Source organism: Protopterus annectens, chromosome 2.part1, assembly GCF_019279795.1.
Source record: "Protopterus annectens isolate FY-2018-M chromosome 2.part1, PAN1.0, whole genome shotgun sequence".
NCBI lineage: Eukaryota > Metazoa > Chordata > Ceratodontiformes > Protopteridae > Protopterus > Protopterus annectens.
Genome location: NC_056729.1, coordinates 1,910,344,930 through 1,910,417,018, shown reverse-complemented (window position 1 = coordinate 1,910,417,018; position 72,089 = coordinate 1,910,344,930).

Here is a 72,089-nt window from a genome sequence, read left to right as displayed (position 1 = left end):
AACTTTTATGCAGAATTTTTTTTTTATTTTAATAAATCAGTCTGTGTACTAAACAGTGAATTCATCTGCCCTGGAAATTGTGGGATGAGGTTTGGTTTGTTCTACCGTGTGGTGCTTCATTTCAATTCCAGCTGACATACTCAGCGTAATACCTAGATGCTGCAATCCTTAGTGTTGTGGACTCTGTCCATGTTTTGACTCCTCAGCTGAAGAGCACAGTTGGATTCCCATTCATGTTCTTATAGTGGTACACTAGCCTTCTTTCAGGACACACCCACTCCTGACACTGATTGGCCACTGAGTATACCTGGCAAGGGTTCATAATATAGACGCTCCACCCCAGTACTGGAGGATGTGATCTCTGACACATTAAGCCTGCTACTTGTATGAGTGGTGACTTCATTCACCTCCCTTAACCCTTAGACCAATAGTACCACTGCAGCAATCTGCCACTGTGCTGCACACTTCCTATGCAAATTATGTGATGACTATGCCCTGCCCACCCCATGCTTGCCTGTGTGAGTAAAGCTATATTTGATGCAGAGAGTGATCATGAATGCTTTGAAATTCATACCCAGGATGCTCCAATGCATGCATCAGTTACATTCTATGTTGTCCTTCTTATGGCATATGGTTGTGAACAAGATGCAGGGTGTTTGCTAACTCCACAATCTATTGCACCCACGTCTGTCTCATACGGAGTACCATTTCAGTCGATTCCTCCAATGAGTCCTCACATGACTCCCTCTCCACTACTGTAATAGGTCTGTCTTGCAGTACTGAGGAATGCCCAGTCTAAAACTGCTATATCGTGTAACAATGCACAGACCCCAGATGACTTACTACATATCTCAGCCACATATTTCAGTGAATCACCTTCATGTTTCCAAACACACATTCATTGCTGATATGTGTATGAAATAACATCATGCTGTGTTGAATGCCATCTCTACCATGATCTGGGGGCTATGGGTGGGTGCCATCAGTCATAGTTCCAAGGTTTATCTTGGCCCACCTGTAACACGCAATAGTGGAGACCATTATAACTGGTGGCGTGGTGCTTACATTCTTGAGAACAGTATATCCAGGGCTTCCTTTCTGACAAAAGGTGCACATAACAATTTGTTTTTCCAGGTAGAATATCACCTCAAATGAAACATTAGTACACATTGCACATGTGCTAAAATATATGGATCATGAGAACTGCCTGGACGGTATATAGACACATTGTATATATTACCCAGTGCATAACATACCACTTGGCAGTTAACTAAGTGCAAACCTTTCAGGTTGATATACCACATATCATATAGAAAAGGGGAGCTATAATGGTAATGTGGGTACAGTCATCTGCCTCCCCCCCAGAACTTCAAAGACATTAATCTTCTCACAGTGGTGTTTCTCTTTACTACTGTCTGAAGAAACCAAATATTGTGTTCCACATGCTGCAGCAGAATGTCAAGGAACTAATGTAGGGCTTGTAACGCAGATGCCTGACAAAATCCTAATATGCCCTATGCTGGGCACTGGACAGTCAGTACAATAAGCATGGTTAATGCTATAGAAATCTTCCTGTCCACAGGAATATACATTACATGTATCCATATTCATTCCATGTGTGGGTGTCCCTGTTTTATCTTCTAACTCCCATGTGATATTCCTGTTCAAATGGTAGTGGTTGACAGTATCCTAGCTGTGGAAGTGACAGAACGTCTGCTGATGATTGACCCATCTTTGTCAACAAGAACAATGACATACATCTTGGAGGACAGTGGCTCCAAAGGCATTCTTATGCTAGAACCATCACTACTCTTAACATGATAACATGAATGAAGCTTCTGTCCATCAGAAAATCCTGACATTCATAAAAGATGGCCATCATGGCTCATCTCAATATGTTTTTGAATTGTGCCCTCATTTGTTTACGTGATGGCTCTCATTAACATGTTGATGCTCTTTTGCATGCTGTTATGAAGTAATTTATGGGCCATCTATATCTCCAATAGCATGATAGGCATAATAGCATTATATGTGGCTGTGAATGAATGTCCCACACATGCATAGCTGATCACCCCACTATTTTGTGCAATGATGTACGCTGTTTCTGAATGCCCCTATTGTGTCATATTATCTCATATTTCTCATATTTTGATGCCCATGGACTTTTTTATATGCCTATGTGCCTTTTACAGATTCTTATAGGCCATTCATTTGTTCATAGGTTCATAGGTGTGTACTAGGCTAATGGCCCTGGAGCCTTTACAAGCCTAGCCCATAGGATTACCCTGGCATCATGCCACCCGACCTTAGTTCCCAGTGCCTTTGTCGATTAGAGCCACTGGAGTCCCCAGGGTGAATTTTCTATTTCCCATCAACTCATCAAGATTTCTCTTGAAGATGGCCAATGAAGTGCTCTGTTTGACATGTATGGGAAGTCTATTCCATAGCATGGGCAATCTCTGGGTTATGAACCTGTCCGTCCAGCACGTTCTGTTGATTGTGATAATGAGGTTGAGGTCTCTGGAGCGTGTGGTGCGAAGGGATTGGGATTTCTTTAGATGTAGCATTTCTAACACAGCTGGGTCAGACATGGTCTTAGTAAGTCAAGCAGAGATCGTCTCTAAGTAGCGATAGGAGAGAGAGAATAGTTGGAGTTTTTTGAGTCTGTCCATATAGGACAAGTTTTTAAGGCCTGGGATCCGCTTTGTGAGGTACTTTTGAGGCCTATCCAGTTGTTGCAGGTTTCTAGTGAGGTACATACCAAATGGAGCATTGTACTCGATGATTAGCCTAATGAGGGAAGAGTAGAGGGAGAGAGATGCCAAATATCATATGGCAGCTAAAGACTTTGCTGCCCCATAATGCCTTGTTTTTAGACTGAGTCCAGCCAATGGATCTCCCAATCCAACAAAAGAAACATATCAATCATCAGACCACATCAACGGGGCTTTGTTCAATGCTAGGAGTCTAAATTGCAAATTGCTTTATCTTGAGTTCATGCTGCAGTTAGATCTCACACATGTTTGTGATATTACAGATACTTGGTTAAAAAGTAAAGAAAGCAATCAGTCTGTTCCAGAGTTTTGCATCTACCAGGATGTTAACTGTGGTGGAGTGTCCATATTGTGTTAAAGGCCACATCACATTCAGAACCGAACCACACAAAATTTGATGAAATATTAGATTATAGTGTGTTACAGGAACCCCGTTACATTCCAAGAAAACCATGTTAGGTTCATAAATACATAAGATTGAACTGTATGTTAACAGAAACTCTATTATTCTTTAATCACTTGATGATAACCTAGGATACCTGTACCTCAGCTTTAGTTTAACCCCGATATTTCTTGATTTCATAGATAAAAACTCCCTGGACCAAACTGCCAGGGAACCCACTAGAGGACCAATTGATGTTAACCTGGTTCTTACCAGCAAGGCATTGATATCAGTTATCCCCGGGTAGTCCCAATACAGTTACATCTGAAAATGTTAATCTTTTCAGTCAAAATATGCAAGCAGTTTGATATTTTATTTAACATTTGTTGACCGGGAAAGTCCGATTAGGACAGACGTTATTTTCAGCGGATGCCCAGGGAGAAATGCTCCAGACAGATGTCTTTAACTCATTCCCTCCTGTACAGCTCTTTTGAGCGTGTGCCTTTAACTCCCAGTGGGTGTGGCTTAAGCCATTAAAAAAATGAAATTATCACCTTACAGTTCTGGAAAATACTCATTGAGAGAGGTCAAATATCGATACAGTTGTGTTTGCCATCACATATGCTTCAAGAAAATATCCTGGTACCTCATATGTAACATGGTTATGGAATTATTAATGCAAATATGAACAATCAGTATTTGATGCCTAGAGGAGCAGTAGGAGTTAACTGCAGAAGACGTCTGGAGGCACACTCGGCTGTAATGAGTTTAAAATGTGGGAGGAACCCCACATGAATGCAGGGAGAACATGCAAACCCCACACAGAAGGCACCCCAGCCGAGAATTGAACCTGAGAACCTCTTGCTGAGAGGTGACAACATTAACTGCTGCACCACTGTGACACCCACATATAGATATATATAGATATAAATATAATGTTCAGATACTTTAAATGTATGCATCTTCTACATTTCTATGCTGAATTCTCTAAATTCAAATTGAACTGCTCTGCCCAAGATAGTAACACAGTAAGTAGATGTACAAATAAGTGTGCACCTGGATAAATACATAAGCCTAGCAGTTTCTAATAGACACAAAACAGAGCATTTTAAAACTGAATCAGTCTTGTTGTTCAAATATATAAATGAGATATACAATAACATGAAACAACTTTTTAAGCAATAGTTAGAAAACTCAAATCAAGGTTAACCTTAAAAAGATATTGAAAGAAGTGAAACTCACAATCAGGAAAGTGAATGCATCCCATGAATGTAGACTCGCTTCAGAAGCTAAAAACAAATACAAATCCTTCTTTAGTTATGTTAAGGATCTAAGGAATGACACCCAAACTGGCAGTACCTACTGAAAACCAATAGATATAGCCAACATATTAGCAGCCAAATACAGAACACAATTCACACCAAAAATATTTATAATGAAGCACACATATTCCACAGAATCTCAATCACTCAACATCTTAACCAAAAAATGCATATTAAAGGTACTATCCAAAATGAAAACTGAATCACCCAAGCACCCTGGTAATATCCCTGGACAGCTAATAAGCATTATGAAACATGCCCTAGTTGACCTGCTCTTGCAGCTTCTCAACCTGAGCCTGGCATTTCATTTGTCCCTGATGTATGGCAAACAGCTGTTATTATGCCCTTTCACAATGGATGCCAAAGCACTGAATCTGGATACTACAGATTATTGGCCTGACTAGTCTCATCTGCAAAGCCAAGTAATGTATCATAACTGACTTTATTAACCAGAATATCAACAATTTCATAAGGCTTGACTCCTAGCCATTTGACTTTATTAAGGGTAAATCCTAGTTAATGAATGTAGTCAAATTATTTGAGAGACCAACTCAAGCATTGGGCAGTGGACAAGCTGTTCATACAGCATACCTTGACCTGGCTAAAGCTTTTGACACCATGACACATATTAACATAATAAGTAGGCTGAATGATCATCAAACTGATATACATGTAGATAAAAAAATAACTGATAGGTAGAACCCATGTTGTGAGGGTGTTAGCTGCGTCTTCAGCTAACATTAAAGTGAGCGATGGTGCTCCTCAGGGATCTGTCCTGGGTTGTGTACTATTTGGCATATACTTCTCCAGATTACAAATAAGGATCTCTGGTTAACCAAGTCTGCAGATGACTGCAAACATTATTCCATCCTCAGGTCCCTTCTTTTATGCAAAAACATGTACGAGTGCATGGGGCATGTCCAAGCGCTGTACAGAGGCGTGAACATGTCGGCTGCATACGCGCAACCTAAAATGCTGACTAGTACAGCCTGCCTCTAATAGTAATCACTCCTGTCAGTGTCCGTGGATACTGAAATGTATGCAAAGCATACAATACATCATTGCGAACACCACAATAAGAAGTAAACACAAAGGCACATAGCTGAATATTGAGTCCCCATCCCTCGAACAAAGATATTTAAAACCCCGTGCCCGTATTCCATTGTAGTGTTGCTAGTTATACCAAGTGGAAGCGAAATGCATCATGTTAGCGCACCGCCAATTGCCAAGCCTAGCCCAATGGTTTGGGTTACCACCTGTCCTACATTGTGAGGGACAGTCCCCCTTTAGGCAGGTGTGTCCATACCAAAATCATAATAAATGTGAAATGTCCTGCGATAGTAGGACATAATTATGTCCCATATGTTATGTAATAGTCCCATACAGTATGTATGCCCATATATAAAATACCTATATGTTACAAGAAACAGAATAAGCAAGTAAATGAAACAAAATAAGCAACTACACTGCTACAACAATAAAAGCTTATAAGTAGGCATGAAACTAAAGTACTATCCTTTGTAATGACCGTGGGTATGTGTTGGCCTGTAAACTCAGATGTGTGCCACAAAAATGTCCCATCCAGGTCATATGAAAAGGTGGCAACCCTACCAATGGTCAGGGCATTCGCCCAATATCTGCCCATTCGCGGTCCAAGTCGTCCTTGTCAGGACGGCCCATAGATGAACGGGTATCACCCGGGTCTACCTACCATGTCATGAAAGATAAGTATCTATGTGCATGAAGTACAGCATGTGGATGATCTGAAATGTTAGTGTAGACCTCACAACCATATTGGTCCCAGAGATATGTAGTGTACGCAATGTGTTCTGTTGACTGTGCCATGGGCCATCAACTAGAGAAGGGATGAATGTTGTTTGTGGAATATGGGGGTGGGGGGTGATGGGTAATGTAATAATTCACCAAGGGGAGACTGGGTTGGATGCACAATAGGTGAACTGGAAGCCTATGAGGGAGCGGTGGTTGAATCAGGAAGATAACCAAAGAACAAATATACACATCCGCAATACAATCCCACAAACATGTGAACATTAAAATGTGCAATACACATGTACAGAAACGTTACCAGCACATACCCACATAATGGTCTGGCCTGAACTGAGCCATCCAACCCCAACACACCTGGATACATATGTATAAACAAAAAGAAGCAGTAGCAGAATAAAGGTGTCTGGACGAAAACAGTAAAAATTCTTTATATCACACTTCCAGATACCACCACAGCAATTCAGACGTTTTTAGCTTTTGTTTCGTCTTTAAAAGCAGAATAATATAAAAATACTATGTAAGTGTTTTTGGGTACTAATATACCCTTCTTCAGACAAATGGCAAATACTATCTAAGCAGTCATTTAAATAATCAAAAAGTGCCAAAAATCTGCCTTAAAGGAACACTAGCTATATTAACATAGAAAATGTCAATATAAACATTTCATATCATTTATTCCTTTATATCTACTTAATAGCATATTCCATTTTCATCAAGATGCTTGTCCTATTAAAATCAATACTAAAATATATATTAAATTTCATTCAAATATATCTAATCGTCATTACATTTCAAAATCATCTTCCTATATCAAATAAATACATATATGCAAAAATAAAATATATAGATAAAAACAGTATATATTAATATACATTATTTTGTGGATTCATTAAATGCCATTAAATATAAATTATATCAATCATATCAATTTATAAATATACAATTGCTGACTTAGAAAAACAAATTATTATATGAGTATTTCAGCTGATATCAAAATACTTATTTCCCGGGATTCATGAAGCTTGCGCCAGGCGCACGCATAGCGTAGGCGTTATAACACCAAATATGGCCGCCGAGCGATTCAGGTACGATCTAATTCCACATGCACTACCGGCGTACGCCAGATCTGCGCAGCCCCCGGTGTAGGTATGTAAATCACCCCATGTACAGTGTTGCACCATACAAATGAAGGAATATAGCGATTCATGAAGTGGTGCAGGCGTAGCGTAAGCCCACAGAAATGTAAACCAAAAAACACGGTTTACATTTTCCCAAACATAACATCGGAGCTATGGAAGAGGGCCAGACCCAGGTATCACAACGTGAACATATGCCAATGGCGAAATACACAGCCAATGGCATAAGAAAAGATGCACAACACGTAAATAACAACATTTAATGTCATGTCCACAGTAACGCACAGCAGAACCGCAGGGCATGTGTGCGGAAGCTGTAACATAAAGAAATAATATAAAAATGTCATAAAATCGCAACGTAATAGAAATCAGGTTTACAGCATAACACACAATGATAGGCATGGAACTCCACAACCAAGGTGCAAGGGTTGCTAAGGGCTTGCGATAGTGTTCGGCGCGGTAACTATGAATTAGTTGTCAATGCCATGCAAATGAGTCAGGTAATACTGAATCGCAAATGTCCCACCGGAGGAAGGTTGTACCATACGGCGCAGCGGTATAACACCGAGGAGTGGCTCAGAGGAGATACATGACATCAGCAGAGGGGTGTGCCACTGTAGCACTAAGCACATTGGAGCATTGCAAACCTGACCTGTCCGTTGCTAAGCAAAGCTGCAGGATAGGGGTGGGGAGGAATCGTTTAGCTAAGAGCACACATGGTGGCCAAAAGCGCATGTGTAGAAGGATGAAAACGTGCCTGAAACCCAGGAATCGGACGCACGTGCCGCAAACAATAGCAGAAACAGGAAGGTCAGGGGAAGGAAAGGAAATGCGGAAGTAGGATAATTGGAGTACTAATGAGCAATCAACACCAATCAACCCACGAAGGCCAATTGACGGCAGCTGACAAGTCCACTTGCAGAAACCTGCAAAACAGGATAGGGGAGGCATGTGAATGCAAAGAAAGGAGGGGAGGTATTGGATTACAAAGATAGGAGACCTGACACAGCAGAGCAAAGCAAACCGACAGCAGTCCGGCAGTAGCACACATAACGCAAGATACGCCAGGTCCAGGAAAGCACAAATGAAAGTAGGCTGCAGGATGCACGCCAGAAAATGGTAGGTGCAACACGCAGAAATGTAAAGAGAATGTCAAGAGGTAATCCACGGCAGGCAAGTGTAATTCAACACCAAAGGCACCACAATAGTAGTTCCGGCAGTAAAACACATAACATAACCTGTAACTACGAACGTACATACACACCCCATGACATCATCGGTGTTCACAGCACAATAGTATAAAGTGTGTAAGCACCCAACACACACCTGTGTATTCCCAAACACCGCACCATAGGTGTAAACACACGAGGAACTTTTAAAATGTACATGTTGGGAGCTGCCATAGCTGTGATTCATCAGCATGTGGTAGAGACTGACGATGTTGTGGAGGATGATGCCGACAACCACTGCAGGCCTCGGAGGAGAAGGAGAGTGTTCAGACCAAGAGTAACCTACCAGGGGCTACATGACCTGGAGATAGTAGAGCGTTACAGGGTGGACAGGGACATCTTACAGCAAATAGTGGAGCTATGCCGGCCACACCTGAGAACCAGAAACAACAGAGGGGAACGCATACCAGTGGACACGAAGGTATGTGTAAGCCTGCGAATACTGGCCACAGGTACCTTTCAAAGGCCAACTGGAGATATAATGGGTATCTCACAGGCATCAGCATCCAGGGTACTACACCAGTTCCTGGATGCCATGTTACCACGTGCCAATGAGCAGATATACTTCCCCAGAACTCAAGAGGAGTTGGCCAGCAATATGCGTCACTTCCACCGTGTGGCACAATACCCGGAGGTACTGGGTGCGATAGACTGCACGCGCATACAAATCAAGTCACCACCCAGTGAGCAGGGTATGCGCTTCATAAACCGCAAGGGATTCCACTCCATCAACTGCCAGGTCATCATGGATGTGTGTGCTGGCAGCCCTGGAAGCTACCATGACTCCCATATCTGGCATGCCTCACAGCTGTATCAGGTATTTGTCAGGGGGTCATCCCACATAGCCATCTCGTGGGGGATGCTGGCTATGCACTGGAGCCGTGGATGATGACTCCCATCAGAAATGCACACACACCCATGCAAGAACGCCATAATGAGGCACACGCACAAACCAGAATCATCATAGAGCGTGTGTTTGGGATGCTGAAATCACGGTTCCAGTGCTTGGATACATCTGGTGGAGCCTTGCAGTACTCTCCAGGCACGTTTGCCCACATCGTCATAGTATGTGCCATGCTACATAATATGATCCTGTGGAAGCAGCTGCAGCAGGGACAAAATGGTGAAGGCCCTCATAGCCCACCACAATTGCCAAGGCCAGTACAGGCACAGAGGGATTCAGACCATGAACACAATGTGCCAGCCCCAGTAGGCAGACGGAGGCGTGCCCAATATGCCTACGCCTTGGCAAAGAGGGAACGTATAGCACATACACTGACCGTGTAGGCCCCTACGGACTGACACCTCTCCACCTGCACACACAGTAAAATGGATGGCACACAAACATGACCACCTGTAAATTGTAATGTATAGGTGGCCCAATGTGTGACTCCTACATAGGCAGACCTCAAACATTGTAAACACAACAGCCAGTGCAACACGGAATGCCAACACCTGAACAGTGCATGAGTCTTACAGCATATGGTGGTGCTGTGTGCCTGTCACGTTCCCCGCCAGATATATATATATTTATATATATATATATATATATATATATATATATATATATATATATAGATATATATAGATATATATATATAGATATATATATATAGATATGGGTCCTCTTCAAATTACCGAAATGTCAGTTCGCCGACACGCGGAAGAGGAACGCGAAAGGACCGACAAGACAGTTGACCCACATGCTGAAATCCCGTCAGCTGGAAGACCGACAAGGGGAACGTAAGCGACTTGGTAAGTATGCAATAGTGAGGGATTTTGGATTAGGGAGCGGACAGGTAAGTGTGCAATACTGAGGGATTTAGGGTTAGGATGTGTGAAAGGTGAGTGTGCGGTAGTGTCGGAGTTAGGGTTTGGGTAATGTAAGTGTGTGTTAGTGACGGGTTTATGTTTTAGGGTGGGTTAAGTAAGTTAGGGATAGGGTACAGGTAGGGTACGTGTCTGGTACTGTCGGAGCTTAGGGTTAGGGGTGGGTTAAGTAAGTTAGGGTTAGGGTGCAGGTAGGGTGTGCGGTAGTGTCGACCTTAGGTTAGGGGTGGAGTTAAGTGAGTTAGGTTAGGCAGGGGTAAGTGTGCTGCAGTGTGGACCTTAGGGTTAGGGGTGGTTAAGTGAGTTAGGGTTTAGGTGGAGGTAGGGTAAGTGTGCGTAGTGTCGGACCTTAGGGTTAGGTTTGGGGTTAGGGCTAGTGGATATGTAATGTAGTGTAAATGTGTTGTTTACGCTTAATGTGTGTAATGGTGTTCGTGTTTTATGCTTGTCGGTTATTTGGTGTCGGTGGTTTGTGTGTCGGTGAACTGGAGTGTCGGTGTTCTAAAGTAGACCCATAGATATATATATAGATATATATAGATATAGATATATATAGATATATATATATATATATAGATATATATATATATATATATATATATATATATATATATATATATATATATATATATATATATATATATATATATATATATATATATATATATATATATATATATATATATGTGTGTGTACACATACGCATATATATAATACAGATAGAAAGGGCAATAGAGGGATATATGGTGATATAGATGGATTCAGCGATATCTGCAAATATGATAGATAGTTCAACAACATTCATAACATCTTGGAGGTACAAATAAATAGGATACCACCAACCATGGAATGTGTAACATACCGACATGCGTGACCATGAGGCTGAAAGACCGATAGAACACAGTACCGGAACAGTACATCCGCGAGTAATAGTATGATGATATGAAGGGACGGTTAGTCACCGCTGACGGTGTCGCGGTCCACATAGGTACTGTGTTCAACTGTGTCTTTGAGTGCCGTAGTCTGTGTAAGTGTGCGTTGAGGGTGCCGTGTGCATTTCTGTGTGACTGTAATGTGTGTGTGTCTGCAACATGTGTATGTTGGTGCCAAGTCAGAGGCAGACCAGTATGGTAGATGTGGGTATAGCTAGCCGTAGGCATACGGTTACTACCTGTACCACAGTAGGAGGGACATCCCCACCCTGGGCAGGCGTGTCCTGACATAAAACAGTACAAAGGGCAAATGTCTGAGATGGTAGGACATAAATATGTCCCATATATAATGTAACAGTCATATTTAATAGTTATGCCTGTATGTAAGAAACTTAAATGTTACATGCAATATGATAAGTATCCAAAGTCACAGCAATAGGTATGTAGTGAGGATAAAAGTACGTGCTACCTGTGTACTGACCGTGGCTACGTGTTGGACTGTAAACACTGCTTTGTGTCCCGCAAGTGTCCAACAATGACTATATGATAAGATGGCAACCCATGGCAAACAGGCTCTTTTAACAACACAACCACAATGACTGCAAATATCTGGGACAGAAATACAAGGGATAGCTGTCACCTACACATATCCCCTGATATATCACTGCAATTACGGAGGTATACAAATAGCAAGCTCACCTGCAGACGATATAGAAACCACTTAACAATGGCACAACGTACAATCCCGTAACATAAGTCTACTAACTGTTAGCTCTCTAATCAGGGACGGAGCCCACACACATATATACAGATTATGTAGAAATGCAAGGCCCACAAACCGTATATGATATGTTACGCATAAACCACCGACATCCCCCACACTAGAAACTGAAGCAATACAAACTGTAATAGCAGCACAAACATCCAGTCAGGCAATTACATCTGCAGAACCCTCAACATACCATGTGAGAGACACAATTAAAGGTGACATGCAATATTGCAGGCGTTGTATAATGGAACAAACAGCCATGTTACAGGTATTGATTGCAATACTCCATTAACAGACGTCGGGATGACAGGTACACCCACATGTTGAACCAAATACTCTACCTGTCACACACAATCCACGGGGAACATGAATCCAAACTATACTTGTCTTCATGCATAGCAGTTGCAGTTGCTCATAACAAAACACAATACAGACCGCCTCCCCGAAGGTAGGGCAAATAGGCAACGCCCAAGTGGAGAATCAAATTATACCCCACTGTTGCCGCGTAATTGGTGAATGGAGTAGCTGCACAGCTGATATGCAAGTAATTAGTCACTCAGGAACACCAATTGGTGGGAAGAATCCACATGTTTCAGGTATCGACATATATAAGGATGACTTGCCAGACATTCAAACCGTATGCTCATACCGAAAAACAGTTGAAACACTGTGAGAGAGATAGAAACGAAACGCCGTAACAACAACAAGGTATGTAGAATGCCCGATATGTAAGGTTATGTATAGCATGATCTGTATTAATTAGTTTTACTGTATGTATATCCTGGTTTGCATTAATTAAACGTGTTCGCAATGCATAAAGTGGGAAAAGGTATTGATGTAGTGATGTCTTGCTGAGCATACTAATGCTTGTAGAATCTGTGCGTCCAGCAGTGGGACACAAGGTACACAGCACAGACACCAGAAGGGATGCTACATGAGGCCATTAAACAGAACAATGCCATACAACCCGCCGTCAGTGGTAGGGTATGTCCAACAAGGACGTGCCAAAGCAGGGGATAGTATATGTTGATATACTGTCACAGCACGCATGTGTATGGGTAAATAACGTTAATGACATATGTAAGGTGGCCCCGCTGAGCAAGTATGCTTTGCATTATGGGATACTATGTGAAATATGTGTAATGTATAGTATTATAGGTAGATATGACAGACATTCTACACAGCATAACAGGCATATCATGCATACCACAGGTACCGCTCATTGGTATGTACAATAACAGGATACATATGGCCTGTAGGTATGGGACATAGTAATAGCATGATAGCTAATCTAAATGGAAGGGCTACCAAGTAACCATGCACAAAGGACATGTAATAGCTGCACAGGTGCATAGTGGGGTACTATGCAGTCTGTCAAGTCCATGTGTAAGCACAACTACAGTGTTCACACTAGTGGCACCTCTCCAGGGTAGTGTCCTGTGAAGAGCAGAGCCAGGTGTCACCTGCACCACTGCACAGTACAGCCACTGCAGTGATCCCAGGACTACATGTGTCTCCCAACCACCAAGGGAGGTATCACATGAACAGTGCTACTGAGTGTCCCTGCGTGATATACAGAGGACTTATGTTTCACAGCATGGTGAGTGTCCTGTTTGGGAATGTAACCCAGAAGCACATCCCACTTATTGTGGCGTGTGTGCACATATCCATGAGCATGTTGCTCACAGTGGCCTCTGCTTATTTTGCGTATGAGGAGTATATCCATTAATAATGTTGTGGACATGGGCCCTGTCTGATCAGCAGAGGTCACCCCTGAGTATGTAGTATGCAAATGTGTACAGATGTGGAGTCCATAGTGCAGCCGCATATTTAAACTGTCGGAGCTCAGTAAACGTCATGACGTGTTAATGTTGTGGCATGTAAAGCTGTAGCTGTTGTGTAAGGTACACCCTAAATGGGGTGGTGTACCCTTGAATGTGTGTAGAAGTCTTGAGTTCAGAGGTACAATGGGTGCCTATGTACCAGTTACACACCCAGTACAGATAGGTGTGGCCACATAGGAGGATATCCATGTGACAGTGGCAATACGGTAACCACAGGAGTGGGTGTGACATATGCGTGTACTGGAAACATGTACAATGTGATATGTATGTAGGGGACTACCATCCATGTGATAGTCAGTGGGTGAATGGTGTAATGTAAAGGTGATGTGCATGCACCTTGTGTCATGCAGCTTGATGCCATGATAGTCATATTATGTATCGGTCACAGCGACACCCGTATGGTTGGAGTCAGTATCAGCTGGTGGAGCAATCATGGCGCTTGGTATGTAGGGGTTCTAAAGCTAGGCAGGGAAAGTCCCCTGTGCCAGCCTGTTCCGCAGGGAAGCATATACTTAACATGAGGGGTCCTATGACTGAGGACTGTGGTATGCCAAAGTACCTGACATGTAGTAGGTACTATGGTATGCTGGAATCACTGTGTGTCCTGTCCATGAGCCACATTGCATAACATCCTGAGACACAGGGTACGATGTGCAGGTGGATGTGTATGTTGTCAATACCAGAATGGGGAATGGTGCTGAAAGGCAATGAGAGGACAATGTAGGATGTGTGGACTCCCGTACCATCAGCAACTGCCCTGGTAACTGTATGAAAGGAGTCCACCATGTGTAGGGGCCATGCTCTGGCCTTAACAAGCCCAACCCGGGTGGCAGCAGAGGATGGGAGACCAACAATGTCTCTGAGAATGACGTCCTTGACGATGTGCCCCATAGCCATGCAGAACAGTCCAGTCAGGTGTGTAGGACTATAATCCCACTTGAGCAATGCAGTGCCACCTGTGTGTAGTGTGATAAATGCTGCTGTGTGCCATTCAGGGTCTGCAATGTCTGAAACAAAGCTATTACTGAATATGGTGGCCTAGTGGGGAGACAAGTAATTCAGAGGTTGGTGGACACCACAGCCTGGGACGTTGGAAGGTGACATGGGGCCAATGTCCCAGGACACATAAAGTGTAGGTCAGTACTCTGTAGGTGTGACCACAAGGACACCACAATGTTCATGTATGGATTGCGGCCCTGTAGTGAGTGAGAGGGTGTACTGTCAGCATTGAATCCATCCTCCAGCATGTTGCCAACAATACCTGGGTCTGCAATGTTCCTGAGTGACTGTTGTATGTGACAGCAGATGTGGGTGTTGCCATCGAATACTGACATACCACCATAATGCCGGGTGGTACACCCCGGAATGTGTGGCAGTCATGTTTACGTAGCTAGTCTTGGAGTATGTGATGAGGGACCCTGTGGCCCCGCCACGGCTGACCAGTGAACTCCTCCACACATGGGAATGTACACCACTGTGCAACAGCCTACACCTGTTGTTGTACATCATATGTCCGTGGAACATGACCACCAGAGTGGCGTCTGTTATCTGGTGAGTACCATCATGGCTCTGTGTGGAATAGCATGATCCATGCAGTTGTGTACATGCTAATTAAGTGCACTGGGGTATGTGTCAGCATTTGTATGTGCATTGTCCATCTGCACGGGTGTCATGATGTTAACAACTGCAGTCAGCAGACGTCTGTAGTAGGTGTAGTAGTACACATGTACTGTGTATGCTGTGATGGGTGTGTTGCCGGGATGTGGCTAACACGGTAGATTAGCATATGTTTGGAATCCACCAATGAGGGGATAACCCCAGGTATGTAACACCAGTCACATGGTGGTAGTGTTCATGCCAAGGGTGATGTAGGTCTTGGAGGTGGTGTGTATGTGTTGATCCAGCAAAGTGGAGGATATGACTCATGGATGTGTTGGTACATGAGTGGCTATCCCAGTGAAGTGTGGGGTAGTGTCAGTCACACATCAGTAGTAGCTGAGGCCCACTGTCCACTATACCACCATAGAAGGTATGTTACCCGTGGGGTATGATGTTGACTCTGTCACTTGTTACAATGTGTATAGCGGTCCCGGACACAGTAAGTTGCACGTGGAGCACCTCTGATGCATTGTGCTAAGCAACTTGCCAGGATGTGTGCAAAACATAGTGGGATATGGGAACCCCTCAGCTGTGGGTGTGCCGGTCCAGGTATGCGTCTGGAAGGTATGGTCCATCTATAACCTGTCATTGCAGGTGTGCTCTGCAGAGCCTACAGGCAGGTCCCAGTCACTGCAGAGATGTTGGAGTGGTGCATTATAAGGTGTGCCTTGCTCAAGGCTCACAGGGGAAGATGTAAGCAATGTGTCACATGACCTCATGTCACAAGATGCTAGTTACCCCTGCCGTGACAGTTATTGGAAACTGTGCAGGACAGGCAGTATAGCAACAGCAAGAGCCTAGCATGTGAGCTGTACTCCCAGGGCTGACAGGTGCAAGTCATCTGTGCTACAGCATTGTGTTTGACCAAGACAGTCATAGCGGACAGATACCACATGCCTGTGGAATGACAATAGGAGCATAGGCAACTGTTGAAGTGACACAGTCGGTCATTGTACAGTGGTATCGTGTCTGGATGAATGCAAAATGCTCCCCAGGGCTAGGCCCACACCCTCAGGGCTATAAGACTGGTGAGCTATTGCATGTCCCTGCACACATAGTCTGTGAAGTGGCATCACAGGGCAGTCACACTAACATGGCGAATGACAGACATATTGTACCTGGTGAGGTGGCATGGGTGCATAGGTTATGTTGCAGAAGCAGTTACCCGACAGCAAGATGTAAGCGACTAATGCCTTGTGTAGCCTGCTGTGTGGAACTGCAGTGTGACACCCTACAGAGTCAGCTATGATTGGTGTGTTGTGAATGTTATAACAAACTATTGGCTGTATGTGGTGGGCACACATGAGTCTGTGGGCTATAAGCTGGTGATGTTGTCTTCCATGATGGGGGCTACCTCTGGTGCCTACAGTGAGTATGGAGACGTACTGCACAGGTTGTCCTCGTAGGTGTGGCCAGTGGTGTAGATTCTGTGAGACTATGTGATAGGTGGGGTGTGTTGCGAATGTTACACATCCCCAAATGACTGTCAAGTGCAGTCAGGGTTGGCGACAGCATTACCCCCAGCCATAGCTGTCAGCTTCCTGTCCCCAAAATGAAGAACATTAGCCCTCATACAGTGTGACAAATGGGCGAAACATGGAACACTTACAACTGGCTTACTAACAGTGTCAACTAGGAAGGGCATATGATGGCTAAAATAGGTTGATCTTACGTATAAAACAGATATTCCAATTAATTACTATGATTCTCATCTATCTAGCCATGGCTAGCAGGTAAACTATGTACAACAATGAATGTGTGACAGACCCTTCCAATGTGGAACCTTGAGGAACATGCACCTTTTAGAACCCCTTTTAGAACCCCAAATGAGGTACATTCCCCGTAATGAGGTACACCTGAGAGCTATGGGCCCAGCATGGCTGCAGATGTGCATCCCCCACAGGCTGTAGTGCCGTATGTTGGGAAGTGAGCATTGAATGTGTACACCAGACAATTGCTCTATTGCCACATGTACGACATATCCCTCATATAGACAGGCAGTAGCACCGGTACGTGACAGTTGGACATGCCTGCATATACAATCATGTCCCACAGGATATGTGCGTTACATGTGTACAACAGCTGTCGTACCTTAAGCAAGCTAGGAAGTGTAGGACAGCCAGTGTACCTGTGGGAAATGGTGTGGAATGGGCGCTATAGTAATCATTAGGTCATGACATGTTCACATGTTCTGAACAAGTGCCTAGCATGACCATACAATACAGATAGGGTGTTGGATAATATCAACCCACAAGTGGTGATGACAGTCATTTAGGGTGGCACCGCACTATAACCCTGCTGAGTATGGTGTGCATGTCCATGAACCATTAACACTGTAGATGTTAGCAGTACAGATGTACAAGATAGCACTGATATTTGATTACACATACCTTTGCATGTCACAGGTGTGTTCCACCAGTGGCCTGTTGACAGACCCACAACTACAAAGGTGCAGAGTGACATGTGCACAGTACATCTGTGCCAGATACAGTAGAACAGGGTTAATGTGTTGTACCCCACCCTCATTGTAGCCCATACCACACACACAAATGTTAGGCATCTGTGTATGTAAGGCTGTGAATGGCCATGACCTATCAGTTTAGCTGTGTCAGTGTTGTGAACAACATACAGAATGGGCTGTGTGTGTGAGGTGTGTGACATATGTGCACAGTCTGATGGATGATACCAGCAGTGTCACCGCTAGGTAAACATCCCTGTACCCATAAACTGCTACCTAGGCTGTGGTCAACATTATGGACACTGTGTAAGGGATGGTGCTGTGCAGTGCACCCCCGACATGGTGACATCTCCAGGCCCTTAGGTAGTCATCTGAGGTACCCATGCCATGTCAGGGTGCCATCCATGAGCACGGAGATCACTGGCCAGGCATATACAGCACTGTGGTGACCAATATTGGATCACATACCACCTGTAAGGGGTAATGGCTATGCATGGATGTGCGATAACAGCCTTCACAATCCACACCTCCACTATGCAGCATGCCATCTACCTTGCAGAAGGTGGTTACATTTGCTTATAATTCATGATGATGGACATGCTACATGTCCATGTCCTGATCTATATGACATATGTCATGGACAGCCGCCGTCCTAATACTAGGATCGCCACAGGCTGGACAGATCCTGTGCCATATATGTGACATACTCCACCATACCATGCAACCCTGTCCATCAAAGCTGCAGATGTCATCCCAGTCACAAGTTACGCGGTGTGATGGCCGCATGGTAGATGTACTATCAACTGACTGGATCAGTAATGTGGCACTGATGCAGCTTGCAGTGGCACAATGGCCATCTGTAACAGTGTGGAAACCATGCTCGCACATGCTATGGTTGATGACCATCCCTGCGAATGTCGTCTGACTATCCATTGTCCCATGTCTATCACATGTGTAATACAGGCGATCCGTGTCAGGATGTTGAACAGTTGTACAGTGCTGTGTAGATGTATATGGCAAAACACATGCATGGACAGGTGTCCATGCATATGTGTGCATTGTCACTGCTCAAGTCCATTCCGGCTGTGTCTGTGTTGATATGTGACATATACACAGCATCCAAGTCAACAGTAGTACCGTGGACACATCGAGGCATGTGCATATAGGTAAGAACACAAGTGCAGGCAAATAGACATGCCCACAGCAAGACAGCATTTACATGGAGTATGAACACTGTAATGAGGTGACACACATATATGGTGATGATATCCAATGCATAATGGTTGTGACATGTGTGACACAAACACGTCAGTCATGTCAGTGTCATGGTGCTTTGCAAAGATAACTGTGCAGATGCAGTAGATGTCATAGAAATGTATGTGCAGCAGTATCTCTGTACAGCTCTGAAACTGCGACCTGTCATCATCATTATGTTTTACAGATAATGCCTCATACACGCCTCCCAGCATACACCCGCCAGGAGGATGATGTCCTCATCCCACAGCTCCATGACAACTATGACTTGTTGTTCAGCCATGTGCCACAGCATGCCCAGCAGCAGGATGACCTGTGGCAGGATCTACGCAGGAGGGTGAATGGTGTAAGTGGCCATAATCAACGCGCACCTACCAGCAGGTCGCGTGCGCAGACACTGCACGACCTGATATGACATGCAAAACAGTGTGCTGCCACTGCAATCGCTAGGAACAAGGTGGAACAGGTGGTGGGGCCACCAACCCAGCCCCACCACACACATACCCGAGGAGCTACTGGCCAGTCTGGGGACACCGTAGGGAACAGCATCCAGAAACACCAGCTGCAACATCATGTAGGGTGGGGGTCTCTCCCCAACCAATGAGCCTGGAGTTGCCTGGTAAGTCAGTAATGCACATATGGCTATTATATCCCATGTAGTTGCATGTGTCACTGTACATAATGTAAAGTAACAACATATGCCAGGTATGTGGGATCACACATGCTGCATACCACATAGCAGTATGTTACGTTGTGTATGCACACATGTGCATACTATATGCTATTACACAAGTGAATGTGTGCATGCACAGTGCAACCTGTGGCTGTCATACAGTCATGGATAATGTTCATACTGGTGTGTCACCCCTATACAGGTACCTCACATGAAGTGCCGTATAGACATGGGTCCATTGCAGGTGAGACTGTCACTGCAGTATCAGGCATGTTACAGTGTAGATCCTATTTGTCATGTGGCCAGTTAACACTTGCACACCTGATGTTTGTTCCAGTCAATGATATGCAGATTGCACCACGTGCGCGGCATTCAAACACCACGCCACCCAGCGTGCAATATAATACCTGCGCACGATACACAGACTTGAAAACCACAGTACTTGTCATTGCAACATGTGTGGCTTTCAGGGCTGTGCATACAAAGGTCAGCAGTGGGAGGTGTTCTACAATGGAGGCATATGTAGTATGCATTGGAACGAAAGCATGTGTGAGTAATGTAGCGCAGTATTGCACCATTACACAGTGAGCTGGGTGATATGGGCACTGGCCACAAGTGTCACCCCGCTTGTGTCATATGCCCCTGCATCAGGTGCACACATTGATGATGTGCCACCTGAAATGTCCCCAGACATGTAGTGTTCTGTCTGCAATATTGTCACACTATCACATGACTCTATACCCCACATACCAAACATACAAGCAACCCGTTGTCTCTCTTATAGACCTGTGGATGTGAGCATATCTGACATGTAATATAGTGTATGTCATATGGAGACAACTACATACATGTGGAGAAGATGCGCTCATCACACACAACTGGCCAACATGTGCGACAAAAACACATGGCCATGGGGGATGGCCAGAAGACTTATGTTAGCCACACAGTGTACATGGGATGTGTATACACCCTGTTGCACATTGTCCACACATGGTCCAATTATACCCTTAGTTGACCAATTATACAGTTGATGTGGTGGGCAGTGGACAACCTAAAAGCCTGGCGTGGCCAGCTGGGCTTTGAGGTGTCACTGAAGTCTACCATATCACGATCTGCCGAACCATCATGACTGTGTTGCAAGTTATGGCTATGCAATGTGTACATATTATGCATTCTACAGCAACATATGTACACTCATGCTGACATGCAATGGCGCAGTGTTCAGGCCTGCTAATTGTATAGCAATGTAGACTTGCTCACACTACCTCCCGCTCATGCACATCATTTGCTAAACATGCTTTCAATCGGTAGCGCGGTCAACGGCATTGTGAAGTCCATTATGATGCTGTACATGTCAGATACCATTGTGTCAAACATGTATGCATGTTAATGCAATACGTCAGCAACTACATGTCAAGGTCAGGTCAGCTGGCGTGTACTGTTATCCCGGTTCTGGCCACATGGTGCACGGACGCTTTATTACCACCATGATTGTGTGAACTGCATGCCCACTGATGACACACCTGCTTGCTGGGGTGCACCCCAGGGGGAGGCATGCTACTAACACTATTATCATGTCTGAGCTGCATGCCCTCTGCTCTGTCGCAGGCATGTTGTATACCACCCGACAAACTGCTACGGCCGGTGTGTCTGTGTGTGTCTGTGTAAAATTGTGCTGCCCAGTGTGTGTGTCAGTGTGTCTGTGTGTGTGTCTGTGAGTGTGTTTGTTTGTGTGTGTGTGTGTGTGTCTGTGTGTGTGTGTGTGTGTTCAGTTCATTGTACTTTTACAGTATTTCTTTTGCATTCACAGGTGATGTAGGTAAGAAGTAATTCTCCTGCGGTCCATCTGATGTTAGTGTCCCCACAGATACAGCTAGCGGTGATGAACATATGGCCGAGGTACAGGCAGGCTGTTGTAAATAACCAGTGCCAGTGGTTACCATCCCAGCTACACCCCTTTCCACAGTTCTGCTGCCAACACATACCGCATCACCGTGGCTGCTATAGTGTGGAAGGACAGTCAGCGCCTGTTGGCGGAACAGGAACGTTGGTGGTGGCTCATAGCAGACAGTGCCTGACACCATAGTGTCAGTGTACGACTGGCAGATGTGCCACACAGGCATGTGGCCAGTGTTGCTCGTAGGGAGGACCTCTGGCAGACATGCACCTGCAGTGACAGAGTTTTGAGCAGCCGGGTCCTACTGCATTACGTTCCAGATCGTACCGTTAACAGGGCAACGCATGAATGGAACAGAGAAGCGCGAGATACGCAGAGGGCCGCTATCCGATAAATTCCCAATGACAACATCCAGGTACTGGCAAATGCCTGGCAGATTGCCAATGTTCCGGAGAAATGTACTAGGTGAAATGGCCGTGAACTTGACCAAGGCATGGCAACCGCGAAAGCCGGAGCTGGTTCGCGTGCTGGGAACACCTGGTAGGAAACAGGCGAGAAATACGTGATGTAGGCCACAACACCCACCCGTAGTGTAGTCGGAGCATGAGCGTGTTGATTTCATACGCCCGGGTTCTATAGTGCCGGCAGGCAGTTAGTGCAGCTGCTGCTGCGCCGCTGTCAACACCAGGACACAGCAGGCCACGGACACAGCCCTGAACGGGTCTCAGCCGGGACACTTTTTCCAGCAAAATATGCGTCGCCGCGGATGCGCCACCCATACCCATCCGGCAGTGTAGTGCTCCTTCGGGGTGCAACCTCCCCAGGTGCGCGAAGTTACGTGGGAATAGCGACTGAAGGCAGTGAGCTGTACAACCTGCAATGTGCCAATCTAAATGTTAATTATACCCAGAATACAGTCGGCAGAACTGTACGCACATACTTACACAGCAAATATAGTCTGGGTGCGTCATCCACACATGGTCAGCAGATATGTCTGGCAGTCGCACTCACTGGCCCCACACACACATGATGTTATCATCCATTGGAAAAGCCCCTGCGTCATATCACTCTGTATGCTATAGATGAAGCCTGTGCCGCAGATCCCTGTCATCCACACACCATCGTGCAGGGTTGCACATATATTCTGATGCAACAGGTGAACAGCATAGTGGGAGGTGTGTATGGACACCTGTGTATGCACAGAGGATGTGTATGTTGTGGTGGCCAGGGTAGCCTATGCCTCATAAACATATCAACCTGCAGTGATGGGGCCTTGGAAGCCAAGATCCCAGCCATCCACACCAATGGCAGTGCAGGGTTATGTACAAACATTCTGATGCACAGGTGAATGTTACAGTGAGAGGGTGCGTGTATGTAATTCGTGTATGCACAGTGAGGGATGGGCGTGGTTGCAGTGGCTGTGAATACTGGAGTTTGTATGCAAAGTATAGGTTGTGTACTGTCACGATGCACCAGTCACACCATGTGGCAGGTGCAGCATGCATTGTGATGTGCTCACAGTATGTGTTCCCGGGTTACATCTCAGAAGCACCATGTTAAGCGTATGATACCCTGGTTCCCTCCCCATGGCAGCCTCTGCACAGCTTACAGGTCACAGTGCTCGGTAAAGTCTCCCCACGGTAACTGTGGAGCACAAGCAAAGGCACGCCTGGCAAATATCAGCATGCTGCGTACCTCATGCTGACTGCTGACACACAAATGACACAGATGTCCAGTCATTATTATACTGTACCTGATGCTGCTGTGGTCGGTGCCAGGCTACACTGGACAGATGATGATGCATAGCAGGACACATTACAGGTATGGTGACATGGTGCAGGGGTTGCAAGGCAAAGCTGCCTGGCTAATGATGATGTAAGGTCACTTGGTAGCTGGAGGCCGCCACCAGCAGTAGGGACCTTATCAGTACGTGAATGGCCGCAGTCACGGGTGTACACTATTACACCCATTAACTTGGCGTGCAGCTGGGGACCTTGCTTTTGTAGTCATGCTAACCCTTCAGTACTATGCAATCTACCATGTGTCACAGAGAAGGACATGCGTTGCATAGCCAGTGGCGGCTGCACCCATGGCATCAACAGGGGCCAGTAAATGTATCACCATTATGGATTAGTCAACATCGCGGGGCCACAGTGATAATTTCCTCATTAGTATATTAAAGCATACACACTACCAAGCACCAGGCATACATACAGACACACACACACTGTGGTGACCACATGCCGTGTATACGACAGCCGGCGTGTGTGATGCACCTCACCGCGAACGCCAGCGTTTCCTCACACTGACGTATGTACACTTTCTACAATGGTGTACAGGGGATGTGAAAACTGGGACATACTCCTGGCAATATGTATCCCTGGTCACACATTTAAAGGGCTGGCTACGGTAAGTGTTGGGGAATGATACACCAGCCATAAGGATGACACGCTTGATGACATGAAGCGGTATTGATTGCATTATGTGTGTGTACTAACCTATATCTGGCAACAAAGCGTTAAGTATACACAAGAGGGTTGTAGGTGTTGGCAGGGTGCTATATGACATATAGTTGGTAACACCCCTGACTGCCAGGTATACTATGTCAGCACCACAAGTAACAGCCAAGCATAGTGTACAGTTAGTACATGGCATGATAGATGGTGGTGACACAACTGTGAGCCATCCCCTGCACACTATTGAAGCATCTTTTAACAGGGTTCACCACGTTATGTACATACATCCTCCCATACGTACAGCTTTGTATGTCACCGTGATACAGATGTCAATGATAGCCTGCATTATATTTTGCATGCTGGAGGTAGGTGCAACTATGTGCCACGGACATCGCCACCGGCACATGCAGCATGTTGCATGCAATAAGTACAGATGTCAGCATGTCTCCTGCTGCTATGTTTGTATGCATTGCTATTGTTGGACATGCGTGTTGACATACATAAATACGGCGGATCGCGGTATGATATCACGGGTGTCACAGGCTGGTCACTGATATACCAACGGCGCGTGCATTGATTACGCCAGTGTTATGCACGGTACAGGTGGTACATCAGCGCTGGCGTATGTATGTGATGTGTGGTGTGCAGTCTGGCGCAATACATCTGGCCAAATCATATGTATGACATACCCAGATGCATGTTCATTACTGGTGCAATGGCAACAGTCAGGTGCTGCCAGCCGTGTGGGCGGGCCGCGGCTGTCTTTGACCGACCTGTTCATGCATGCTGGCATCACGTAATGCACCTGTTGATCCCTGTTAAAGCGTGTGTACTCTAATAGCTGGTGTGACACCGCCAGGCTGCGCCCAGCGCTCGGGGCGTGTCATATGGTAAAGTTGTTGGACCAGAGTGGTTGTGAAGCTGCACCAATGACATGGTGCTGACTTGGATAAATACAGTGTACATTGCAGTGTGGTACGGTGTGACTCCAGACCTGTGACAGCGTGATAGCAGCTGTGTGTGCACAGGTCACTGCATGTGACCGCCTCTGTGTGTGAGGGCAAAGAAGGCCTTACTGTGCCCTCTTTCTGTGTGTGTACACTCCATCTGCATGCGTAGATTGCCATATTTGCAACAGCCAAGTGACATGCCCAGTACGTCACGCTGTGGTAGGGGTTGACACAGGCACATTCCGCCACTGCGCCTTTCTGTGACACGTGCATGCAAGATGGTTTTTAAAAGAAACTGGCAAGTGTGTGAGCATGCTCAGCACGCCGCGCGGTGGTAGATGGACACATTATACACTCCACACTGCGCCTTACATGATTAGGACTCGCGGTGTATGCAAGATGGACCTTGCAATCAAGTAGGTGGTATGCCCAGTATGCCGAAAGAAGATGGACACAGCGTTATCTCCACACTGCACTTTTCCTGTGAGCGCAGACCCGTAGCATGCAGGTTACCCCTTGTAAATAGCCAAGTGGGTGAGCATGCCCAGTACAATTGTGTAGATGGACACACAGTACATATTCCAACAGACATGTGATACTAAGCGCAGGGCATGGGCCATTGATATCCTGTATAGCCATGATGGTCATCCAGGCACCAGATGTCCAATTTCAATGTCACGATGGATGCCCATATTGCCACCTTGTTGCTCTTTAGCGGTGTACCGTCTGCACATCCCGATCTATTCAGTGTTGTTGTGCTCCAGGATATTTAGTTGGCCCGCTGACAGCACTGGCGTGTTTGTATCGCCGCCTTACCCTTGGGATGGTATTATGTTGACCAACATCAAATATTCTATCGGCATTCTTTGCTTTTGGGATGATGTCACCCACTCCAGAAGTACTTCAAGTGCTGTGTTCAGTAATCTGCAGCGTGTCTAAATGCTGCAATGCTGCAGTGTGGCGCAGGTAGGTGTAAGTTCAACTCCCGCCCTTTCAAGTGTGTGTGTGTTTCCAGCTGTCTGGACACAGTAAAGTTTTAGGATGGCTCATAGCACATTACATTCTATCGGGCGCCTGCTTTTGCGGATGTGATGTGTCACCCACCCAGAAGTATGCCTCTTGGGAGTGCTGTGTTCAGTAATCTCGTGCTGCCAGCTCTGTAAATGCGGAATGCTGCAGTGTGCAAGGGGGTAGGTGTGCTCAACTCCTGCCTCATGTGTGTGTGTGTGTGTGTGTGTTTCAGCCGCCTGGGCACAGTGCTTATATAGATGCTCACAACACATACATCTGCAGAATCAGTTTTGCCTTGCTATGGATGATGTCACCCACCCAGAAGGCGCCCTGGGAGTGCCAGTTCAGTAACTTCGTGCTGCCCAAAATGCGCACGCGTAGTGTTAGGGTGGTGTGTTCGCCCCGCCCTTCTGCGGTTTTAGCCGCCTGATAAATTAAACACACGCCACCCATGTGCAATATATTCACACGTAATGATACACAGACTTGAAACCACAGTACTTGTCATTGCAACATGTGTGGTCAGCTGTGCATACAAAGGTGGAGGTGTTCTACAATGGAGGCATATGTAGTATGCATTGGAACAACATGTGTAGTACGCACACAGTACCACACAGTGAGCTGTGATATGGGCATCCCACAAGTGTCACCCTTGTGTCATATGCCCCTGCATCAGGTGCACACATTGTGATGTGCCACCTGAAATGTCCCAGACATGTAGTGTTCTGTCTGCAATATTGTCACACTATCACATGACCTATACCCCACATACCAAACATACAACCCGTTGTCTTCATAGACCTGTGGAATGTGACATATCTGACATGTATGGGTGTATGTCATATGGGACCATACATACATGTGGAGAAGATGCCCATCACACACAACTGGCCACCACATGTGCACACATGGCCATGGGGGGATGGCCAGAGACATGTAGCCACACAGTACATGGGATGTGTATACACCCTGTTGCACATTGTCCACACATGGTCCAATTATACCCTTAGTTGACCAATTATACAGTTGATGTGGTACAGTGGACAACCTAAAAGCCTATGCACAGCTACTGGAGGTGTCACTGAAGTCTACCATATACGATCTGTCGAACATCATGACTGTGTTGCAGTTATGGCTATGCAATGTGTACATATTATGCATTCTACAGCAACATACATGCCTCATGTTGACATGCAATGGCACAGTGTCTGTACTTCACACTGTATAGCAATGTAGACGGCTCACACTACCCTCCCGTGCTCATGCACATTTGCTAAACATGCTTTCTATCTGTAGGGCATACACACAACACTGCATTGTGAAGTCCATTATGATGCTGTACATGTGTCAGGATACCATTGTGTCAAACATGTATGCATGTTAATGCACATGTCAGCAAATTACATGTCAAGGTCATGTCAGCCATGTGTACTGTTATCCTGTTCTGGGCCACATGGTGTATCACGGGGATGCATGCATACTACCATGATTGTGTGAACTGCATGCCTACTGATATGACACCTGCTTGCTGTAGTGTGCACCCCAGGGAGGTATGCTTACTAACACTATTAATGTCTGAGCTGCATGCCCTCTGCTCTGTCGCAGGCATGCTGCATACCATCTGACAAATCACATGCATGGTGTGTCTGTGTGTGTCTGTGTGTGTGTCTGTGTGTGTGCCTGTGTGTGTGTGTCTGTGTGTGTGTCTGTGTGTGTGTCTGTGTGTGTGTGTGTGTGTGTGTGTGTGTGTGTGTGTGTGTGTGTGTCTGTGTCTATTGTACTTTACAGTATTTCTTTGCATTCACAGGTGATGTAGGTGTGCTACCCTCCTGCGGTCCATCTGATGTTAGTGTCCCCACAGATACTAGCGGTGATGAACATATGCATGAGGTACAGGCAGGGTTGTCAGGGGCTGAATCTGTGCCAGTGGTTACCATCCCAGCTATGTCCCCCTCTTCCCCGCACACAGTTCTGCTGCCAACACATACCGCATCACCGGTGGCCATAGTGGAAGGACAGTCAGCGTCTGTTGGCGTGGAACAGGAACGTGTGGTGACTACAGAAGGTGTGTCTACACACCATAGTGTCAGTGTAATGACTGCAGATGTGCCACACAGGCATGTGGCCAGTGCTGCTCGTAGGAGGACCTCTGGCAGACATGCACCTGCAGGACAGAGCGCAGCAGCTGGTCTCATCAGACACATGTTCCAGACTGTAATGGCAGCACAGGCACGTGCTGAATGGCAGAACAGAGAAGGGCAGAGGCTGCAGAGGGCTGCTATCCATACCCTAAATGACAACATCCAGGCATTGGCAAATGCTCAACAGCAGATTGCTAATGTTCTGGATAGGCGACTAGGTGAAATGGCCGGAATCCTTGACCAAGGCATGGCAATCCGCGAGCGGGAGCTGTCTGTGCTGGAACACCTGGTAGGAGTGAGGCGTAGGCCACGTGGATGTAGGCCAGCAACACCACCTAGTGTAGGTCGACATGAGCGTGCCACCTTACATGCCTGCTCCCATAGTGCCGGTAGCAGTAGCAGTGCAGCTGCTGCTGCGCTGTCAACACCAGGACACAGCAGGCCACGTGGACATAGCCCTGAACGGTCTCAGCGGGGACACTTTTCCAGTGAACATGTGTCATTGGACAGTAGCCACTCTATACCTCCACCTGGTAGTGCCCGTGCAACCCCAGGCAGGCACAGGTTACGTGGCCATGGACGGACACAGTGAGCTGTACAACCTGCACTGTACAATCTGGGGCTGTCAATTATACCCCGTGTAGGCATCACAAATGGCAGAACTGTGTACGCACATACACGCACACAGCAAACACAACTGTAGGGTGCCACAACATCCACATGCATTCTGCACAGATATGTCCAGTCAACTCACTGGCCCTTACACACACACATGATGTTATCCATTGGTGCAGCCTATGCCCCTGGCAAACATATCACTCTGTGCATATGATGAAGCCTGTGCCGCATCCCTGTCATCCACACCATCGGTGCAGGGTTATGCACATATATTCTGATGCACAGGGTGAACAGCATAGTGGGAGGTGTATGTAATACCTGTGTATGCACAGTGAGGGATGTGTATGTTGCAGTGGTTGTGTGCAGCCTATGCCCCTGGCAAACATATCATCCTGTGCATATGATGAAGCCTGTGCCGCATCCCTGTCATCCACACCATCGGTGCAGGGTTATGCACAAATATTCTGATGCACAGGGTGAACAGCATAGTGAGAGGTGTATGTAATACCTGTGTATGCATAGTGAGGGATGTGTATGTTGCAGTGGTTGTGTGTGAATACTGAGTTCTGTATGTGGCATAGGTTGTGTACTGTCAACATGCACCAGTCACACCATGTAGTGCAGGTGCAGCATGCATTGTGATGTGTTCACAGTATGTGTCTCGGTTACATCTGTAGCACCATGTTGGTTGTGATACCCTGGTTCCCTCCTATGGTGTACTTGCATGTGCCTACAGGTCACAGTGTTTGCAGTCCCCCACGTGTAACTGTGGAGTACACAAAGGCACGTCTGGCAATATCAGCATGCTACATGTACCTTCATGCTGACTGTTGGACACACAAACATGACACAGATGTCCACACATATACTGTACCTGATGCATGTGGTCGGTGCCACAGGCTACACTGGACAGAGATGTGACATACATAGCAGGACACATTACAGGTATGGTGACATGGTGCAGGGGTTGTACAAAGCGGCCTGGCCAATGATGATGTAAGGTGTCACTTGGTAGCTGGAGGCCACACTGTGCAGCAGTAGGACCCTTTAACAGTACGTGAACATGGCCGCAGTCACGGGGTGTACACCACTATAACGCACACCCCATAGTGTGCAGCTGGGGACCCTTGCTTTTGTAGTCATAACCCTCATAGTACTATGCACCCACACGATGTGTCACAGAGAAGGGACATGCACAGATAGCCAGTATGGCTGGGACCTATGGCATCAACAGGGTTGTGCAATGCATCACCATTATGGATTAGTCAACACGTGGGGCCAGTGATAATTTCCCACAGTATATTAGCATACACACTCACACCAAGCACCAGGCATACATACAGACACACACACACTGTGGTGACCACACATGTGTATACGGACAGCCGATGTGTGTGATGCACCTCACCGGCGAACGTCATGCTTCCCACACTGACGTATGTACACTTCTCTACAATGGTGTACAGGGATGTGTAGCAACTGGGACATATTCCCTGGCAATATGTGGCATCCCTGGTCACACATTTGGGCACACATGGCAGTGCTGGGAATGATACACCAGCCATATGATGACACGTTTGATGGACATGCAGCGGTATTGATTGCATTATGTGTACCAACTCTATATCTGGCAAATGTGCTGCTATATACACACAAGAGGTTGTAGGTGTTACAGGTGCCATATGACATATAGTTGTTAACACCTGACCGCTGTGTATGCATTATGTCAGCACCGTCAAGTAACAGCGACATAGTGTACAGTTAGCACATGGCATGATAGGATGGTGTGTGACACAACTGTGAGCCATCCCCTGCACACATACATCTTAACAGGTGGTTCACCACGTTATGTACACACATCCCTCCATACGTGCTGTTTGTATGTCACCGTATACAGATGTCAATGATGGGTCTGCATTGCGTCTGCATGTCGTAGGTAGGTGCAACTATGTTACGGACATCGGCCACTGCACATGCATGTTTGCTGCATGCACAGTACAGATGTCACATGTGTCTCCTGTTGCCATGTTTGTATGCATTGCTATTGTTGGACATGTGTGTTGACATACATAACACATGGACTGCGGTATGATATCACGGGTGTCACAGGCGACCCGTACAAGGGTATGTGTCCCGGTCAACACTGCTACCCCCTGTAGTGTGAGCATTCAACTGACATGGGCCCACATTCAATTTGCGTGTGTAGCATTGATTACGTCAGTGTTATGCACGAGGTACATCAAAGGCCATGTATGTATGTGATGTGTGTGCAGTCCATGCACACATCCACAAAATCACATGTATGACATACCCAGATGCATGTTCATTGGTGTACAGCAACAGTCAGGTGTCACAGCTGTGTAAGGGTCATGGTATGTCTTGAGCCGACCTGTTCATGTATGCTGGTATCATTGCAATGCATAACACCTGTTGGATCCCTGTTGGTATGTGTGTACTCTGCACAGCTGGTGTACACCGCTGTACAGCCCAGCGGTCATGTGTCACATGGTGTTGTTGGACCGTATGGCTGTGTAGTGCTGCACCAATGACATGGTGCTGACTTGACAGCTACAGTGTACATTGCAGTGTGTACGTGTGTGACCTGCACCTGTGACAGCTGTGATAGCAGCTGTGTGTGTACAGGTCACTGCATGTGTGACCGCCCTGTGTGTGAGGGCAGTTATACCTTACTGTGCCCTTCTGTGTGTACACTCCATCTGCATGCGAGATTGCCATTTGCAACAGCTAAGTGTGTGAGCATGCCCAGTACGTCGTTGTGTAGAAGGACACAAAGTACATTCCACACTGCGCCCTTCTGTGATTAGACTCCGTGTGCATGCAAGATGGCTCTTTGCAACTGCTAAGTGTGTGAGCATGCCCAGTACGCCGTTGTGTAGATGGACACACAGTACATTCCACACTGCGCCCTTACATGATTAGACTCCGTGTGCATGCAAGATGGACCTTTGCAACTGCTAGGTGTGTGAGCATGCCCAGTATGCCGTAGTGAAGATGGACACACAGTACATTCCACACTGCACCCTTCTGTGATTAGACCCCGTGTGCATGCAGGTTGGCCCTTTGCAACAGCTAAGTGGGTGAGCATGCCCAGTACACCATTGTGTAGATGGACACACAGTACATTCCAAACAGACATGTGATACTAAGCGTGTGGGCATGGCCATTGATATCCTGTATAGCCATGATGGTCATCCAGGCACCAGATGTCCAATTTCAATGTCACGATGGATGCCTACATTGACACACTTGTTGCTCTCTTGAAGGGTGTACTGTCTGTGGCACATCCCGTATCTATTCAGTGTTGTTGTGCTCCATAGATATTTAGTTGGCCCGTTGACAGCACTGGCGTGTTTGTGTACGTCTACCTTGGGATGGTAATATGCTTTCAGACCGCTCACACTCTAAACATTCCCTATCGGCATCTTTGCCTTTGCGGATGATGTCACCCACCTAGAAGTACGCCTCTTGGAGTGCTGTGTTCAGTAATCTCGGTAGCGTGTTCTGTAAATGCGTAATGCTGTAGTGTGTGAGAGTAGGTAGGTGTGTGTTCAACTCCCGGCCCTTTCAAGTGTGTGTGTGTGTTTCCAGCTGTCTGGGGACACAGTAAAGCTTTTAGATGGCTCACAGCACATACATTCCCTATCGGCGTCTTTGCCTTTGCGGATGATGTCACCCACCTAGAAGTATGCCTCTGGGAGTGCTGTGTTCAGTAATCTCGGTAGCGCGTTCTGTAAATGCGTAATGCTGTAGTGTGTTAGGGTAGGTGTGTGTTCAACTCCCGGCCCTTCCAAGTGTGTGTGTGTGTGTGTGTGTGTTTTCAGCTGCCTGGGGGCACAGTAATGCTTATAGATGCCTCACAACACATACATTCGCAATCAGCGTCTTTGCCTTTGCGGATGATGTCACCCACCTAGAAGTATGCCTCTGGGAGTGCTGTGTTCAGTAATCTCGGTAGCGCGTTCTGTAAATGCGTAATGCGGTAGTGTGTTAGGGTAGGTGTGTGTTCAACTCCCGGCCCTTCTAAGTGTGTGTTTCTAGCTGCCTGGAGACACAGTAATGCTTTTAGATGCCTCACAACACATACATTCGCTATCGGCATCTTTGCCTTTGCGGATGATGTCACCCACCTAGAAGTATGCCTCTGGGAGAGCTGTGTTCAGTAATCTCGGTAGCGCATTCTGTAAATGCATAATGCTGTAGTGTGTTAGAGTAGGTAGGTGTGTGCTCAATGCCTGGCCCTTCCAAGTGTGTGTGTGTGTGTGTGTGTGTGTGTTTCCAGCTCCCAGCTCCCTGGGGACACAGTAAAGCTTTTAGATGGCTCACAACACATACATTCCCTATCGGCGTCTTTGCCTTTGCGGATGATGTCACCCACCTAGAAGTATGCCTCTGGGAGTGCTGTGTTCAGTAATCTCGGTAGCGCATTCTGTAAATGCATAATGCTGTAGTGTGTTAGAGTAGGTAGGTGTTTGTTCAACTTCCGGCCCTTCCAAGTGTGTGTGTGTGTGTGTTTCCAGCTGCCTGGGGATACAGTAATGCTTTTAGATGCCTCACAACACATACATTCCCTATCGGCATCTTTGCCTTTGCGGATGATGTCACCCACCTAGAAGTATGCCTCTGGGAGTGCTGTGTTCAGTAATCTCGGTAGCGCTTTCTGTAAATGCATAATGCTGTAGTGTGTTAGAGTAGGTAGGTGTGTGTTCAACTCCCAGCCCTTCCAATTGTGTGTGTGTGTTTCCAGCTGCCTGGGGACACAGTAAAGCTTTTAGATGCCTCTCAACACATACATTCCCTATCTGCGTCTTTGCCTTTGTGGATGATGTCACCCACCTAGAAGTATGCCTCTCCATGTGCTGTGTTCAGTAATCTCAGTAGGGTGTTCTGTAAATGCATAATGTTGTAGTGTGTTAGAGTAGGTAGGTGTGTGTTCAACTCCCAGCCCTTCCAAGTGTGTGCGTGTGTGTGTGTTTTCAACTGCCTGGGGATGGCTCACAACACATACATTCCCTATCGGCGCCTTTGCGGATGATGTCACCCACCTAGAAAAATGCCTCTGGGAGTGCTGTGTTCAGTAATCTCGGTAGCGCATTCTGTAAATGCTTAATGTTGTAGTGTGTCAGAGTAGGTAGGTATGTGTTCAACTCCCAGCCCTTCCATTGTTTGTGTGTTTCCAGCTGCATGGGGACACAGTAATGCTTTTAGATGCCTCACAATACATACATTCCCTATCGGTGTCTTTGCCTTTGTGGATGATGTCACCCACCTAGAAGTATGCCTCTGGGCGTGCTGTGTTCAGTAATCTTGGTAGCACGTTCTGTAAATGCGTAATGCTGCAGTGTGTTAGAGTAGGTAGGTGTGTGTTCATCTCCCGGTCCTTCCAAGTGTGTGTGTGTGTGTGTGTGTGTTTCCAGCTGCCTGGGGACACAGTAAAGCTTTTAGATGCCTCACAACACATACATTCCCTATCGGTGTCTTTGCCTTTGCGGATGATGTCACCCACCTAGAAGTATGCCTCTTGGAGTGCTGTGTTCACTAATCTCGGTAGCGCGTTCTGTAAATGCGTAATGCTGGCTGTAGTGTGTTAGAGTAGGTAGGTGTGTGTTCAACTCCCGGCCCTTCCAAGTGTGTGTGTGTGTGTGTGTGTGTGTGTTTTCAGCTGCCTGGGGACACAGTAAAGCTTTTATATGGCTCACAACACATACATTCCCTATCGGCGTCTTTGCCTTTGCGGATGATGTCACCCACCTAGAAGTATGCCTCTGGGAGTGCTGTGTTCAGTAATCTCGGTATTGCGTTCTGTAAATGCGTAATGCTGTAGTGTGTTAAAGTAGGTAGGTGTGTGTTCAACTCCCGGCCCTTCCAAGTGTGTGTGTATGTGTGTGTGTGTGTGTGTGTGTGTTTCCAGCTGCCTGGGGATGGCTCACAACACATACATTCCCTATCGGCATCTTTGCCTTTGCAGATGATGTCACCCACCTAGAAGTATGCCTCTGGGAGTGCTGTGTTCAGTAATCTTGGTAGCGCGTTCTGTAAATGCATAATGTTGTAGTGTGTCAGAGTAGGTAGGTGTGTGTTCAACTCCCAGCCCTTACAAGTGTGTGTGTGTGTGTTTTCAGCTGCCTGGGGACATAGTAAAGCTTTTAGATGCCTCACAACACATACATTCCCTATCGACGTCTTTGCCTTTGTGGATGATGTCACCCACCTAGAAGTATGCCTCTCCGTGTGCTGTGTTCACTAATCTCGGTAGCGCATTCTGTAAATGCGTAATGCTGTAGTGTGTTATCGTAGATAGGTGTGTGTTCAACTTCCAGCTCTTCCAAGTGTGTGTGTGTGAGAGTTTCCAGCTGCCTGGGGACATAGTAAAGCTTTTAGATGCCTCACAACACATACATTCCCTATCGGCATCTTTGCCTTTGCGGATGATGTCACCCACCTAGAAGTATGCCTCTGGGAGTGCTGTGTTCAGTAATCTCGGCAGCGTGTTCTGTAAATGCGTAATACTGTAGTGTGTTAGAGTAGGTAGGTGTGTGTTCAACTCCTGGTCCTTCCAAGTGTGTGTGTGTGTGTGTTTCCAGCTGCCTGGGGACATAGTAAGGCTTTTAGATGCCTCACAACATATACATTCCCTATCAGCATCTTTGCCTTTGCGGATGGTGTCACCCACCTAGAAGTATGCCTCTCCATGTGCTGTGCTCAGTAATCTCGGTAGCGCGTTCTGTAAATGCATAATACTGTAGTGCGTTAGAGTAGGTAGGTGTGTGTTCAACTCCCAGCCCTTCCAAGTGTGTGTGTGTGTGTGTGTGTGTGTTTCCAGCTGCCTGGGGACACAGTAAAGCTTTTAGATGGCTCACAACACATACATTCCCTATCAGCATCTTTGCCTTTGCGGATGATGTCACCCACCTAGAAGTATGCCTCTGGGAGTGCTGTATTCAGTAATCTTGGTAGCGTGTTTTGTAAATGCGTAATGTTGTAGTGTGTTAGAGTAGATAGGTGTGTGTTCAACTCCCGGCTCTTCCAAGTGTATGTGTGTGTGAGAGTTTCCAGCTGCCTGGGGACATAGTAAAGCTTTTAGATGCCTCACAACACATACATTCCCTATCGGCGTCTTAGCCTTTGCGGATGATGTCATCCACCTAGAAGTATGCCTCTGGGAGTGCTGTGTTCAATAATCTCGGTAGCGTGTTCTGTAAATGCGTTATGCTGTAGTGTGATAGGGCACTTAGGTGTAAGTTCGATTCCCAGGCCTGCCAGATGTGTGTGTGTGTGTGCATGCTCCCGTCCGCCTGGGACTCAGGTTATTGTTTTAGAAGCTTCGCAACACAGATGTATCCTGCTGACGTCTTTGCCTTTGCGGATGTTGACACGCACCTAGTAGAATGCCTATGTGTCTGCTGTGTTTAGTAATCTCGGTAGCGTATTATGTAAATGCGTCATGCTGTAGTTTGATAGGGTAGTCATGTGTAGGTTCCATTACCAGCCCTGCCACATGTGTGTGTGTATGTGTGTATGTATGTATCTCTCTCTCTCTCTCTCTATATATATATATATATATATATAAAATCTATTTTCTGCCCATACCTCTGCTCTTGCATGGACAGCTGACTGGTTCATGTATCGCATATTTGCATAGCTTTCACATACCAATGAGGTATGTTGCAACTCCCAACATTGTCCATGCAACGTCCATGTTACGGGCGGTGTTACACACCCTTACAGATGTTTGCTGTATATCTTGGCAGACATCTATCCTTGCTGTACTCTCACTGTACTCGTACACGCCGGAGGCTTCATGTATCATGGCCTAGTTTTGATGTGTGTATGTCTATTTGTGCTGTGTGCATGGCTCTAGGTATGTCCCACTATCATTATTTGTAAAGGTGACAGCCCTATAGGTTCTTCATGCAGACTGCTGTGTCATTTGACATGTCAGCACATACCTGCGGACAGTACTGCACGTCCTACTGCAGTGCATTTCATACCTTCTGCATTATCTTGCAGTCGATATTGCTGTTTCCTCACACATGGATCTGTTTCTGTTCATACCACTCCACCTCCTAGAGCAAGTTGCTGGACAAGGCCTTATCTGATAGTGGGACACATAGGGGCAGTATTGACATGTTGCTCTTACAAACGTAGATAGTTGACACAATAATAGGTTTTGCATTAGTATGGCTTTTCTGTCGGAATTGGTGTCTTACTCACATGTTTGTCATTATTTCATGTCTTCAGTTATCATGAAAGTGCCAGAATGTTACTGTTGTTACGTGGAACACACCAAACATATGAGGCAGAACTCTGCACATTCTGCGTAAATCTGTACAGTTGCGGAGTATGTGTCTGTAACAAAATATCAACTTTCTGACACCAATACACACACTGTATGGTGGCATCACAGGCCACATGCCATTACATTTATATTGCAGGACACACCCGCCGAGACAGTTGTATTCCTCACACAGGCCAGCAGCTGCTTATCCACACTAATTGGTCTATCATGTACCGTATGTGTGCGCCGGTATTTGCGCTTTCCATCAGTGGCAGAGCTCACGTACGTGTCTGGGGAACTGGACATTGTTACGGTGACAGTGCATGACACCCTGAGGGACACATTACTTTTGTGTCTATTAACCTTCCACATTGACATTCACAGGACATACGTTGTCATTCACATTTGTCGGAGTACATGCGTGTGTCTTGTACATGTTTTCTCATTTGTCCTGATGTCTTTCTTCTCACCTGTACACCTAGTATCACTAGTTCTGTACTTGCATTTTGGACAGGTTACCTTCATACCCCTAACCTGTACACATTATGGGTAAACACCCTGACGTTTGACCTTGTTACATTTGTCATAGTGATGTGCTTTTCTGGTAAATTGCTGGCAAGGCATTACGGACTGTGCGGTAGATAATAGTGACTGACATTTCCATTACATGATTAGTAACACTCATAACATCCGTATTCATGGGTACGCCAGTATTCTCACAATGTTCTGACTTTGTCTGGGGTATATCTAATATAGTCCCTATTTGTATTTCATGTACTATGCCTTAGTGCAGCTGTGTTATTCTGACAGTTTGCCAGTGATGGGGGCCATCTTGGTCGTACGCATGTCCATCCATGATAATCGCCTACATGACACTGATATAGGGCCCTACATATTGCCAAAATGGTTTCCGCAATATCCAGTGGATGGTTTGCCCCATTATTGAGAATATAGGCGTGCTATACCTACATCACTCCCACGGGGCGGGCCTACGAAATCCCTGCCAAACAACACCTAGGCCCATTTCTGCATACCCATGATTCCCATACCTGACAAACCTCTACAGTACCCATTACAAATGTTTAATGTGTGCGGTACTGAAGTGTGGAGACACTTATATGCACTCCCCACTCTCCGGATATCAGTTCGTACGTCATACATTCTATCGACACATGTGTCATCACCCTTGCACCTGATACTGTTGCATGTACAGCTATTTCGTATTTGCTGCGGTCACTTCTTTTGCATCAATGTCGGTTGACACTACGTAAGATTCAATTTTTGGAGTCCTGCAATGGACACCTATCTGCATGTTTAAAGTGTAGAACTTGCTGGACTGTCACTTTCTGGCCAATTGTTTGGAACGCTGCGGTTTATTCACCTTTCCTGCATGCCTGTTTGTCTACCCATATTAGATATAACATCGCCTATTTATGTACATATGTCATATCTACGGGATATAAGTCTGTTGTGTATACATATATACATGTACAATCCTCATTTCATAACTTGTTTTGGTTTACGTCTGTGGATTATGTGTATACACATATATCTATATCCATACCATACCTTTCCACTATACAGATTGTCACAGAGTGTACAGCTGCTTGCCCCTTTATCTTCGCTGTGTTTTAAATAAACCTGTGTCTATCTGGCAATGTCGTGGCATTTCATTTGAGACTTACAGTGGGGATTTCTGGCATGCAGTTCAGGTTATGACTGCATACCCTTCAGAGAATCCATGCTACTGACACACCCATTATTCTATCCACTTTCTATGTTTGTTCTGGCACATATCTGGGGTTTGTCCCTATTTGTACCAGTAGTTTGCATGGCTTTGTCCAGTTTCATACTTTACGAGGTTAACAGGTTTGAGCCATGTATAACTAACATGGGGGAAACAGCATTCATTTACTATGCTGTGAGTGGATCACACGCTTTACAGGCACTTGCATTTCCTTACTGTGGGTTACGTGCAGGCGCGCATGCATATCCTTATTGTGGGTTACATATGTTTACTAAGTCTTTGTGCTTACGTGGGCTTTATTACTTGTAACAGTACCAGTAATTATCTGTAATACGGTTAACGGACGTTTGCGAAACACACGTTCACCTTTACATATTTAACTGTCTGTACAGCACAGATGCATTCATTACACTTTCACATTATATGTGCTGTGGTCGTTGTTCAACCGGGACTGCATTCACGTTGGCCGGATGCTGTAACCACTATACGCTTGGTGTTCTGACTCATTTATATGCATACCCATAGTACATAGCTACATTAACATATGCCTCACCGCTTCACTTACGTCACAGGCATCCATTCTCCTGCTGGGAAAAATGCGGTACTACATGTTACACATTCCCTATTCCCTACTGCTCTGGACCCATGCTGCATATTTCATCACTGCAGGGATATTCAGAACCCAAAGGCTTATAGTCCTGACACATACAGGTCTTTAATTGTCAGGGTGTTCATGTGGTGATCTGGGTTTAGGCTTGTCCGCCTGGTGAACGGAACTGCCCTGACCATGTTCAAATGTCAGACAAAGCACATGGACAGGGTTTGTCCATTTTAAACATTTAATCTGTGTTTACAGACACAGGTGTTTGGGCACCTGTCAGCAGCTTATGATGTTGGCAATACATAATATGGGTGGGGGCGGTTACGATACATAATCCATGGTGAGTGGTGTTCCCATTCACATTTGACTATTTCCTGTATTCATTCTTATGAAGGTCATTATTTTGCACATGACTTAACTATGAATTAACTACGGGTATGCAGTAGTACAGTCAACATATGTGACGGCTTGTTACAGTATATATGTACGGACCTCTGTAATACTTACTAGCCCACATCCTTCGCAGCATTTCCTGCTTATGTACATACTATTATTCCTTGAACTTTTGAAGCTTGTGAGAGCAGTAATTACATCTGTCCCTATTTGTCCACCCATCCTTTTAGGCTTTGTCCAGGTTTTGTTGCTGTAATAGGTTGAGAGGTGGTGTCGGTATGTGATTGAGTTGAATATATACTGTCGATAATTCAGTGGGGAGTAGGGTTACCACTTGTTCCTCTTTGCGAGGGGAAGTCCCACTTTGGACAGTTGTGTCCTGCGACGACACCTAAGACATGGCAAATGTCCTGTGATTTTAAGACAATAATATATTTCTTCATTTCTGTACTAGTTGCATGATACAGGTATTTTGTATCTGGTACACATAACTATTATTTGGGATAGCATAAGCTATTCAAATGCTATGGCATTAGCTTTTATCTTGGCATACACGTGTAATTCTGTACTTTGCACAGGCCAGGGGTATGTTTTATCCTGCAAATTCTCACACATTTCTACAAGGGATGTCCCACCTTGACCATCTGAACAGGTGGCAACCCTAGTGGGGTGACCTGCATGGTGGACAGCTGTTCCATCCTGCGTAGTATGAATTGCATGTCTGTGTAGATACTGACCAGTTCCATGACTACACATACATGTTTTGTCCAGATGTGTACAGTAATGGACACCGTGGCGTGTAAACAACTCTGAGGTTTCAACAGGTTACTTATCCCACGCGGGATGTACACACATTTTGCCGTAACATTAACGCGCGGCCATTTGGATTTAAGTACCTTTGATGGGATGTTTACAAACGTGGGATACATATTTGCAATCCGGATACTGCCTAGGACGATACTTCCTACTACATATGGGGAATACCCGCTATGTGTAGGTGTACGGATGCGCAAGGCTGGTAGCTGGATTTGGTGGACATTCAGACATGGGTGTGGGTTATGTGCTATACAGGGGTTGTTGCGTATTGCATTTGCATGCATGGGTTCTACTTTTGCATATCCCGGTTCCGCATATAGCATCATATGTGTATGTGATGGTTACGTTCCTGTTCAAGTGTATAGCACATTTTAATATACATATGTTTGTGTGTGTTTGGTATACGATATGGACTGTCAGGTTTCTTTACGGTTGTTATATAGCCACAATTGCCCTGCTGTGTACTATCACTACCACTGTGGGACTGCTGGTGACCATACCCATGGGGCTAGACGTGTGTATTGGTGGCACGCTGACATGATGCGCTTCACTTCCACTGGGTATAACTTCTGACAGTGCAGTACATTACGGACACACGATTTTAAATGTCATCTGTTCCATGGATGGAAACTTATATTATGTTGCGTGCATTTCTGTTTGGTTCTCCATTTTGTGTGGCCGGGAACTGTCTTGCATGCTTTGCATACGTTTCATTATCCATGGACACTGATAGGTGTGATTTCTATTGCAGGCAGGCTATAATATTCAGCAGTTTAGGTTGCTCATTGCCAGCCGACATTGACACACCTCCGGGCACAGCTTAGTAATGCCCCATGCACTCGCGCATGTGTCCTATGCACGTGGATGTGGTAGTGGCACACGTTCATTAATATGCATATGGCGCTACTACACCATTTATACTCCACACGGCCGGCGCAGGCCTTACACCGGCCTTGCGCCAAGCTTCATGAATCCAGGGGATTGTTATTTATAACTTACTAGTGTGTTTTAGTGGTCTATCTCTTAAAAATGGTTTGAGAGTTGTCCTATCATTTAGCCCCTTCCCTTTGTCTGACTGCATTCGAATAATCCATCTAATTTCTTCTTGTTCAGTAAAATTCTTAATATTTCCTAGTCTACTATTTTTTTCCTATCAATTCTATGACCATAAATTTAAAATTATGGTCCATCCCATTATTTAATACCCATTAACACCTGGATACATAATTGAATACCCATCATCCCCCTCACAGCACACCACCCCCTTTTCATGAACGCCCACCAAAACCAACCATATTCGGACTGCTAGATAGGCCTGGCCATATCTGCACATAGCGACCCCTACTCATATTTAGTAGGCAGTCTCACCCTAGGCAGTCTCAGGATTGCAAAGTATGTATCCCTTGCATGTATAACCCTACCTTACAGCCGTAAAGCAAAGATGGTAATCGGTCCCCACAATTTTTGGATATCCCTCAAGGGATATGTATCTGTTCAAAACATTAGACTTGGTGTCACAACACAATGTCCATACCTGTATACATCTGGACACAAGTTGTATGAGCAGTAGTTGTCCACATATAACAGTAATCACATATAGATTATATCCTATGTATACAAAGTCACAGTAACAGTAATAACATACAGTATAACAGCAATCACATACAGTTACATCATATACATAGCAACAGTAGCTGTAATACATACGACTGCTCACCTGCAGCCAGTCCTGCAGAACCTACGACCTGGGATTAAACACCTGACTGTGATGCATGTCTCCCCACGTGCATTATTGGGAATATATACCTTACACATTTGCATAGTGGCAGTCAGATATAGGGTGCTTAAGGCGCTTTAAAGCAGACCAAGGTAGGGTTACCACCTGCCCCATCTTGCGAGGGATTAAACACCTGACAGTGATGCACGTCTCCCCATGTGCATTATCAGGGATATATACCTTACACATTTGCATAGTGACAGTTGGATATAGGCACTGTAAAGTAGACGTAAGTAGGGTTACCACCTGCCCCACCTTGTGAGGGATAGTTCCTTTTTGGGCAGTTGTGTCTAGACCAAATATAATACAATGGCAAATGTCCTGTGATTGTAGGAAATATGTCCCATATTTCATGTAACAGTTGCATAAAACAGTTATTTATGTAAAATACTCAAAGTTACAAGAAACAGATTAAGCAAACAAACCGCTTCAAGAATAAGCGTTCATTTAGGCAAATAAGTAAATTTCTAACCTTTGTACTGACCGTGGGTATGTGTCGGCCTGTAAAATCTGATGTATGTCCCGAAAATGCCCCGCTTTGGCCATATGAAAAGGTGGCAACCCGAGATGTAAGCGGGTATGCAAGCGTGTATGCACAACGGTAGTTGGTGGTGAATCAATGGTATGGGAAATGTAAATGAGCATGTAGGTGTACATGCATGTGTATGTACAGACCGATATATACACACAGATATATATATATATATATGTAGATATGAAGAATGAACATGGTCACAATATAGGAAATCCCCGTAAATAGTTAGTGCTGTTATATATCAGGATGGCCATAGGTGAGCACACCTCTGCATCCCCAACCACAGGTAGGATGCTAAGTGGAACGAACAATCTCCCCTTGCTATGTCTGACTTTCAACTAGGTACAGGGCAGTCCCAGTCCCCAGTTGGACAAGCCTAAACCCAGAAGACCATATGAACACCCTGACAATTGAACATACGTATGTGCCAGGACTATAGGCTTTGGAGGTCTGAATAACCTCGGAATGAGTCGACATGCAGCACGAGTCCAGAGCAGTAGGGAATAGGGAATAGTGTATATGTAGTAGTGCATTTTTCCCAGTAGGTAAATCGATGCCTGCTTTGTAAGTGAAGTGATGAGGCATGTGTTCAGGTAACTATGCACCATGGGTATACATATAAATGAGGCAGAACACCAATAGTGTAGTGGTTAGAGCTTCCGCCTAACGAAAAGGCATTCATGGTTCAAGGTCAACAATAGCACAAAAGATTTTCCTTGTGGAATGAATGTTGCTCTGCTGTAAAGCCGACATTTAAACATGTAAAGGTGAACATGTGTATCGCATGGGACTATTAACCAGATCCTTTCAATCAAAGTAGTATTGTCATAATGTATAAGGCACAAATAAGCACAAATAGGCGACAGTAAACATATGTAATGCACAGTAAGCATAGGCGAGTGCACCTGTGCGGGTGTAAGCAGCTCCCAGCATAGGAAATGTATGCATGTACAGATGTAATATATATATATATATATACACACACAAACACACACACAACACACACACACACACACACACACACACACACACACACATATATATATATATATATATATATATATATATATATATATATATATATATATATATATATATATACACACACACACACACACACACACACACACACACACACATATGTGTGTATAGATATATATCTACATACATGAGAAATATATATTTAGATATATATATATATATATATATATATATATATATATATATATATATAGATATATATAAAGAATGGACATTGTAACGGTAAAGCATACACAAGTGATGTGAAGGGAATCAAGAGCAATGTTGATATTATAAAGTGCTTTCAGCGTATGCCATAAAAAGCTGCCTAGGAGTGAGCAGAGCACCGCTACTCACACCACAGGCAGGGTTTTACCATTGGGAGTAACATCGTTGAAATGCTAGGTCTACTTTACATGTTTACTAAAAACGTCCAAAAACTAATAGGCACAAGACAAGATGAGCGTACACTGCAAAGTCCAACAAGGTTTAATAGTTGAGTAAAACAAGCTTACAGCAATCAGTAGTCTGGTGCACATTCCTGTAACTGCCAAGCAATAAAAAGTTAAAAATGATCTGACTGCACAGAATCCAAGTCACAAAGTGTAAAGCACTTTTCATTAGGAAATACTTCTCCTAACTTCTTCAGACAATCCTACTACTTTACACTCAGACGGAATGTAGTCCCATGCTGGGACCTCCAAAAATTGGAAAGCGCAAATGGCCGTATTCCATAACCCCAGGAAAGGCATGTATGTGCAAATATACATGGCAGGTGACCCTGTGAATACACGAGGTGGGACAGAATGTGTGTAGCACCTCAAAAGCTCTGGAGAGGGAAATGTGTAAAGGTGTGCCATGGCTGCGATAACAAGTGGATAATGGATGTTACTCATGTAAATTTAACACGGGTGGGGTGTAGGAACTATGGGTATGCAATTATGGATCCAGGCGTGCCAGGGTTGGATGGGCCATTTCTAATGGACCACCCCGTGGAGGTCAGCTAGGTCATAATAGGTATGTATGCATACTCACATGCAGACAACAATATATATTGAAGTACAAATTCTGTAACACATGCATTCCATTTGTTGACATAAACAATAAGAATGTGCCCATACAAACATCGACAGTACATGGAATAATAGGCTGTGCAGAAGAGGGACGGGTCGAATCACACTATCACATTTCAATTACCATCGGTAATCCGTGCATGAACATATAGTGACATCTGTCTGCTGTGTAACATGCTACATACTGATTACAAGATCACTGGAGTGTGTCAGTGTTATAATGAATAAGGCACTAGTATGCTGGTGAAGCTTATAAACACCATTATGCATGTGTAAGTACGTATGAGCAGGGAATGTATTGACACACTGATGTACATATATATAATCATATATATATATATATATATATATATATATATATATATATATATAAAACAGCAAGATATGAATATACATGTATGAATACATATGCAGATATGTCTTTATATATTAATGTAAATAGATATATATATGTTGCAGTAAATATACACATGTATATACCTAGGTTATGTTACAGCAGTTACGGGTAACATGGTTAGACCGGGCATATGTTGGTGGGAGGTCCACTCAACAAATGTCTACTTACCACCCCCCCCCCAGCTAGGCCGGTGAGATATACAGACACGTAATAAAGGTAAATACAGCACTGCTTCCCAGACCACTGGTAGGAAACTATCAGTGAGAGAAATCTACAAGGTCTACACTTTAAACATGGACAGCGACATCCCCCTGCGGGACACCAAAAATTTGGTGCCTTCAGCCAATGGGAGTAACACAATTACGACCAGGATGTACACGGAAGAGTAGGTTGTGCAAGCCTGATAACATGTGGGTTGGCACAACATACGACATGTGTCTTGACATGGGGAGAGTGGGCAGTGTGTAGGGGTGTGTTCACATCCCACCTGTGTTCACCTTCGCCCACAGTAAGGATGAGTGCTGTAGAGTAGTGGCAGGTGGGAAAACTATGGGTATGTGATTATGGGGCTAGGCATGCAGCTGTTGGCTGGCAGACATGTATTAGGACTGCCCCGTGGGTGTAAGTAATATTCCAATGTGGGTATAGCAGATCAAATCCTCCAGATGCCCATACCTCCCAAACTGTAAGAGCACATCTACTGGACAGTCCGTAAACCATTGGAGGAATACATAGGGACCATATCATTGAACTGTCCCCGATTAACAGGGACGTCCATGATTACAAATCAGAATCTTAACACAGTCCCAACTAAACTATCCAAAAACTAGTGATATTAGGAGGAAAGGTGGCGGAATACACGTAATGAATAATGACAACATGTAAGAGTCATAAACTGCATGCACCTCAGACAATGTGTACGAATACATATGTGCTCTGTGTCCGTCAGTGTGTCAGGGTAATAGCACCAACCTTCTAAATGTGTCCCTGAGGTCGTTATTTAGTGTCCCTGATTCAATGTTTATTCTTCCCCATTCGTGTGAGAGATCTGATAGTGAGAGAAAGTGCATGTTCCGCCTACTACCTTAGAAAGTTGATAGAATGGTTACCACCTGTCCACCTCTGCAGGGGACCCCCACCCCCCCCCGTGGGCAGTTGTGTCCTGCATAATAACTGTAATTAAGGCAAATGTCCTGTGATTTAAGGCAAAGACTACGTATATTGTCTCTAGTAGTAGCATAAAACAATTATGTTCCTCTGAAACACTTAAATGTTATAGATAACAGTATAAGCAACTATAATGCTACAAGAATAACCTTTTATTTAGGCGAAACAGTGAAGTACACCCCTTTCTACTGCCTGTGGGTGTGTTGCCCTGCAAAGTCTGACATCTCTACATACAGGTCCTATAGGGTTGCCACCTTTCCAAATGGCCAAAGTGGGACATCTTCTGTAGAGATGTCAGACATTCCAGGACTAAACATACTTACAGCCATGCATAGTACAGGATTACACTTATTTGCACAAATAATAGCGTAATCTAGTTGAATTTGAATTGCTTATGCTACTTCACATAACATATAGAAGTGTCATATATAAAATAACTATTGTATGCAATTATTAATGAAACGTAGAATATAATAATGTCCTGTAATCTGGACATGTGCTATGTCTTGATTATTTTTGCACTGTCCCTCGCAAAGTGGGACAGGTGGTAACCATAAAGTCCTACCTTGGCCAATTGAGAAGGTCACAAACCTATAATAGGTATGCAGTAGCATTACCCGTCCAACGGATGTGGCTACCACAACCTAAATACTCGTTTGTAATGCAGGGTCTCGGTTCTCATGTATCAGCCAGATGGTAGCAGAGTGTATGCAGAACACACAAACATGATTAATTCACTGGACAGGCCGCTGATTCCATATAGTCGAATGCCATGGTGTCGCCTAATGGGCAGCCATTCCCAATACTGTAGTCATGTAGTTCAATGTGATAGGCATTACAAGGTGGGAGCAGATTGTAAGAGGAACACACAATTATGAATGATTCACCGGACAGGCCGCTGATTCCGTACAGTCGAACGCCACGCAGTTGCCTAATGGGCAGCCATTCCCAATATTGTAATCAAGAGTGGCCTTAGGTCAACTGGTGCCCTAGGCAGAGGGCACAATGGCACCCCCCACCACACCACACAGCGCCCCCATCCTGGTCTACCTACACCAAAAAAATACTGGTAAAGTGTCCCAACTAAAGAGGCACCCTAGGTGGCTGCTTAGTTGGCCTATGTCTAAGGCCGGCTATGACTGTAGTCATATAGTCCGATGTGATAGGCATCACAAGGTATGCCTAAGAGGAACACACGAATATGAATGATTCTCCAGACAGGCTGCTGATTCCGTACAGACGAACGCCATGCCATCGCGTAATAGGCAGCTGTTTCTGATACTGTATTCATGTATTCTGATGTAATAGGCATCACAAGGTGGGAGCACATTGTATGAGGTACACACAAATATGATTGAGTCACTGGACAAGCCGCTGATTCCGTACAGTCAAATGCAATGCCGCTGCCTAATGGGTGGCCAGTCCCAATACTGGAGTCATGTAGTACGATGTAATAGGCATCACAAGGTAATATTGTGGTCCTCGCCCACACCCAGGGGTGTGAGTGACAGATGCAAGCACCAATGCCGGTGCATTAGCAAGTGCAGGATCGAACGGGTGTAAGTGTGTTTGGCTACCAGTATGCGAGTATTGCATTGGTTAAGCAATGTAGAGGCTAACCGAGCATAAAAGGCTGTAACCACAGGATATCATACAGCGCAGTCATTCAGCAGTATAGGAATGTATCCCATCATGAAGATGTACATGTGAGTGTTTATGTCCAGCATATAGGTACACACATATATAGAGATGTATCAGGGACATACCATGTTGCAACAAAGCATTGCAAATGAATGAAACAGGAAACACCAGAGATGCCTGTATTATGTAGTGGTGTTGCTCTATGTGATCACAAAACTCCCTCAGACAGACATGTGTCAGTCATACACGCAAATAGTTGTACATTGGCAGTATACATCACTTTGTGCATGTAATGTACATTAACACAACAGTACCTGTCCAATCATTATGTGTGAACAGTACTCCTGCAATGTGCTGTGTGCAACATCATCATCATGATAAAGGTAAATCGGGTAACCATAGAGGGACTGGTAGTGTTTTGTGTACAATGGGGTCGTCCTCCTCACGTGTACCTGGACCATGTAGGAGTGATGTGCATACCAGGACCATGCGCCTGAGAGACTGTGATGAGGATAACAGTAGTATGTTATGATGCATATTACAAGGGTTTCATGTGTCCAGTGGGCACATGTGTGTAATGGACAGCTATGTATAGTGCAGATGGTGTCCTAGAAGCTAAATGGCCTTATGTGTCTGTAGGTGAGGGTCAGATGTTGGGGAATGAGTGTAGGTATGGCCGTGGAGGATAGGTAGGAGCACAAAAATTACAGCATACAGGGTTGGTATATGACACATGTGGGGGGATACACCCTGGATGGGGATGGGTCTTCGGCATTCAAAAGCCTATGGGAACAGTGGGTCGGAGGTCTCTAGCCATGGGCAACTGCCACTGCACCTACACAGCTGCAAAGGAGGCAGTGCCAGGGGATGTCCCAGAGGGGCAGCCTCACCCTGTAAATGTGACACTCCGCCCTTGAACTGGCATATCTGGCTTCATAACCCCTTAGGGAGCCACCTACGCAACATGTCCGGGACCGCACGACAGCAGATATGTACCTGTCTGGTCCCGCTCCCAAGGGGGACATGCTCCATCCTCAGTGGTGGTACCACCAGAAGGTGGTACAAAGCCAAAAGAAGTTGATGTTAATGGCTGGGCCCCAGATGTGCTAGAGCCTGGTGCCATTGTCAGTTGAAGTGGGACAGGAGGATCTGCCAGGACCTACCAACCCATTCAGCCTATGCTCTGACATTTTAAACCCACATATGGCTTAGTGATAGACAACAGCATGCAGGATTATCTACGACAGTATGCATAGATATCACCAGCAACCCAACACAACGTATGGTATACATTTGCAGAGGGAACACAACACATGCATATATACCGCATGGCAACTGTATAATGTCTAGTAGACGTGCGACTGCAGCTATGAACAGTTGCCCATCATTGGCTTGTCACTGTGAATCCCACACAGTGTCAGTCATACCACTGTGTCATGTGACGCATGTCCAGTCAGGGATGCGATGGCAGTAACACATCCCTATCATCATGTACTGTCTGCAATCCTCACACCATGCTTCTGCTGTGCACAGAAGTGCGTTCAGTGTGTAACACAGGAAACAAATGGTTGCACACACTGACCTGTTCACAGATGGGGTTCCCTCATGAACAGAGTACTGTCATGTCTGTATTTTAACATGCAGAATAGCCATTACCACACACACATGTTAAACAGGCAGTAGTCTCAATGCAGCATAGCTACACTTACATGCTGTAGTTGTGTGGCACATCACCCTCCTGTCATTAGGCTATTTCCCACTGTGGAAAATGATTGAGGTACATCCAGATATCATATGCGATGCCGTGTCAGAACACCACATCCAGGTACCACTCACAGTGACTGAAATGGCCAGATAATAACATGTTTCCCTAGATAGTGTACTGTGTTTATCATGCGGATGGCTATGGGAACACCATCACAGCTGTACCACATGCAATCAGCTAGGGGAGGACGGCAATAGGTGCAGAGGCCATCACCTGACCATTTTCATCTGTTACAATACACATGCTGCTGCTGCTGTGCAGGTGTACACCTTCACATCCACCAGAGAGTGTGTGTGCGGGACAGGCAATGTACACCAGGGAAGGGCTTGGAGATTTTACCATAAGCATCATCTGTTACATGCTGAATAGTACAGGGGCAAACCCCTGACTACTCATTACTATTACATGTGCATGACGTTACTACATGTGCCACAGAGGCAACATGTTGCAGTGCTGTAAGAACATGTGTGTAGGTGAGTGACTACCATCTGCAACAGATATAGTAGACATGCATTAAGTGTGGCACATGTCAGTCCACGTGAACGGATGCCATTGTCACCACAGCTACACTCTAATGGACACATATTGACACCTGTGCCAGGGCAGCAAATACAGAATGTAACTACTTAGTTTGCCACACCACAGTAAAGCACAGGACCACATGCACCACAGGGGAGATTTGGAGGTTCCATGGGCTAGAGCATGTGAAAGTGCTTGACAACTGTTGGCATGCCAACGAGGTTTATACTGGGAGTGACTGTGGTTGGGAGCATCACAACCCACACGCAGACACAGGGTGGCAGTATTGTCATGCAGGTATGCATTGCTCCATGGGTGTGTAGTGTTTGGCTGGGAAATATGGCTGTACAAGGCTGGGTGAGGGGTAATCCTTGTCATCACGACACCCAACAATGGTGTGCAGTGCAGGGGTGTAGTGAATGCAATGTCCTACACAGATGGGTACTGCATTATCTGGCCTGACATCCTGGATACCAATGTGTAGGGCCATAGCTTTGCAATGCATGCTATGTCTGTGTTTGATAGTCCTTCACATGGACATTGCCTGGGATGTGCATGTCCTACAATACTGTACAGTGACATGTACAGGTGTACCTGGTTTGGCAGACACATGTAGTGTACACAGCCTGTTATACCCCGATATGCCAATACTGGCCTGTTGTGGCAAAACATGCTTATAATGAGCAGGTCGGCCCTGCACCTGCATGGATAGAATGGACAGGTATTCCATGGTGTCAGTGGCATGGGTCCATACAGGGCACATGTGTACAGCATTGTCTGGCCTAAGTGGATCACATATGATGGCACCACATATGTTGCAGCCATTCAGTGTGGAACATAGTGAAGGCACAATGTCTGCATATATGTGCCTATTGTACAACTGTACAGGGTGCCATGTACTCTGCAGGCCACTGTGGTCACACCATGCCTGCTATCTGTCCTCAATGTGCATGTTACTAGCAACATAGTGGGATATCCTAGGCAAGGTTGTATGTACATGGCACATGGGTGTGGGACATATACCGGGTACTAGTAGGACTGCATACTTAGTTCACCAGCCCTTTTGCCAGATGTATGGGTATGGCTTGCCAACACAGTGCTGTGGCTGACTGACAGCTGTACTCCTCGTGAGGATGCCAATGTGTCATAAGACGGATACTATATAGGAAAACTATAAAACCCGCTCCCAAACACGTCCAATGGTAAGACAATCATGGCCACCTCTACACAGGCTCTGACAGACAAACACTTGCCATGTCCTGTATACAAACCCCTACCGTATCACACTGCAGCAACATGCATTTAGGGCATGCGCTACAGCGAATACTACAAAGCACTGTACTTGTCTCACGCAGGCAGACACACACACAGTTGGCATGTCTGGGATTAGAACACTGACCTAACTACTATACTACACTACAACATTACGCAGTTACAGAACATGCTACCAAGATTACTAGGACATAGCACTCCCAGAGGTGTGTTTGTAGATGGGTGACATCATCGGCCTTGATAATGGTGGGTATAAGAAATGTATAGAGTGTGAGCAGTATAAAAGCATAACTCAATCCTCAGACAAACAGGAAAACACACACACAGCAAGTGAGGGGCTAGAACACCGACCTAACTTCTTTATTACACTACAGCATCATGCAGTTACAGAATGTGTTACCGAGATTACTGGGACACAGCACTCCCAGAGCTGTATTTGTAGATGGGTGACATAATTGGCCTTGATAACGGTAGGTATAAGAAATGTATGGAGCGTGAGCAGTAAAAAAGCATTACTCAGTCCTCAGGCAAACAGGGACGCACACACACGGCAAGTGTGGGACTAGAACACTGACCTAACTACTTTATTACACTACAGCATTACACAGTTACAGAACACGCTACCAAAATTACAGGGGCACAGCACTCCCAGAGGTGTATTTGTAGATGGGAGACATCATCGGCCTTGATAACGGTGAGTATAAGAAATGTATGGAGCGTGAGCAGTATAAAAGCATTACTCAGTCCTCAGGCAAATGGGGACACACACACACATGGCAAGTGTGGGACTAGAAGATCAGCCTAACTACTTTATTATACTACAGCATTACGCAGTTACAGAACGCGCTACTGAGATTAGTGGGACAGAGCACTCCCAGAGGTGTATTTGTAGATGGGTGACATCATCGGCCTTGATAATGGTGGGTATAAGAAATGTATGGAACGTGAGCAGTAAAAAAGCATTACTCAGTCCTCAGGCAAACAGGGACACACACACACGGCAAGTGTGGGACTAGAACACTGACCTAACTACTTTATTACACTACAGCATTACGAAGTTACAGAACACGCTACCAAAATTACTGGGAAACAGCACTCCCAGAGGTGTATTTGTAGATGGGAGACATCATCAACCTTGCTAACGGTGGGTATAAGAAATGTATGGAGTGTGAACAGTATAAAAGCATTACTCAGTCCTCAGGCAAATGGACATGCACACACACACACACACACACACACACACACACACACACACACACACACACACACACACACACACACACACACACACAGCAAGTGGGGGACTAGAACACCGACCTAACTACTTTATTATACTACAGCATTATGCAGTTACAAAATGCACTACAGAGATTACTGGGGCACAGCCCTCCCAGAGGTATATTTGTAGATGGGTGACATCATCGGCCTTGCTAACGGTGGGTATAAGAAATGTATGGAGTGTGAGCAGTATAAAAGCATTACTCAGTCCGCAGACAAATGGGGACCCACACACACACACACACACACACACACACGCACACACACACACAGCAAGTGGGGGACTAGAACACTGACCTAACTACTTTATTACACTACAGCATTATGCAGGTACAGAACATGCTACCGAGATTACTGGGACACAGCACTCCCAGAGGTGTATTTGTAGATGGGTGGCATAATCAGCCTTGCTATCAATGGGTATAAGAAATATATGGAGTGTGAGCAGTATAAAGGTATTACTCAGTCTTCAGGCAAACGGGGACACACACACAGCAAGTGTGGGACTAGAACACCCACCTAACAACTTTATTACACTACAGCATTACGCAGTTACAGAACATGCTACCGAGATTACTGGGAGACAGCCCTCCCAGAGGTGTATTTGTAGATGGGTGACATCATCGGCCTTGCTAATGGTGGGTATAAGAAATGTATGGAGTGTGGGTAGTCTAAAAGCAATTTAGAGTCCACCAGCAAATGGGGACAGACACACACACACACACACACACACACACACACACACACACACACACACACACACACACACACACATACCAGTGGTGGGTACGGAACACCTGCCTATTTACAGATTACTATTACAATACTACATACCTACAAATTGTGTCACACAGACTTCACATGTCAAGGCTGTCATTATGACTATCTGGGAATGCGGACATCAACAGGGATGCTGGCAGTTAAGATGTACATACCTGTGAACCTATGTGTTTAAAGTAGGAATCCATCCTGACCTGGAGTATGCCCATCTGTGGAATGGACGACTACTACCACTATACAGGGTTACAATGGCCATGCCCATACACAGAGGCACATAAGGTGTCACTGGGCATGCTCACACACAGTAGCACAGGGCTGGTTGGAATGCACTAATATGTGTCGATCTACACAAGGATATACTGGGCATGCTCATATTCCCAGTAGCACAGGGCTGACTGGGATGCACTCTGAACCTAAACACAGAGGGCCACAGTGGCCATGCTATTACAGGTAGACATAAAGAACACGTAATGGGCTCTGGTGTTAGTAGTTGTCATTATTAGTGGGAACGTTGCTCTACATATATTTGACACCAGTCTTTTACACAACATCAGCTGTCATTCTGGGATGACATGGCTGACAGCAGGCAGGCCTTTGTCACATATCACATGCATCCATGATACAAGGGAGTGTGGATATTACCCAAGTCGCATCCACTTACACAGTGTCATTCCAAGGCAAATGTTCTAAACACAGGTTAACTCCCATACACCTACAGGACAACTGCATTGTTTTCTTATGTTAACCAGTGCTAGATGCGTAGCATCCATATTCACAACTGATCACTGTAGATCCGACAATGGGGAGTACTGATATCTGTGCAGTGAGGAACACCTGGCTGATGTCTCTGTAGTACACAATAGCACTACCACCATATACCTCAGAACCTAGCACTACCACCATATACCTCAGAACCAGACATGTGGGCCATAACACAGGTACGGACCACTCCAGGTGGTGTACTCACATACATAAAGGCCACTCACATATGCTGACCGGTCCCCCCACAAAAGGCATCACAGATGAACCATGTGCAGGACACAGTGTCACATGCTGCATTCTAGGATGTAAACTGCAGACACCACCATGCCCTCGGACAGTCAACATGCAACCATACGTGTTGTATGATATAGAAGAGTACACCACCATGTGACCCTTGACCTGTGTACTGTACTAAGCTCTACATCAACTGTAGAGAGTACACATGTACTGATACAGTTGCATCATGTGCTATGCAAATCAATGATACCACTGTCTGTAACCAGGTCAGCTGTACACATACCAGGGGCCCTCGGTACTTTCTACCATTAGCAGATGTCTGATGCTGTACACCAGTACATACCCTCATGTATGGATATACATGTACCAGCCCTGTGTATGTACATGCCACACACACAACATACCTGTAAATAGCATAGCTGTTATAGTCCTTTGTGCAAACAGGTGGCTATAGCCATTACAAACATGCACATGGAATGTAGGTCCATGGTTGCTGAATGCTAACAGTACATAAGGTGTGATATCAATGCTGACAGAGGTAACATCCCCTCTGTACTGGTCACCCATCATATCATACAACAGTCCATGTGTCATGTATGTCATTATACATATCCACCAATTGCAATGCCTACAAACATGACCAAATGTCAGGATTGTAGGACATACACACCTGTACACATAGTGTTGTGCGTTCAGATAACATGCGTGTGCAGTTGCTGATGTATGCAGGTGGTGTGTATCCTAATACATCATGCAGCTGCAATGCAGCCTCAACATTGCCAACTGTATATGGTGATATGCTGAATGTACAGAAAGATGTACCACAGGTATGGACAAATGTGTTGAAATAACTAAGTGGTGGGGCATCTTTGCAGATGGATGTTTGTTGTGGACAGCTCACAAGCATGTCACAAGCGGTCCTACAATACCCTGTGTAACCGGTAAGCAACGGTTTCATTAATTGAAGGGCATAACACACAACTTAGACAGTGGTCAGGGTGACATCTAAGGTAAATCACTTGACACCTGTTAATAGATATGACGTTTCTAGTGCATATATCAGCACTGTTGGCACAGGAAGCGTCAGTACAGTTTGTAACGCATGCAATACTGCTGTATGTCTGACATACATAACATGAGCTAGGCAGGTCTGAGATTCACAGTACTGGCATGTGTGGTTGTGTGTGTGTCCATATATGTCACGTATTGTGGGGAATACATCTCAATTGTTACTCACTCTCCTGTACACTAGTGTACACATCTGTACAGACTGCAATGTAGAAAGCAGGACATAGGCAGGGGCATGTATCTCGCAAATGTGAGGTATCTGTATGTGCATGACATAGGTATATTAATTACTGAATGCCACAGTGTGTGTATGTAGGGCTGACTGGTCCCTGGGGTGAGGATGTATGTTACCATACTGAACTGATAAGACCCCTCCCACCATCCAGGTGATGCATTCTACTATCTGTGTTGATGTCGCTGATCTTAGGTCGTACTGACTACCTGTACATGTGTATTTTCTTTGACGCTTCATGTAGGTGCACAGTATTGTAAAGATGATTTGCACATAGGCAGGGGTCCTCATCCCACCAGTAGCAGCTGTGTGCAAGTGTGTGTTACTGTATCGGTGAAGCCGTGAGTGTGTGTGTGTGTGTGTGTGTGTGTGTGTGTGTGTGTGTGTGTGTGTGTGTGTGTGTGTGTTACAGTATCACTGAATACATGTGTCAATACCTGAGTGTGTGGGTGCAGTTGTGTGTTGGCATCCTGTCATGGGAACATGTATTACTAATTCCCATTGAGGCATCACACTTCCCACTGGCCTCTACCCTTGTAATCAGCTAGACCACTTTCTTACCTCACCACTCCATGTAACTGTACCTGTGATGTCACCCATTATGGATGTCACGTCTGTAGCTACAGTAGCTTATTACACAGCTATCATGCTCTAGGAACGGTAGACGTGTTTGTAACGTGGGACATTCTCACTGGTATGTGGCAGCTACACTGTGCATGCTGGTATATTCATACATACCTGTGAGTAGTCCACATTGACATATGGAACACTTAACTGCTAACACTGACATCCACCAGCACGTGTAATTAGACCTGAAGAAGGACAGCAGAACATCATGACCAACATGCATTTACTGTTGTTACACAAGACACATACTGTTAACAGTATTGTACACCTTTACTACATGGTATATCTGCTGCATGTCAACAGTCCTCAACATTTGTAAACTACACATATCATCCTAGTCTGCTCACCCTGTGCATCAGACCATATGAGCATGTCCCTGCACTGATGGTGTGGATGTCAGGGATGCGGCACAGGCATCAACATATGCACAGGGTATTAATGTTTGCCAGAGGCCTAGGCTTCACTGTTGTTACACAAGACACATACTGTTAACAGTATTGTACACCTGTACTACATGGTATATCTGCTGCCTGTCAACAGTCCTCAACATTTGTAAACTACACATGTCATCCTAGTCTGTTCACCCTGTGCATCAGACCATATGAGCATGTCCCTGCACTGATGGTGTGGATGTCAGGGATATGGCACAGGCATCATCATATGCACAGGGTGTTAATGTTTGCTGGAGGCCTATGCTGCACTGCTGTTACACAAGACACATACTGTTAACAGTATTGTACACCTGTACTACATGGTATATCTGCTGCCTGTCAACAGTCCTCAACATTTGTAAACTACACATATCATCCTAGTCTGTTCATCCTGTGCATCAGACCATATGAGCATGTCCCTGCACTGATGGTGTGGATGCCAGGGATGCGGCACAGGCATCATCATATGCACAGGGTGTTAATGTTTGCCAGAGGCCTAGGCTGCTCCATTGAATGACATCATGTGTGTTGGTTTGGGCCTTTGATCTAACTGGGCATGTGTGGATGTTATGATTGTGTGTGTTGATTGCACTACATATGTGTCCAGCGTGTGCGTGTATGTATGCACACAGTTCTCCCATGTATCTGGCCTACACAGGGGTATTATTAACAGCTGCAGACTGTACAGTTGAGGTTTTACAGTTCACAGTGTCTGGCCACAGACATGTGACCTGTGCCAGCCAGGGGTTGCATGGGCACTACCAAACAGAGGTGCAGATTGGGTACTGTCTGATGTCACTTGTCCACTGGAACCATGTCCCTGATGAGACCGTCCCAGGTCATGTTCACGTGGCCTGTTGTTTTGTGGTGTGGACAGCAGAGCACCAGATGCACTGCTGCTGCTACCGCCACTATGGGAGCAGGCATGTGAGGTAGCTTGTACACGTAGACCTGACACAGGTGATGTAGGAGGCCTACGTCCATGTGCCCAATGCCTCACTCCTACCAGATGTTCCAACACAGACAGCTCATGCTCACAGATTGTCAGGCCGCTGTCAAGGACTCCAACCATGTTACCCAACTGTCTATCCAAAGCATCAGCAATCTGCTGTTGAGCATTTACCATTGCCTGGATGCTTTTGTTTAAAGAATGGACAGCAGCCCTCTGTAGCCTTTGATCTTCTCTGTTGTGCCATTCAACACATGCCTGTGCCTCCATTACAGCCTGAAACATGCATCTGGTGACACCAGCTGCTGCGCTCTGTCTTGCAGGAGCATGTTGGCCAGAGGTCCTCCTATGCGCAGCACTGGCCACGTGCCTGTGTGGGGTAACACCAGTAGTTTGGCTGACACCATGGTGTGCAGGCACAACTTCCATAACCCCCACACTTTCCTGTTTCAAGCTACCACATGCCAACTGTCCTTCATCTATGGCCACTGGCGATGGGGTATGTGCAGGTATGGGATCTGTGTGCGGGGATGAGGTAGATATAGATGGAATGGCAACCAATGGCACAGTTTCTGCCCCTAACAACTCTGCCTGTGTCCCAATCATATGTTCATCATCACTGCTAGAGTCTGTGGGGACACTAACATCAGATGTACTGCAGGATGGCAATGCACTTACATCACCTGTGAGGGCAGACAAGAACTGTACATTACAATCTATACAATAGACACACACACACACACACACACACACACACACACACACACACACACACACACACACACATGTGATATGACAGAAGGCATGCAACATGCATGTGATACGGCAGACGGCATGCAGCACAAACAATAACAGTGGTAGTTATCATACATCCCTAGGTTGCACACAACAGCATGCATGTGTCATAGCAGACGGCATGCAAATTATACAATCATAGCAGTGGTTAGCATACATCCCTGTGTTACACCATGTGGACCAGCACAGGTTAACAGTACACCTGCCTGATGTGATAATCACATGTAGTATGACATGTGATCTGCTGACATGTGCAATGACATGCATACATGTTTAACACAATGGTGTCCTGTCAAATATACAGTGGGGCAATGGTGTACCAATTCAGTGTTGTCTGTCCACCCTACAAATATACTGCAAATTTAGCTGATGTGCATGGCCATTGCAGGGAATCATGAGGCATCTCTAGTGCTATACAGTGTGAGTTACAGATAGGGTTCATAGCCATGACTGTGTTCAGATACAATACATATATACTGTGGAATGTGGCCCACATCACTGAGGTGTATACACACTAAACCATAATGTGGAAGTTTTGACACAGGTCACTGATGGGTATACGGATGACATCCCTGTACATCTGCAACCATATTGCTGCAGCCTGGCAACTATGGCCAGACATGGCGAACACATTAATACACCATGTCCCACATGACATCTGTGTACCACACACACACACACACACACACACACACACACACACACACACACACACACACACACACGGAGCTAGTATGGCATTTATGTTCAACACCAGCAATGGGAATGTACTGTATCTGTGGCCTGATGTGGATACTGTACAGGTGACTGCTGTCGTGTTGCAACACCCTCAAGATGTTCAACACATTTTATGTGGTGGCTTGATATTATGCATACACAAGATGTGCACATGCCTGTAGGATGTCTAGTGTTCCACATCTACATTATGACCATTATACAAAGGCCATGGTTAAACCATGTGTAGCCATTGTACGACATGGTGTACACACAAGCACAACACGTCTACTGTGTGTGTTGCTCCATGTCTCTGGCCATCATCCATGGCCATGTGCGTACATGTGTTGTCCAAATTATTGTGATGGGCATCTATTTCACATGTCTGTGTTGTCCCATATGACATATATGCTCCACTGACAACAGGGTTTATGCAGATAAAGTGTGGTATGTGGGATATGTTTTCAGGTTAGGTAGGCAGTGTAGCAGCCAGGCCAATAGATGTCATGGACATGTCAAGATAGCACATCACATTGTGTGACATTCATAGCAGGGCTATGATCCACACTGGTGAAACCTGTGTACTGGCCATACTCCAGCCCACTGTGTAGTACTGTTTGTATTCACCACATGTGTAGATCAGATCTGTAGTATGTCCCTAAAGTGAACAGCACCTCCACCATTGTATGCACAGCTGTCAACACATCTGGCAATTAAGTTTGTGAGGATTTATGTCGGCGAGATGATTCACATAGTTTGCAAGTGTTGCACATGGGTAGTCATTGTGATGCATTGCAGGTCCAGCCTGTATATTGTGACGGGACCATATATTATGTGTACATGTTGTGAATGGCCACATGGTAGATAGATTTGGGCATTATGGTTCCTGATAAATAATAACACTCTCACCTGCAATGGGCTGCTGTTGCAGCTGAACGACAGAGGTACCTAAATAGGAGTACCACAGCAGTATGAGCATAATCCACCCATGTATAAAGGCTACAGGGTGCAATGTGCATAACACATACACCAGTACATTAGACTATACTATGGTGTATGCACATGTGTGCATACACAGAGTAGCATACTATAGTATGTGGCATGTGTGTATACATGCCTTGCATATGATGTTACATTACATATTGTACAGTGACACATGCAACTATATGGAATATAGTTGATATAGGTGCAGTACTGACTTACCAGGCAACTCCAGGCTCAGTGGTTGAGAGACACCCACCTCCACAATATCGGCTAAGATTGTGGATGTTGTTCTGCAGGTGTCCCCAGGTTGGCCAGCAGCTCCTCGGTACATGTGAGTGGGGGCTGGGTTGGTGGGCCACCACCTGTTGCACCTTGTTCCCTGGCAATTGCATTCACACGCTGTTTTGCCCATCTAATGAGGTCTGTACAATGTCTGCCCACCTGCTGGTGTGTGCGGTTGTGGCCACCCACATCATTAACCGTCCTGCGAAGTTCCATCCACAGGGAATCCCGCTGCTGTGCATCCTGTGCCACATGTCTTAACAGGATATCATGATTGTTGAGTAGGTATGGGATGAGGGCCTCATCCTCCAAGCATGTAAAAGGGGAAGCCTTGCACATGGCATACCTGGAAGACATAATGATGGAGACAGGTCACAGTAACTCACAGAGACATACAGAGCTACAGCTGAACATACATGTGTATCGCATTAATTCAGTTTAAATAGTTGTATTTGTGAACCTACATGACACTGACGTGTTTGTGTCACACACATGTGACACTCAATGTTGAGTGGATATTATCACCATATATGTGTGTGCGTCACCTGATTACATTGTGCATACTCCATGTGGTTGCTTTCTTGATGTGGGCATGTCTGTTTGCCTGTACTGGTGTTCCTACTTATCAGCACATGGCTGGATGTGTCCACATTAATGCAGTGAACCTTGAATCAGTGTATATGTCACATATAAGGACTTACACTGCCTTAACATACATGACCTGTGACTCTGCATACATACTCACATAAGGTTTTACATGTATGTGTTCTACCATCTACATCTACACGGCACTGTACAGTGATTCAACATCATCCTGCCATGTGTCACCTGTGTTGCATATGTGATACACATGGGACACTGGCTAGCCAGATGGTATTTGCAGGGATGGATATCAACTATATCATGTACAGTCAAAGTCAACTAGTGGGCTATATGCCATGGGCCATGTATGAATCTAGGATGAAAGGTTACCTGGCAGTAGCCGACAAGCACGTCTCTGGGGCCAGGTGGAGCAGTGCCACATTACTGATCCACAGGGTTAATGATACATATACCATGCATTACCATGCGGTCATCACACCATGTTTGAGAGGGGAGCGATGTGCAGCTTTGACAGACAGGAATGCATAGTATGGCAGGACTATGTCAAGTGTATGGGACAAGGATCTGTCCAGCATGTGATAGGTGGATGTCCATGAAGTATGTGTTTCAGATCAGGATGAGTACGTGTAGCATGTCCAATATCACTGGGTCGGACAAGAATTTATTCAGGGTATGCCCCATGCTACATAGTGGAGATGGGGAATGGGAAGGCTGGTGTAGGCCATCTGCACATAGCCAATACCCCTTAAAGGAAATATGTGATCTGATATGGGTCACTTGAGTGTTCTGTATGGCTGGACAATGAGCTCTATATTCATGAAAGGCACCCTATCATTATTAGGGTTGCCACATATGACTACCAGCCAGGTGTGGTGACGTAGCTATCACAGGAAAGACAACTGCCCAGCTGCATCCCTCACACACAAGTGCCCATTATGTTGACCACTGCCTAGGTGGTAGTTATTGCATACAGGTTTATTATCATAGGGGTGACAATGCGAGTCAGCTATTGCTCCTAGGTCATAGTCATTCGCATACTTCAATAGGCAGATGTCTTCTGTTTGTCTGTGAGGAATGGACTACAATGAGGGGGAATAAAATTCATTAACCTTGGCATACTGTAGCTGCCACTGGTGTGATGATCACATATTATTCAGACACCTTCTGTAGTGTTGGTTCTGCCAGCAGTCCTGTTGCAAAACACTCCTGTGACATAGGAATGTACATCTAGTATACCGAGTGTAGGTGGTACACAGTATGGGTGATGATGTCCTATGACATGGCAAGGTTATGATATGCAGTGTGACATCAACCATCCTGTCATCTACATCTGTACTGCTGACATTACTTAAGTGATCAAGGTTCATGGCCTTCTAGACTAGACTCAGCAGGGTAGTAGTAAAGTACTTCCCATTATCAGTGGTGTCTCCCCCTTTGTGGGTTGTGATACCTGTAGGTGTGCACCATTCAGTGTGTACACAACCTGACATGGAGCTATGTTTTCATAGGTTCATAGGTTCATAGGTAGGTACTAGGCTATTGGCCCTGGGGCCTATACAAGCCCAGCCAAAAAGGTAACCTGGCTTTTGGCACCCAAGAAAATTATTTTCCTGTTCCACTGTCGAGCAGAGCCACAGATGTGATCCCTGGGGTGAATTTCCTATTTCCCATCCAATCATCAAGATTTTTCTGGAAGAGTGCTAATGAGTAGCTTTGTTTGATACAGATAGGTAGTTTATTCCAGAGTATGGGAAGTCTCTGGGACAGGAATCTATCCCTCCGGCATGTTCTGTTTATTGTGGTGACAAGGTTTAGGACCCTAGAGCATGTAGTTCAGAGGGATTGGGATTTCTTTAAGTGGAGCATGTCCAACAACTCTGAGTTTGACATAGCTTTGTATGTTAGGCAGAGATCACCTCTGAGTAGGCGATATGCAACGGAGTAAAGCTTGAGTTTTTTGAGACGGTCTGCATAGGGCATCTGTTTGAGGCTGGTAATCCTCTTTGTAAAGTATTTCTGTGGCCTTTCCAGTTGTTGTAGATGTCTTGTGAGGTACATACCAAAAGGGGCATTGTACTCTATAATGGTTCTAATGAGTGATGAGTAGAGGGGAACAATGACCTATTTTTTCTAGATGAGAAACCTTTTGTGATGAGTTGTGCCATGTAGAAGGATTTCCTGACTACTGTGGTGATGTGATTATCAAAGGAGAGACTTCTGTCCACCTGTTTCCCAAGGTCTCTTATCACATTTTCAGTGTTAAGTAAACTACCACCTATGTTGTAGTTCATGGGCACAGACTTTTTACCAAAGGGGATGACAATGCACTTTTTGGCATTGAGCTTGAGGCCATGGCTTTGACACCAGGCATCTGTCTCAGTGAGGCCCTTTTGTAGGATGCCCACATCATTAGGAGTTTCAATTATGGCTCCTAGTTTGCAGTCATCTGTGAACTTTGTTAGCCAAAGCCCTTTTGTGTTAGCCTGTACTTCAGAGAAGTAGATACCATACAGGAGAGGACCCAGGACTGAACCCTGTGGTACTCCACTTGTCACTGGTCTGAAGATGGATTTGGAGACTGCTACTTTCACAGTGTGGGTTCTGTCAGTGAGCCAGTTGGCAACCCATCTTGTGACATAGGGATTTATACCAAGTTTAGTGAGTTTATCTACAATTCCAGAGTGGGGGATGGTGTTGAAAGCCTTGGCAAGATCTGGATAGGCTGTGTGAACCACTTTACCCTTGTCTACAGCTTTGGTGACTGCTTCAAAGAAGTCTATCAGGTTTAGGAGACATGATCTGCCTTTTACAAACCAGAACTGGGTGTGGTCCAGAGTTTGGAGATTACCAATGTCTTTGTTTATAAGTTCCATGATGATACGTCCCATGGCCTTGCAGACCAGGCTCATCAGGCTAATACGGTGGTAGTTCCCAGGGTCTCTGTTGGCTCCCCCCTTGTGGAGTGGGATAACTGTTGCTGTGTGCCATTCAGCAGGCACAAAGCCTGAGGTGAGGCTATGATTGAACATGGTACTTAGTTGGGGTGCCAGTTCATTCTGTAGTTCATGTAGAATTCATCCTGGGGTGTTGTCTGGGCCCATGGATGCTGTGCTCTTGGCTTTGGAGAGTGTAGTTTATACCTGTGCAGCTGTGATTACAGGAACGTTGCATTCTTCCGGTATAGAAATGGGCTCTTTAGGGGGTGAGATGGGGGTAAAGTTAGCACTGAACCTATCTGCCAGGCTGCTGGCAATATCAGTTGGGTCTGTATATTTAGTGCCATTGTGCTGTAACTCAGAGCAGATCTGAGTGTTGTCATTGTGATTCGTGACATGGCAGGTCCCATGCAGACTGAGTGCAGCTTGTACCTGCATAGTTGTGGGTACAGGGGCCCTGTGGTGTACATGGATATATGTGGCTCAGGAGTTGTAAAACACTACATAAGCTTATAATTACATATTCAGGCATGTCCAAGAGTCAACTGTCAGTGTTCTCACCTGTCTATCTGATGAATCTGGACATCTTGAGGCAATGTACACATTGCCTCATGTACACAGACAAGCCTCTCTACCTACCACCTAACACTACAACCTGTGAGAGATGCACTCATCTAGCCAAACTGGAAGTAAAGGTCTCTCCAACCAATCCTGATCCTGACTGTCAAGTGGAGAAGGTACACATTCGCACAACACCACACTCATCACATAAGTCTCACTGAATCTACCCCACCATTAACTGGGAAAACTACTCTTGTTCCAACATATTAGCTCAACGGTTTCTGGAATTCATAAACACCAATGCCCTGACTCAACATATCCACACACCTACCAGGGGCAACAATATCCTAGACCTAGTCATTACCAACATGACTGACTGGTGCTCCACACATGAAGCCAACTCCTCGCTGGTCCGATCAGACCATGTGCTGAACACCTTTGATATCCACATCCTGCACCTACCCCCCATTAAGGGAACCACAGTATAATATGTCTACAAGGCCAACTACATGCTTCTTAAGACAGACGTGGCGGACGTCATGATACCCATGCAGATGGACAGTACTGTTAAAACTGCTGAATGCTACACAAATGCACTCTATAAGCACTTACAGGAGTGCATGGATTGTGCTATCTGAAACAGAACCAGGATGCTATACTCCTAATTAACTAAACCAATCTGGTGGTCCCCTGCCATAAACATATTTTACTACAAGAGGAAGACACTGTTGCAAACAAGAGTACAGTACCATGCGTGGAGTAGATCCCCGGCCAGCCTCAGTAAGAAGGTGAGATCCCTTATAAGATCCTGCAAAGCTAGCTATGAAAACTATAACGCAACTAATACCAACAACAACCACAAAGCATTCTATAGCTATGTCACATATCTCAATGTCAACAACCAGATCTGCTCTGAGTTACAGCACAAAGGCATGAACATTACAGAAACAATTGATACTGGCAACATTCTGGAAGATTCCTCTCAAAGCTGCACACTCTAAAGGCAATATCACAGCATCCATGGGACAGGACAACATCCCAGGCTGCATTTTACATGAACTTTAGATCGTACTGTCTCTCCACCTATGGACTATGTTCAATAATAGCCTCACATTGGGCATAGTGCCCCCTGAATGGCACACAGCAACAGTTATCCCACTCCACAAAGGTGGTGCCACAATGGACCATGGGACCTATTTCCCTGTATGCCTAACTAGCCTGGTCTGTAAGGCTATGGTGCACATCATGGATCACTGTCACAGAGACATTGGGTACCTCCAAATCTTTGACCCCTCCCTGTTTGGCATTGTTAAGGCCGGACCATGCCTCCTAAACCTGGTGGACTTCTTAGAGACAGTTACCAAAGCATTAGATGAGGGTAAGGAGGTCCACACAGCCTATCTAGATCTCTCATAGGCTTTCAACACCATTCCTCCTTCTGGTATTATCAACATACCCATCCGCCTGAACATTAACCCCTACATCATGTGATGGTTTGCAAAGTGGCTCACAAACAGAACCCACACAGTGGGAGTTGCATACCCTCGGTCTGACTGTATACCAGTTACAACTGGCGTCCCCCAGGGCTCAGTCCTAGGACCCCTCATGTTCAGTATATACTTCTCTGATGTACAGACAAGCACAGGAGGGCTTTGGCTGAAAAGGTTTGCAGATGACTGCAAACTAGGGGACATAATTGTTTCCCCAGCTGTTACAGACACCCTCTGGAAGGGTTGCACTGAGACGGATACCTAGTGTTAATATCGTGGTGCCAAGCTGAATGCCTAAAAGTGCATAGTCTTCCCCTTTGGATATAACTAATTACCTGTGGACTACCACATAGGTGCGAGTCCCCTACATACAGAAAAGGTAATATGAGATCCAGGAACCCCAGTAAATAGAAATCTCTTCTTCGATACCCATATTGACAATGTGGTTAGAATATCCTTCTACACGGCCCCCCTAATCTCTAATGGGTTCGCATCCAGCTCAAAGGGACCATTGTGACTCTACCCATGTCATATTAGACACATTAAAGGATACAGCACCCCATTTGGGATATACCTTACAAGACAACTGCAACAGCTTGGAAGACCACACCAGTAACACACCAAGAGGATTACGGACCTCATAAAGATGACCTATGCAGCCCAACCTACGAAACTCCAGCTGTACTCAGTTGCATACTGCATACTCACAGGTGATCTCTGCTTGACATACAAGGCCCATGTCCAACCCTGTATTGCTGGATATGCACCACCTAAACAGAAACCTCTGAGAGCCACATGCTTTAGGGATATACACCTAACCACAACGATGAGTAGGATGTGCTGGATGAATAGATTCCTGACCCGGACACTCCCTATACTTTGGAATATGATTCCAATGTACATCAGGCAGGGCCCCTCATGATCACTCTTCAAGGGAAACCTTGACGTGTGGATGGGAAACAGACTTGTACCCCAGGAATCACTACAGTAGCTTTGCTGGACAGAGGCACAGGGAACTATTGGCTCTGCCGTTCAGAGGCACAGGAAACCAACCTATAGGGGTGGCAAAAGCCAACGCACACTAGCTAGGCTTACAGATACCCTTGGTAAGATAGACTAGTACCTACCTTTGCACATATTACATGTCTTATGTGCATGGATAGTTAAATAGCTCTTCCATTTTACTTTTCTGTCATGCTGATATACTGCCAGCTCACTAAAAGACATATGTATCCTGTTACTGTGTATTGTAAATGCCAATTGACATAACTAATGTTTGCCTAACATTATAGTAATGCTATGTAGCTTGTAATACATACCTGCCTACAATACTGTACATTACACAGTTATTGGCACAATATCCCACAATGCAAATCGTACTTGCACAGTGGCCCAAACTTCCACATGTTATTCTCTGTAATACACCCATACATATGGCTACAGTTACAATATATCAACATATACTATCCCCTGTTATAGAACCTACTTGTTGGACCAGCCCTGCCACTGACATTGGCTGATGAGTATTTCTGTTCAAAGCCCTTATATAGCATCCCTTGTGGTGTATGCAGTGTTTGCCTTGTGACATACAGCTGTACACACAAAGACTACAAGCGTTACTATGCTCAACAATACATCACTACAAGATAACTGTTTCCACTATATGGATTGCGTGCACTTTAAATACTACAGAATAGTACTACATACACAGACATACTGACTGTTCTACATACCTTATTAGTAACTCGAGATGTCTTTAACTGTTGATTCACTCCTTTTCAGTTTGTGTTTCAATGTTCTTTGTAACATTCCACTGGTATATACGGATGGTTTGAATGTGTGATAAACATCCTTTTCTAGTTACATATCTGTAACATGTGGTATGCTGTCCACCAATTGCTGTTCCAAAGTAGTTAATTGGATGCACTTCAGCTGTGCAGCTACTCCATTAGCCGATACCATGGCAACAATGGTGTATAAGTGAGTACTCCTTTTAGGGGTTGTCCGTTTGCCTTACTTTCGAGGGAGGCGGCCTAGATGTGTTATTGTGCTATATTTCAACAGCTATATGGAGACACACAGTGATATATTAGCTTCATGACTCCCGTGGACTGTGTGTAATGGATAGATGATTTAGTTCTACATGTGAGTACAGCTGTTATATTTCAGAACATTGCTACTTATGCAGGGTTTGTTTGTACCTGATACTTCTGCAGATGTTTAAGTCTGGCAAGGATGTTTGACCGGCTCAAGGCCGTATGGCTATGCATGAACTGTTATGTGTTGTACAGTGTGCTCACCAGATATCCTTGATTTGTTGTACAAGTGTAGCATACTGTGCTGTTACTAACTAATTGCTAACACATCCCGGTGTATGCACAACCCTCTGAAATGGGATTAGTGCAAACAAACCCTATTACATCAGCAGCTGTTCCATTGTATAACAGCAGCTATTTCACATAGGGCCATGTTAGTGTGTCTCTGACAAGGTATGTTAAGGCTTCTGCAGATGTCGTACAGTGAGTGAATGATTTGTGATGTTATTACAGTTTGTATAGTAATATGTTTGGGTGTTGGGGTGATGTTGGTGGGTGTGCTTAGCAGATGCAGGTGTGTAGGAACTGCTTTTATACATAATAGATATGTGTGTGAGGGTTCCTTCCCTATTTGAACACCTATCCTTTTATGGACTAATACAATGGCAATTGCAGGCTGATTCATTAAGGCACTGTTATGTGGTTCCTGTATAGCATGCAGGTGATGTTAGTCCTTGAATCCCTTCGGTAATACATCTGAATGTAATAATGTGTTGCTACATGATAGCTGTATATTTCTGTGGTATTTGCAGTCATCATAGTTGTGTTGGTGACTGACCCTCTTTGGCTAGGGTTACCACCTTTTCATATGGCCATAGTGGGACCTTTTCGGGACACACATCTGATTTTACAGGCCGACACAAACCCATGGTCAGTACAAGGGATAGAACTTTCCTTTCTTGCCTAATTATAAGCTTATTCTTGTAGCAGTTTAGTTGCTTCTCCTGTTTCCTGTAACATGTAGGTGTTTTAGATACAGAAATAACTATTGTATGCAACTATTACAGTACATATGGAACATAATTATGTCCTACAATCCTAGGACATTTGCCACATTTAATATATTTGGTCAGGATACAACTGCCCAAGAGGGAGTGTCCCTCGCAAAGTGGGACAGGTGATAACAATATCATTGGCTCATGTCCATAGCACATATTTGTAATAGTGTATAGGCATATACTCTCCATATCCTTTGTTCATAAAGGTTGGTAGTGGCGGAATGTGTGATTGCTATGGTCTATGTTATACATATATATGAACACTTCAACCGCTGTATATGGGAGACCTATGGAATCCCAAAACCACAGTGTTCCAACACACACAGTATCGGAACCAGACTCCCATACCCCACGTTACCAACATCGACAGTAACTCGCGAAGGTAACACAAACATGGAACACACACATACACACACAGACACACTGCTACCCAACACATCCAAACAAACCATCCTACACTACATATGAGCAGGTGGCCAAGCTCCCCTAACACCCCCCATGTAGGTGTCTGCACTCCCCAGACCACCCCCTACTTTAATATTCTACATCCTAGGTCGTGCAAACAGACGCACAAAGCTAACCCACAACCACACATTACAGTCCCCCAAGAACACACACCACACACAGAACACACACTTACACACACTACAGCCCTAAGAAACACACGTACACACAGTAACCTACTCAAAACGCAAAACCAGAAGCATTGACTACTTGTCCATTAACATCGTGAGATTGCACCTCGCACATCTGGTGTTTTGGTACTGTGTTCTTTCGGACCTTAAACCTTGGGATTACGCACATTGATATGTAAAGCAGTCGGTATGTGGTAGGTATCCCATTTATATGTACCTCCATGGTTATAGGCTCATAGGTTCATACTAGGCTATCTGCCCTAGGGCATTTATAAGCCTAGCCAGAGTGTGTTTGGCTTTGGCCACCCAATTTAACCCATTTTAAATTAATTTTGCTATGCCCTTTTTCGAGGTTAGTATACTTTGCCTCTGTCTAACAGTGACACAGAAGTGATACCTGGGGTAAACCTACGATCTCCCATCCACTCATCAAGATTCCTCTTGAAGAGAGTCAATGTGGGACTCTGCCTAACCTGGACTGGGATTTATATGTAGATGTTGTTAACCTATCTATATATCTACATATATATATATATATATATATATATATATATATATATATATCTACATATATATATATATATATATATATATATATATATATATATATATATATATATATATATATATATATTATATTTATATATATATATATATATATATATATATATATATATACGCAACATACACTTTTCATTGGATACATGCCGGTTTGTCCTATTTCAACACATTCCTACCTTTTGTGTTTTATCCTGTCAGTATACACGACTGCCATTGGTAAATCTCAGGTAGCTTAGTGGTATGTTATTGTCATGAATGTGTACATGGTTGCGTGTTCTAATACTGGCAGTGATATCTTACCTCTCAGAGCAGGCACTGGTTGTGCAAGGGTGATTAACGCACATTTCAGTGGTTGTGTGTTCCACATGTTTAGTATTCTGTGGAGAACTACCTAAATATGCAAGCTGTGTTTAAGGTATACTATGTAACATGTACACATCTGTGAAGATTCCTGTCAGGGATACTCTCCATTATTTGGAACTACATCCCTGATTACATTATACAAAACCCCTCACTGACATTCTGGGGAATCCTTGCAGAGTGGGTGGTGAACAGTAGCTGCACCCCAGGGATCCCGCAAGTGGCTCTGCTCCCCAGAGGGACAGTTAGTTGATCGATGGGGTGGCAACAGCAGACACATTTTGCCTATGCCTATGAGTGTCCTCGGCAGTTGGGCATGTACCTACCTATGTATCTATGAACCTGTACATACAGTATGGACGCATGCTGATAGCTTAATTTACTGTTCAGGTATTGACTTACCTTGTGCCAATGGCGGTTGTGTGTACAATATTTGAGGGCTAACTATGTAGGATGCACACAGTAAACAACCTATACATGACAATTTACAGGTGGTCGTGTGTGTGTGCCATCCCTGTTTGCTGTGTGTGCAGGTGGAGAAGGATGTCAGTCCATGAGTGCCTACACT